Consider the following 72,089-nt stretch of genomic DNA (forward strand, 5'->3'; position numbering starts at 1 on the left):
AAGGCAGAAATGGTGACTTGAAAATACGACATCTACAGGGTCAGGATACATAGTTGTTCATGCCACATAATCCTTTCAGAGTTACTGCTTCAGGGTGTGTATTTTGTTACTAAACTTCACTGAATTGATTTAAGCAATTCCAGTTTGCAATCCTGCTCAGGCTGCACAATGGCACTCGGTCTGCATGAATGGAGCCCTGCTGGGAGCCAGATTTCTTCTCTCTTCAAACATTCACTTACTTTTCTGTATCAGCTGAGGCCACAAACATTTCTCCAGTAAAATTTTCCTGGAGCTGCCCTCAGCTGTTAGTGTGTACATGAAAGAAGAATTCAAGCTTCTACTGTGGCCAGTAGCCAGACCCCCCTTGGTACCAAGGCTTAGTGCTGTGTGTAAGTGGCAATATCTCTGAGAGTTTTAGAGGTACACAACTGAAGGTCGTTTTTCATTCACTGTCGGTTGATTCACTGCTCAAGTCCCTTTATCAGAGTCTTAGTTAAAGTTCAGGATTAGTAGTCTGAAGTCCTCAAGTCCAGTCTTGCTGTTTTCACTCACACACTAAATTGTGCTGATTTGGCATCCACTTTTGGGTCCTCAGCCCTGGGAGCTCTCCCTGCTTCACCCTGTGGGCAGGAGATGGGCTGAGAACTGCCAGGGATACCCTGCACTAAACAGCAATGTGGGCATCACAAAGTGTCTCCTCTTTCCCACTCTCTTTGCCTGTGTTTCCCTGCTTTTGATTGTCAGCACAACATCAAAGGCAATGGAAATCCTGAGTGATTTGGGGATCATTTGAATATTTGAAAAAATAGAAAATAGACACCTAAACCTTTCCACTCCAGAATGCACAAGCCTTCTGTCCAAGCACATGATTTTCAAGCTGGCTGTCTTCTCTCAAGGTACATGAAGATATATATTTAACAAGCATTAGTCCTTGACTATCATGGAGCAGCCAAGGCATAAAGGCTCCTTGGAGTTTTCAAGCTCCTTTCTAAAACTGCTTTTTTTTTCTCTCCTTCACTCTTTGTGGTAAAAAATCTGCTTGAGAAATGTTCTTGTTTGTCTGACAAAAACCTTCCACCTGTCCCTCCCAACAACAGTGTGCTTGTAACTGTTTATACGCAGTCTTGTGTCAGCAATTTCGCATCAGCTTAAACAGCACTTTCCTCTCCTTCCCCGTGATATTACAGAGAACATCCCCTTTGTCTCACTCCTGTTGGTCTCCAGTACTTACAACAAATATTCAAGTCTGTTTTCTGCCCAGTTTGGGTGAGTAAACCTGAGGCATTGCTGGACTACTGAACAAAAGTGAGTGCCAGCATGTTTTCTTTTCTGTGTTTTGTGGAATATTTAAGGAAATAGTCCTGGCCTCATTTTTCCTACCTGGCCAGTTGTGGAGTGGCTGCCCTGTCTATCCTGTAGTGCTACTTGGTGCTACCAAGATCTGGGTACCTCTTTAGCACGTCCAAAGGCAGAAATACAGGTGTGCTCTGAAGACTTTTACCGTGGAAATCTGGACAGCCTTCTGGAATACAAGCCCTTGTAGGTTAATTAAAAAACAGCAGCAAAACCCACAACAAAATGTTCACACTATGTAAAATCTAAAAACCTTCCTAAACACTTAATTTACCTTTTTTTTTTTTTTAATTTAGAGGATGAAGAAGAAACTTGCCTAAGTTAAAAAAAAAAGGCAACAAACAAACCTTAGAAAAAAAAAATAAAAGGCAAAAAGTGATAATTTTTCATTTGTGCCTGATGGGGTTGTGTGTGTGTTTTTTTTTTTTTTTTAACTGTTTGCAAATCTTCAGTGTAATGGTTTGAAACCCAGTCGTGTCATTTCTTTACGCCCACACACAGAGCTGCAGTAGTGCAGACACTGTAGCAGGCAAACCATATTACCAGCATCGGCCATTAAAACTCTTCCTACACCAGCGTGGGCTGACTTCACCCCCTCCTCTCTTTGCACACACCCCACCACCCACCTTTCAGTTTTCAAACGCTCCAAAAAAAAAAAAAAAAAAAAAAAAAAGAGAAGAGAGAGACACTGAAAAAAGAAAACAGGATGCTTCTTTTGTTTCAACGCTATTCCAGGGACCCGAACCTCTCCACCTGCCTGTGAATTGGCCACCTAAAGGTTAGCAAGTGTTTCGTTCTCCTTCTATGTGGGCAGATAATTAAATTCGAGATGGTAAGGCAGAAATTTTAAAGTTCTAATTTTTTTAATGTGATGGTTCTTTCACTTAGCAACGAGAAAGATTTTTTCCTAAAACACAAAGCATTTCAGTTCTGGCCCCACTTCAGCTTTTAAGAGGGCTTTAATCGGTATTTTTTCATCATTTAGTCCAACCTCCTAAACTTTAAAAGATGTATTAGGGTTATTATTTTTCTGTTAGAACAACCTGTTGATTGCAGTCTGCTGGCTGGAGGTTGTTAACTCTTTCCTAACGTGGGAAATGCACAGGAGCAAATTTGATGAAAGGATGAAACAATCAAAATCCTTGGAGGTTTTTAAGCACTAAAAATCCTACTTTTTTCCTAATTGTGAAGCCACCAACAGTGTTATAAAACCAACAGATGTTTTAGATATGTTTCTTTTTAGAAATAAGTGGTGTAAATGTAAAATAAAGACATATAATAAACTAGAAAGCTTTTCTTATGACTGGAGCTGAGAAAAGTAGTAGTATAAGAAGTAGAATAGGAAATATTCTCTGATATAAATTGCATGAAGAGATCAAAAAAGCCAATGCAATGTTTACTTCCACACTAAAATATATTTTAGGTTACGATGTTCTTACTGATTTAAGCCTTTTGAATGTTTTCATTTATGGACATTCAAGAAAAGGAGAAAAAAAAAGTATAGAAAACTGTATAATAATGTTCAAACCAGTTGTTATTTTAGGATGAAGAGAAGTTATTACAGATCCCATTCTTCTTAAAAGGTTTAATATTGTATTCTGGTACAGTGTTTACAAAAATAATAGTTTAAAAAAGCCCAGCCAGTTTTGCTGATATTACACAATTGTGGAAGTTCGGTGTCAAAAATATTTGTCCTCAGGTTATGGTACAAGAATTTCAAAGTTCAGGCAGCAGGTTTTATAGTTGCTTTATACTTTTATAACACACGAGGCAAAACTTCAGAACAATGAACTTCTTACTAACCAGTAAGATTTCCCAAAGTCAGAATTTAATATGTCACCACTGAAAGACTATAAAGGTTTGAGAAGATGAGGGAATGACACATTTCCAGCCCAATTCTGCAGGGAACTGAGGCTCCCAACTTTGTTCAAAGGTCCCAGCAGGCTGCAGGTGGAACTGGCAGTGCTGTGAGATCAGACACATCCCATAAGAACAACTGAAAAGGTGAAGTCAGTACCTCTGTTATGAGACATTTCAAGACACGAAGTCAAACTGAGAAAAGAGCAAGGGCAGAAACAGGTTTTAAATTAAACAAGGTGAACGGTGATTTCTGGGCTAATCAGGAAAGGTATCGGTTCCATTTGGCTTGTTTGAACTGAGAACTAGAAAGTGCCAGAATTGGGATACACTCACAAACACTCTGTTTCCATCAGAGAAGGGGTGCTTAAAGTACCTGCACAACATTTATTTCAGACCCTGTGGTTCACTATTACTTTATGATACTAATATTTAAGTGGAAGTTTTGTCTAGTCAGCCAAGGGAGTTCACAAACACTGGCACGTTGTGCCGGCAGTGGGGAGAATGCAAATCCCCGTGTCTGTGTCTTCTGCTGACAGAAAGATACTGTGTGCTGGTCTCAGCATCACTGTCCTCAGAAGAAAAATGAGTAATTAACAATCCTAAAAGATGCTTTAGTTTCAGTTTGAAAAGTTCTTTAAAACACGTAGGATCTTCGAAATCTTATTCTCTCATTAGCACAGGAAGCTGCTTATTGCTGCTTTCACTTGATCACCCCTCTGACAGAACTCTGTACCTTTGCAGGGATTTGAACACCTGGGATGGTGCCTTTTTCCCAGATACCTGGGACCCAGAAATGCATAACAATGGGCTGTGGGTTTATCTCCCTGAGTCCTGCTTAGGACATGAAATGAGAGCAAAGTGTAGCCCCACATACTCCCTCCTGGGCAGTACCTGGCCACGGCTGATCTTTATACACAGTTAAAATAGATGTTTTACTGTACACTGAGACAACTGAGAAGTTTCTCTGAGCAGGACAGTGTTTTGAACTTAAATGAGTATAAGTAATCTTGCACAGAGATTCCATCTTAGGAAATGACACACAAAAATAGATTGATTAAAAATTTAACTTCATTCCAAACAGAGTTAATGCAGTGTAATACTGGTCCTCTGTATTATGTACGCAGGTCAAATTCCTTCTAGCCATAAGAGCAACCTGTTCATCCACATAAATGGGAAGAATCACAGGATGCTGTGGAGCCAGCCTGATTCCAGAGTCACTTACTCAAGATTTAGAGATTTTAGATCAAGCTTCAAAAGGTTCTGCTAAGCCCTGAAACCTGTGTGATAGTGGCAAATATCCACAGAGGCACTTGCTTCAGTTGTAACTTACTTTAATTAATTATTGCCTCTTCAAGCATCTCAGGATAAGAAGTTTGTAGCTTTAGCATGCAGAATGTTACTGAGTGGCCTAAATAATGAATTTTGAAAGCTTACACATGTTTTCAATTTGTTTCTAGTTCCAGCATACTTCTGGAATAATTAGAACTGTTTAAGTCTCCCTTTTAAGTAAATTCATCTTAACTTAATAATAGTCAGTCTCGAAGTGGATTAAAATATAATGGGCTGCAGATATACGATCAAACTGAAGAGAAACTAATTTTGACTGGTTATGTAAAATGCCCAGAATCATCTGTTTGTCTGATTTGATTCATACCAGTGTTCTATTATAAGATGTGCATCTTTTTCCCCGTTGGTTTGTTGACTGTAGCATGCAGTAATCCTCCAGAAGATCTCACTCAGAGGTGAGAACACATTCCTTTAGGAAAGTATCTCCCAGCAGAGCTGAAACTAGTTGCTGCATGTAGTTCTCTCCATCTGGACAGACAGTCTGTAGAGCAGAAGCATGAGTCATTGTAAAACAGTTCAGAATGTCAAGTATTTTCTAGATTCATTGATTTTAAGCATTTGCAGTGCCATTACCAATTACTGGGAGCATTTCAGGCTATGGTAGAAACAAGAAGGATTTTGAGCAACAACACCAGGCCTTGTTAAGAGCTTTTCTGCCCCCTGAATAGATGATAGGCAAGAAAGATAGGAAGAACAAGACAGAAATATTTCTCCACCTCCAAAACTAGAGGCCTACTAAATCAGGGCTCCAGAAACAAATGGAAAGCAATCCAAACAACAGGAAAAACTCTCCAGGATCAATAAAGTTGTGTGGAATGAAGATCCACTGGGGCCTCCAGCATCAGTCTCTCACCAGAATTAATAAAAGAAAGAGCTTGCACTGAAGTGGATACTGGACAATCAGAACTTCACAGTTTCACCACTATCCAGTTTACAAGGGACAGGCTGAAGTATCTGAACTGGGCAGATGCTCATTGCAGGAAGATTAAAAGCTACATCTTCCAAAATATGATGTTCTTAAGGAAATTTTACAGGCTGGATATATCAATTTTGTAACATTATTGAGAATTTATATTCCACTTGGGGATTCACTCAGTCTCACAGCAGTGGAGGGTGTAGCCATCCCAGTCCATAATTTAAACAAGTGTTTGGATGAAGAAGAGCTGCCCCTTCCCAGGACCCCTCAGTGCTGCTGAACTGTGTTACCTGAGGACTCTTCATGAACTCAACCCACAAACAAAATCTAATCTTTTAAAATGATCTTTTCACTGCTGTTGACTGTCCCCTATCCTGTTTTCCCTGTAGTTTCCACAAATTTAGGGAGGTTTGTTGAGCATGACCTAAACACTTCTAACATTCCTGAGGCACTTTCCCTCCTCGTTACAAGCAAATTACCTTTAGGGGTATAAAGAAAAAAGCAACTGAATGCAGTGCACAAAATCCCCATTTTGTGAAGATTCTATGTAGAGGTTCCTACATAAAAAGTGATAAAGGATATGGAGAGATTGAAATGTCACTTCATTTTCTCCTGTTTCAGCTCTTCCTGTTTTCTGAAGGTTGTCACTGTGACACCAATGTAGAAAAAAAAAAAAAAAAAGAAAACCACCCAACTTCCTACTTCTAATCTGTTTCAAGTCTTTGTCCTCGTTTCTCTCTGCTTGCATCAAGTATTGACAGAAATGAGGCTTTTTTGCTGACATGCCTGGCTCAGTCAAAGGTACGTGAGCTAAAATTATTTCCAGACTATAGAGGATTCCACTCTGTTTGCTCTCTGGTTTGTTTAAGGTAAGGATCACCTAAAGCTTTTTAGAAAGGCAAAGACTTGTAGTATAACTGAGTATATCGTGTATGTTCAGAATGTTGAAAGCCTGCTTCTGTGGGGTTACAAAAATAACCTGTCATGTCTCCAGGTTATACCTGTGGACCAAGGTGGGGACTGAGCAACTGAGCTTTGCATCTGCTTAGGGACTGATGCTCTTCTCAATGTTGTGTCAAAAAAAAATTATATGGAAGTGCTGGAGATAAGTAGTTACATGTTTATTTATTGATTTAATTAATAATGAAGGGCAGCTGACAGAGCACTTACATGTGACATGCAGAAGACAAAAATCTTTCACTTGTGTAGTCCAAGATTATTATAACAGTGCTGACAAAATTAAACAAGTTTTAAAAAATGTATTTGGAACTCAAGAAAGATTCTATAAAAAAGGAGCAACTGCATTTAAGATAAGTTTTTTATACCACCCTTTCCTATTAAAATACTTTATACTTATAAAGTGAGTAAGACATTTTCTGCTACAATGATTTTTTATCTGAAACTCTTCCACTTCTTGACTTTTCAGTGTTCCACAGGACTATCTATGCTGTGTACCTGAAGCTAGAATTCAAACTAGGAACAAAATAATTGTATTTAAATGGAATTTTAGTGACCAGTTTTGATAGCTTAGGAAATCAATTTAGATAATTTTGGACTGGCCAAATCCTGCATTTAGTTCTGTTTATTTTTCCTTATCTAATTAGGATCAAGTTCTTATGCTGGTAGTTCAATGCCACAAGCTGGAAACAGCTGGGAACACGAGCTGGATGCTCAGTAACAGAGCTCAGGGGATAATCAACAAAGGAAGTTTTCCTACTTTAGGCAAGGACTACCCAGAATGAGCCTTGAGGCAGAATTAGTTTGAGATGAGCTATTTTTGTCAATGTACAGAGAAATACAGTGGCTTTTTTTTGGTATATAAACAACAGATGTGAAAAGTCTGATCGTATTTGCCCCAGTAGAATACAAGTCAGGGCAGTTTCACTTAGGAAGAAAGTCTGTTTGTTTGCTGAGAAAAGCAGGAAACTACCACAGCTGGTAGAAATGTGTTATTACATTCTTAACAGTAATGACCTTGTGTGTCACCATTACCTTACTTGTTTAGCATTGTTTAAAACTTTCCTTTAAATTTTCTGCCCCCACTTAGGTATTTTCTTTGTGGACCATTGCAGAGCACTGAAATGATTCTCAGAATTACACTGAATTTTGGGCCCCAGAAACTTAATAAGTGAAATTACAGAGAGTCTCTGGTATTTGGGAACCACAGGATTCATATGAAAAACATCTGGCCATGGTGAGTCCTGCTGACTCAGGCTGGCCTTGAAGGGCCCATCAGCTCTGTGTGCCCATGGGGATATTCAGGGAGAGAAGTAGTTTGTGACACTGGAGCTGACTGGGAGGAAATGTAAAATATGTGGAAATGTATTTCCACACTTCTTTCCAGGGGAAGGAGGGTAGCACAACCACTGGGACTTGTTTCATCTGGTGTGGTACTTGTTGGATGTTCTAGCTGCAGGGTATTTAGGCTTCACTTCTTGGAGTCTGGACTCTGCAGTGTATTTTTTTCCCTCAACTTCTTTTTTTCCCCACATCTTTGGAAAAACTACTGCATGCTTAGTTTGTGAGTATCATGGGCTCATGTCTTATCATTTGCTCCTGTTTTCATTGTATGCTGTGTTAAAATTTAAAAGTGCCTATATAACTTAAGAACAACCTTAAATGGACTTGAAATGTTGATAACATCACTTTGCAAATAAGAGAAATCCACTTTTTTCCTGTAGTGTTCACCACACTACGCAATATGGATAATAAGTTAATTTTTTTAACAAGCCATATTCTTTTAACATTCTTCCATCAATATAATCATTCCCTATAGTAAAAAGCCACTTAAGTGATTATTGCATGTAGAAATCTCTGAAAGTGGATGAGAAAAGTCCATGTGTGATAAGTGAACTTGATTTATAACATTCATGAGAAAGGAGAAAGGGAAAAATCTCACAATGCTGTGCACACATCAGTTCATTTTACAGGTTACTTTCTGGGATGGAACCAGTACAAATTTCAAACAGTGTTTTTAAGTAATCCTTTTACTGTTTCTCAGCAATGATTACCTATTAAAATGATCCTAGGAAGTTACAGAAAAGCCACTACAGCTTGTGCAGTAAAGCAACAAATTGCAGATTTCAAATTTAGCCACTGATTATGTTATTCCAAATGGGTTTTTTTATGACTATTTGCACAAGAACAGCCCATTATTCATAGCAGTAAATTGATACAGAGCTGTGAGTAAAGCTGAGTAAGAAATAAACATTCACAGATCACCTGATTTTCACCCTGCCTGTAATTACAAGGGGTTATGCTCGTGCCCCATCAGCTCCTCCAAAGATAATTTTCAACTTGATTATTTTGATAGTTTACTCCTTTGTTGCTAATGAAAGAAAAAGGACAATACAAATTTTTGTTGAAATAAGAACCACTGTGGACCAGCACCAACCCTGCACATATTTGGACAGATTTCATAAGAATAGGCTCACTTTTTTTCAAAAACTGTGTCTAGAAGATGTTTACATCTGGCATTAAAAGCATCTAAAAATAAGCAGCATACCATAATATCTCCATTTATTAGATAAAATGAATTAAAGCCAGCTTTAATTTCTCCCACTATTTTCCTATGATACCATCTTTTCTACTTTGCACATATTTATATAAATCCCACTTGTAAAACCGGACGTCAGTTTACTTTTGTTCACATATTTCCATTTTACACCACTTGCTGCAGTATGTTTGGCTTTAGCCCCCTTAAATTTGGGTAAACACAGATTAATATGAACCCATGTTTACTGTCCTGTGTTTGGAAGAGTTGCCCAAAGAACCTGTGCAGTTTTTATCCTCAGAGGATCTCAAAACCAGACAGGGTAACACCCTGACAACCTCATCTGACCTCAGTGCTGACTCTGCTCTGAGCAGGTCTTTGGACTAGAGACCTCCTGAGGTCCCCTCTAACCTCCATTGTCCCGTGTTTCTATATTAACAATTATTAATGTTAATTAAATATAAAACCACGATACACATATATAATGAGAATATGGTTCCAGAAAATTAAAATTGTATTATTTCTGGTGTGCTGAGAGCCTTGATTTGCAAATCTGAAACTCAGCTTTATTTCTAATGCTTTGGGTATTTATCGTAGATCGTAAGAGTGGTTTTAAATGCAGTGTTAAATGTTCTTTACACTTTAATTCCTAGATAAGAAAGGAAAAATGAATCAATTTAATTGGAAAATGAAGTAATTGTTGTCTGTATAATGCTCGTGTGTAAGATTTCTGATATTCTTAACTGCTGACTTTCCTAGTCCAGCAGTTGAATGTTTGTATTTTATTTGCTGCCTGAAGATTCCTCCTTGCTCTGTTTCCCCTCCCCACAGGTACCTGAGCACGTGGCAGAGAGCCCTTGGCATGGAGGCACAGAAGGCACCTGGTTTCACAGCTGCACCCCCAGATCGCCCCGTTCCAGCCTCCTCTCTGCAGCCCTCGCAGGGCTCCTCAGATCCCGGCCAGGGCACTGTGCTTCCCCGGGAACCGGCGCTGTCCCAGCCCGTGTACCTCAAAGCCCTCACCATCCCGCTGTACCAGCCTGTCCAGGCAGGATGCTTCCAGCCACACGGGCAGTTAGTGACCGCCAGGAGCTGTGTCCATCTCGACAGCACCAACATTCCCCTCATCCTCAACCCACTCGTCCCTCCGGAAAGCCCAGATCGGCTTCAGTCAGTTTTTCAGAAACAACTTGGGCAAAGTCTAACATTGAGCATAGTCAGCACTTTACCAGTTTTATCATCACCGAGTTCTTGTGTAAATGCATCTATTGGAAGCCCAGGAAAATCCAAAAAAGCTGGGAAATATATCTGCAAACATTGTGGACGAGATTGTCTGAAGCCAAGTGTCCTTGAGAAGCACATTCGCTCCCACACAGGAGAGAGGCCCTTTCCGTGCACCACCTGTGGCATCGCATTTAAAACTCAGAGCAACTTGTACAAACACAGGAGAACTCAAACACACGTCAACAACACCAGGCTGCCCTCAGACTCTGACACCAGTGGGGCATCAGAGCAAAATGGGAGATTAGCAGAGAGCACCACCTCAGGCCAAGGCAGCAAACCACTGAGCAGCACCAGTGAGGATAAGGGGATACAGATGAAACAACCAAGTTCAGAGACCAGCACCGGACCAGACACTAAAAAACTTCACGAGCTTTCACTGCCAGCAACAAGCACTTCACCAGTTTTTTCAGAAAATCAAGAAACAATGAATCAATCCTTCAGTTCAAAGGCTAATCAAAGGGTTCCTGAAAGAGAACCTCGCAGTTTATCATCTCCAGGAGCTTTGCCAAATGGTCTGTGTCAGAGGAAGAAGATGCAGGAACAAAGAACTCCAACTGCCAACAAGCATATTCAGCTGCAAAGGCAGCAAGCAACCTCTTCGGAGAAGCAGTGGGATTACAAGCCATTGGACTGCAAGCTGAAGAAGTGTGAGAGCACTGACTCGGGGTATCTGTCCCGCTCTGACAGCACAGAACAACAGATGGCATCGCCCAGCCCCTTGCACAGCCTGTGTGAGCACAGCACGGAGCTGGAAAGCGAAACTGCCTTCAGCAGCCCCAGGTGTGCCTCCGGAAGCAGTGCAAAGCCAGAGGCAGCCGAGAAAGCTGCAGCCTCCATGCTAGAGAAAAAGAGGCTGGAAGAGCACATTTCAAAACTTATTTCTCATAACAAAAGTGTGGTGGATGATACCCAGTTAGACAATGTCAGGCCCAGGAAAACTGTCCTTTCCAAACAGGGAAGCATCGACCTGCCAATGCCTTACACATACAAAGACTCTTTCCATTTTGATATCAGAACTTGTGATGTAAATAGGAAAAAGAATCTTGCCCTTTGTTCAGCAAAGTCTACCTTTGCACCCCCGGAGAAATGCAAGCCAATGTTTTTCCATTCAGTTCCCACTCAGTTCTCCACAACCATTGACACTGTGCCTGTTACTCGGAGTAACTCCTTGCCGTTCGTGGAGGGAGCAAGGATGGCACAGGACAAACCAGGTTGCTCAAAACCACTTTCTCTTACTAAGCAGTCTGTAAACACAGGCACTGCTGGTTTGCTGCCTAGCAACAATCTTGCTGCAAATTCAGTGGATTTCCCTAATAGCCATCCCCGAGCTCTAGTCAGACAAACAGCCGTGGATGATTTGCCACTAAGTAATGTGGTTGATCATCCTCCTCCTTCAGAGGAGTTGCAAGGCAGTAAAAAGCTTGGGGCTGGAGAAGTAATCAGTGCTAAAAATAAGAAACACAATCAAAGGAAGTTAAAGATGTTCTCTCAAGAAAAATGGCAAATGTATGGAGATGAAACATTTAAGAAAATCTACCAAAAAATGAAAAGCAGTCAAAACGCCAAGAAAATGAAACAAAGGGGGGATAAGATCACAGATATTACAAGCTTCACTCCTGACTCAAAGGAATCAGCCAGCAGCACTGAAATTATTGAAGAAAGAGATGGCAGGAGCTCTGTAAGTGACAGTCATTCCTCCCTTGTGACAGCAGCTCCAAACACGGGTAAATCAGGAACCTGTACTGATGGTAATCATGTTCTGCAGAATGTGTCCTCTGAGGAAACTGCAGACAGTGTGTCCTACCTAATGGAGACATCACATTCCACAAATGCCTGTGCACGGACTGTAAGGAGCAAAACTTCCCAAGACCTCAGTGGCAGGGACAGAGAGAAGCGCACAGCTCTCAGCAGCACAGGGCGAGCTCCAAGCAGTTGTGAGCTCAGGCTTCAAAATCTTGAGTGTCAGCCCAGCTGTCACAGAAGGAATGATGACTCCTTGCCAGTACAGAGTAGCAACTGGGAAATACCAAGCCCTGGGAAAGAATCCAGCGCGTTTGAATTAGATTCTAAAAGCACCACACACAATTATGGAGGCCATCGCAGGACTAAGGAGACTGGCCAGCAAGGCCTGTGGGTCCATTGCAACAGCAGAGAGACTGCAGGGAAATCCCAGAATTTACCATCAGAAAGAAAAAAGCTGAAATTTGAAGTGGAGAAGACGACACCAAATATGATTTCAATGTCCTGCCCTAGTCCTGGTAGCGAAATCAGTGCAGTAAGTGAAGCAGAGAGAGCCCACTGCTCTGGCACTCCCTGTCTTTCCACAGCTCCAGTGACATTCTCCAGTAAAGCACAAGAGCAAAAATTGGGCACAGGAATTAATGAATCCACTGGAGGTACTGAGAATGTGGAATATATGAAAACAATCAAGCTCCCCACAAAAGCTCTCAATTACAGTGATGTTGACCTCCTTTCAAATTCAACTGGTATCTCAAAAGCTTCACTGGTGGGATTTTTAGGGCCTGAATTAAGGGGAAGTGATTGCAACTCTTTTGCCTTGCACAATGCAACACATAAAGATGACAAAACATGTCTTGTGAAAATAGAAGCAAAAGTACCACTTTTCAGTGACAATGCTGTGGATGTATCTTCCAAAATTCATCATCTGCAATCTGGTCATTCAACTCCAGCCCCACAACAAAATGCCTTTTCTCCAAAATATATCCTTAAATTGCCACAGGCCAAGAGAGCCTCAAATTTGTCACTTTTGCCTAGATCTGAACAAGTTACACCTTGCACATCTGAGACAGACACCCTAACCACCCCTTCCTGCTCTTCCAGCAGTGGATCCCTCCATTCTCATCCCAGTGATGTGGTTTGGTCCCCTTTACAATATGAAGTGAGACAAAAGGCTGGCACAGGAGAGCTTCGATGGAACGTACACACAAACTGGAAAACTCCAGGATTTTGTTCACCAGTCAACTCAGAAACAACAAATATCTTAACCACAGCAGATAACACCTTTTATAACCCAAACTTCAGGCCGCAGGATATGGCAAGAGATGATTGGAAAAACAAGCAGAAGAAAAAAAAATTGAATTATCAAAGGCAAACAGAAGAGAAGTGGATGAGCATAACTACTTGCTCTACACAGACTCCAAAGAAGAAAATATGCTTTACTTCTGTGTATACAAGTGGCTTTTTCATATCAGCTGACATCAAAGATGAGAGAAAGGTTTTACAGCATCTTTGCTCAGGAAGTGACTCTTTGATAAAGACATCAGCTTCTAGCAAGGGAGCAGAGCCAACAGTCGTGGGATGGGACAGAGGGGGAAGTCTGTCCACCCTCAAGGATGCTTCACCAACACTGCAGGACACGCTGCAGCATCCTCAGAGCTCAACAGACAGCCCCACTTATCTTTGCCATTCTTTTGGCACTTTTTATTGCCACACTCTCACCACTCACTGTAAAGAATTCCCAGCGCTCCCCCACAATAACAGGACCTGCTCCTCTGGCAGTTTAACAGCGTCAGGCACAAAGGGCACCTTCCCCTCCCTCAGTGCTGAGCCCCGACTAACCTGGTGCTGTTTAAGCAGGAGCCTCCCCCTGCCCACGGAGCAGAAGGGGAATGCAGACTCTGCCTACTCCTCCCTGCACTCCTGTGACAGGGGATCCAGCAGGGACTGCAGCCTGTCCAAATACGACATCTCTATCTTCAAAATGAAAAATAGTAACAGGACTGTGGCATATGGCTTAACAAACACAAGTTTAAAAACACTGGTTTCATCTTTTTCTAAAGGACAAGAGATGCAGGAGGTAATATCAATAATCCTATTTGCCTTCTCAAGAGGGTGTTATTGGCTGACAGCCCATCCTCACCCTTATCAGAAGTATATTTATGGTCATTTACAGGATTTTGTTGATACAGAATTTACAATTTACATTTTTAGAAGATAAATCTTATATTCATTTGATGCATGAGAAAGGTATACTTTTGTGTGAACAGTTAAGTTTCTTTCACTTGACCATTTTGGTAAGAATGCTGGCTAGTGAGGAGAGTGAACTTCTATTTTCCCTTTTTTGGTATATTTTATATAATGATCAGAAAAAAAATAGGAAAAATTCAGAGTTGTGCTACTAAACTACTATGCTGTTCAGTGCTATTTAAAAAGAGCACAGATTTCCAATCTCTTGGTCAATGTAACTCACGGTTTTCATTTACTTAATTTTTTCCCAATATTCTCAACAGTTAAGCTCAGTAGCTCCTGGTGGTGCTTTCAAAAATATTTCAGAACAAAAGAAGAAAACTGTAGTTTGCAGAAAGGAAAAACCCTCAACAAATAAACTCAAGAGGAGCCACAAACAGAAAAAGATTAAAGTCACCCCCAAATGGTAAGAAATATGGTTTGCAGCTTTGCTAGACATAGACATGATTTTGATGAAAAGGGTGTAAAAAGTCCACAGAAAATAAAAAGTCATCCCCAAAATTCAACCACGTTAAAATTGGGGGAAAAAAAAATAAATCTCTCAAAAAAAACTATTCTCACACCGCAGCAGTTCCCCAAAGGTAAACCATAAAAAATACCAATATGTTGTTTATTACCAGGAACAGACTTTTCTAAGTCAAACAGACATATCCCAAAGAAAGAGGATGATTGGTCAGTTGAGTCTCACTATGCTTTAGAAATTATTCTTATCTGTCAAACTTGCCAGCATTTACTTTTGCTCGAAGGGAACCAAAATCCTTTCGTTTTTAATCTGGTTACAGCTCAGAGCAGAGCTCGGAAAATCCATATCCTGAACTGCTATTCACAGGAGAATGCAGAAGAATAAATATCAAGTTTAACACAAACTAACAAAACCATCTGTAGTTCAAAGGATCATTCGGTTTAAATGAAAAGCAGGAAGAATTTGAGCATAAAACTATCAAAGGCACATTGTCTCAATCAGCAAAGCTCCCCTGTATCTAATGGGAGCTCAGCCCAGTGGATTTAGCCTCTAATCTTTCAGGAGCATGGGGCAGCAGAATGTCTGATGAATTGCTTCAATAAGAAACACATATTGTGTGCATACATCCCCCTGATTCCATTTCATGACCAAAATCAGACAGAGTGACTCCCTTGAGGACAAATCAGTGTCAGTAACTTAATCACCGTGTCTAGTTCAGTAAACAGCACTGAGGAGCATGAGAACAAAAATAGAAGACTCAGGGCTATGTCATCCAGCCTAGTCATACTCCTCTAGGACTTTTTTTTTGGGTGGTGTTTGGTTGTTTGTTTGTGGTTTTTTTCTTTTTTTCCTGCTGACCTCAGAATTTATTTATTTGGCTCTATCAAATAATTACAGCGATTCAGATAAGTACAGCATCCTGAAAGCTCAGATCATGCATACCAGTAGCTAACTGGCCCAACTGGTAACGAAGAAATTCAGTGTAATTTTCTAGTACACCAAATACCAGAATTACCACGTCCTTTTAGGTTTACATCTTGCTCTCTATGTGGTGACATTCTACTGATTTAGTCACTCAGAGTTACTGAAAGATCTATCCAGAGCAGAAAACAAGGCAGAGCTGGAATATTCAGTGTGAGTTTTCTAAATAACTGAAATACTTATACTGTTCTTTAGTGATGATGAATAGGTGGCACATAAGAAGTGAAAAGTAAAAAAGCCAACAACCACACAGCGTCAGGTGATTCCTGTATGATTCAAGCCTTTATGAAGTATATAGTTTTAAAATTCCAGATATAGCAAAAAGGATCTGTTATTTCTTAATCCTTTTCTCTTAGAAAATCATGGATTTACTGAAAACAACAGAGGAAAAAAAAAAGTAATAAAATAATTGTGGGTCTCTTGCCTAAAATCCTGATTTTTTTTTTTTTTTTGAGTTGACATAAACATCTCTTTCACAGTGGTAAACTGCTGTTAGACTTTAATGTCTGTGATGAGGTGGTGTTATTACTCTGGCAGGTTTTACATCTCCCATATTTGTTTACCCTTTCAATGCCTCTGGCACTGCAGGTACAGAGGGAGGTACATCCATGGATATTCCCAGTTGAAAGTGAACCGGCTGAGCAAGAGGCCCTGTTTCCCCAACAGAGCACTGGATGCTTTGAGAAAGGGCTATTCATCACAGCGGCCCAAATTCAATAAGCATAAGAAGTGCCATTCTCCTCAATCCAAGGTGCAAGGTAAGTATTTTGAATATTTTTTTAAAAAAACTGATGCTACTTCAGTGCTATGATGAGAAATGTAGTAAGTTCTAGCATGTGGGGCAATAAAAATCAAAGTAAAAGTTTCTTCAACCTCTTTTCAATAGAGAGTTACCTACACCAGCAAAATTCCACCTCAGATAAACCACTTTGCAGAAGGAAAAAAGAAGGAAAGAATAACTCAGGAATATCTTCCCATACTGAAAACCTAAACCATGCTAAACAAAGAGACAAAATGGATAAAAAAGTAGGTATTGTAACTTAATTCCTGTATTAATATTTATTAAAATGAAAAAAATTTGATAATTAAAATGTGAATTATATTCAGCTGGTTTAAAGTTCAAGTTGAGACTACTTTGTATCACAGATTTTGTTTAAAATGTTTAAAAATATGTTAAAGGTATTACTGGGGGTTAAAATACTATGAAAACTTACTGATGTTAGCTTTTTAAAAAGAGCAACTAAACTTGCATCAATTGCTCTGGATGGAAAATTTTAAACCTCAATTTTTCCCCACCCTCCTAATTTCTACAGGACATTTCTGGGCAAATCAGGGAACACACGGGAACAAACGTCTGTGTCCAGAACATCACAGCTCCCCTGGGAATAGCTGTGACAGCTCATTCCTTTCCCTCCCCAGCTCCCACATCCATGCAGCAGGTCAGCAGGGACGTGGCCATTTGCTGCTGGGTGACACAGCCCCTCGTGCTCCAGCCATCCAGGCCAGGGCATTCCCAGCCAAGCCTCCGGAGTGACTCAACGGCAGCTTCCTTTGGGTCTCGCCCTTCTGATTTTACAAACACAGGCACAGGTGACCAACCCAGCAGCACAGACCCACAGGCTCCTGGTCCTCTTTCCTTACACCTGGAGACAAGCCAGGAAAACACACTGAGTGCAGAGTCTGAGAGGCAAATATCTGGTACGTTAGACCCGGTGATCCAGGCCTTGGGAAGGGAGAAAACTCCAGCTTATGAAGACACAAATTCAACGCACAAAGAACACCCAGCTCCCAGTTCCCAGCCTGGATGTTCATGTTTCTTTGGATCAAAAGCAGAGTCTCTTCCTGAGTCAGTCACAAGGGCTCAGTTACCCAGCAAAGAATATGCAGAGAGAGCAAACGTGTCTCAAAATCTCCTGGACCTCCACGGAAGCAGAGACGGGAACGGATCCCACCTGCAGCCCAATCCCTATGGAAGGCCACACGGAACAGCTACTACCACCTTTAAAAAGCCCCCAACTTCTCTCAGATCCCCTGAGTTCAAGAGTTACTCTGCAGCACTTTCCAAGACATACAAAAAGAGAGGTTTAGAGATGATGAGGAAGCAAACGCGAGTGGAGTATGATGACACGAGCAGTGATGACGAGGACAGGCTGGTTATAGAGATATAGCAGAGAGGCTGCTCACACAGGGACAGGAGGAAATGCCAGGGATGTCTGATCCATATTTCTGAAACACCTAAACATCAGCAAAGCCATTCCTCTGTGCAAGAGGCAGAATTCTCTTTGGAAAAGCCCTTTCTTTCAAGGACTAGAACTTTTTTTAAAGAAGCTTATTTGAGGCATCACACATTTAAATGCAAGAGGTAAACCTGTGTTTCTGACGGGTTTCCAGGATTGTTATGTTCTTGTCACCCTCACAGATTTCCCACAAGTGCTGGCTGCCAGTGGGTGTGCTACTCAAAGCCTGCAGTGTATTTGGTTACTTCTAACAATACAACAGCAGCAGCTTCCCCCATGTACGAGCTGGGATTTCCTGGAAGGGTATGGATGTGTTCTCTTCCATACACTCCTCTTTTCTTGTAGTCACTGCCATCTGCACTGGGAGTGACACACTGGCATTAAGGGGAAGATCTACTCCCTAAGTATCTGTGATATTGGAAGAGTGTGGAAAAATGCTGACCTTTTTCCATGTTGCACAAATGTCAATGCTTCTGTGTGAGAAATGACACAAGCATGCTTTGCTTTGTGTTTCGTGCCTTTTATGCCAAGATCTACTCAAATATTCTTGATTTCTAGGTGGAGAATATGGGTGTTAGCTGTTGATATTTCCTTGTGGTAAAATTTCTGACAAGGATTTTCTCATTATGTTTGTCACATTGTGCTCCAACCGATGTCATCTGGATTGTTTCGTTTTTATTGTAACTTTAACTGCAATGATGCTCTTTTATTGAGGGTAAAGAAGCTATATGGAATAGCTGGTTTTCTTTTTTTTAACAAAAAGTTTTGTGCTACAAACCCTGAAATTTACTGGTTTCCATGTGAATAAATAATTAGATATTTCAACTTGACCAGGTGTATTCACTTGCTTCATTAAACTGATAAACACTAAAACCATTCCACTTCTACTTTACGGTCAAATTCTACACTTAAACTTCTACTGTTCTTGTATTGTGACTCACACACAGGGTTTCATGCATTAACCTACATGGGATATTTGGAGTTGCTTTTACTTTAGTCATGCACAGGTAAAAGCTTATACAAATCATCATCACAAAAATCTAGAATATACTGGCTGAGAGAAATGAATATATGTGTGCAAAAAGATGCTAAAACATTCAGCTGCTTCAGATATGTTCCATCTTCATCTTCAAACTCCTTGTGTATCATTGTTAATAGTACTATAGATGGCAAGAAAGTGTTTGGTTTTCACCAGCAGCCTCCACAGCAAATTCACCTCTTGCTTGTGCAAGAGCTAATTATTATATGGACATAAAATGAATCTGCTGTATAAAGTTTTTTTTTGCATAATGTTTGTGGCTAAATGCCGTGTTTTAAAGTAGAATTTCTAGAGCAGTAATTTAGAAATATAGCAATTAGAAATTTAGACTCACAAGTGCTGTGCAAAGAAACATTTATACTGCATACATTTTACAGCATGAAATATAGAAATTTCTTTGTCATACTGGAGCTGTAGCTGGAAGAAAAATGGGACAAGTAAGCTGAGAAAGCAAATTTTAAACTCCATTTCCTGACAAAAGTAATCCTTGAAAGTTTAGCTCACTACACTGTATGAAAATTTGACCTTACATTAGTTTTTTAGAAGAACCAGTAGATCTATGGGGGCATTTTAACAGGATCACTGAAGAAGGCAGTGACTGCAGCACAAATCTTCTGAGCCACAACAACCCCTGGAGGAGTCATGTCTGAATCATGTGCACTGTGAGAAACGGTCTTGGTTTAAATTAGGGAATTCAGGGAGTTTGCACATCCAAATCCAACTGACCACATTGTATTCCAGCTTTCCAGAAGGCTCTGTATTCCCAGAACACACCAGCACAAACAGGTAAACTGTTCCCTACCTTTTACACACCACAAGTCTCAGCCACGCAGTGATGTGTTGAATTCACTCGCAAGTAGCTGAACATAAAAGCCACATGAGGGCACCAGGCACAGAGGAAAAAAGCTGTGCTGCTTTATCCTGCCAAGTCAGCAGCAGTTCTGAAGGATCCTTGCTTTGCTATAAGCAAATTCCTTTGCACGTGAATGCAGCTCATCTTTTTCCTCCTTCTAGTGAAGGAAGAAAATTAATAAGGAATGTTGATCACAGGCTGCAAATAAATGGATGTTTCAAAATTTTGCCATTTGAGTTGTGAACTCATTAATTCCTATTGTTTCAGACTTTTATATTAGATCTTATTAATTACTGATACTTCACTGATCTGCCTGTCGAACCCCAACTCAGGGGTGGAAACCAACCAGAGGAAGCCCAGAGATCACCAACAAACATGAAGATATACCTTGAATACAAGTCTGTCTTGGAGCCACTGGAATTTGCTCCTTAGGGGAAGCTTCCAGCAGCTTCTCACAGAAGCCACCCCTGCAGCCTCACCCCATTACCAAAACCTTACCATGCAAACCCAGTACAGTATCATTTCATTTTGGGATGGAACAGACTTTCTTTCCAGCCCTATTTTTTATTCATGAAATCTTGTTTGTCCATAGCTTCCCCAAAACACAGTGCCTAAAATATTCAGTGCTTCTTTAGAAGCACTCCTGACACACACAGGGGGTGGTACCTAAACACAGGGATATCTGGGTTTGTGTGCTGCCTAGGTTTTATTTGCACAACCAAATTTGTTCCCATTCACCAGTGTTTATATTATAATAATTTTCATGTAGTTAAGTAGCTTTGTTAAACCATTAATTTTACCTTAAGGATTTGTGTGGAATTATGGCCACAGATTAAGACTTCTGGCCTGCATTTGTCATTTACCATCAGCATTCCATGGGAGTCACATGGATGAAAAGGTCAATAGCATTTTTTTTTTTTTGACTTTACAATACTGTGAGGTTTTAACAGCTCATTTAGTGTGGCCTGGTGGAACTGGATGAATGTCACGTAGAAGTACATAACTGTGTCTTCCAGGGAGCTGTAATGTTACCACAGTTTGGTTATAAGCCATCCTCTTAAATACTTAAATATAAAAAAGTGGTTTTCTTTCTCACAGTCAAAGCACCTACTGGCTACTCACGACAAATGCCTAAATATGTCCTGTATTTATGTCATGCTTGAGTTTAGAGGAGCTACAAGAGCCAGTTAAACAAGAGATGAACTCACTTGACAAATTTGTGAGTGCTTTCCAATGTAGTCAAAACGGATTCTTGTGCCATGGGTGTATAAACTGTTTTAGCTTTAAAACCCCCATTATATAAGTTTCATTATCAGTCCCTAAATTATTGTTAGGGTTTAAAAATTAAAACAAACCAAGGTGATTCTAACACAGTCAATTAATTAATCCACAGTCCATTTCTTTAAGCATCACAAGTCGTGTGCACGTGCATTTTTAGCATGTTTTTGGTTCACTGGATGACAAAACAAGCACTGCTGGTACAACACTGGGTGTAACATCAGGAGCATGTTATTAATCCAGCAAGGATTGGAAGTGTTTCAGAGTGAGCTAGTTCAAATATATTAAACTGATTCTTTTCAGACTCCTATGCCATTAACCAAAAGAACAATTGGATGGGAGCCGTGGGAGTTGTTTCATAACCTACTGTGGGCTTGTTTTCAGCTGCCTTTGATGGCCCCTCAGGTCCAGCATTGCTGCTGCTGAGCTCAGTCCTGGACCAGCACAGGCTGTTAAGCCTTGGCAGATCAGGCTTCAATTACACTGAGTTACACTTGCCCTGTCCAAAGCAAAGCCTCTTACACATTGCAGAGCTATTCACAGGGCAAAATTTAGGTCACATCAACAGCCCTCCTCACTCTTTTTACACTGATAGAACCATAATCAGGGTTGATATCTAAAAATGTTTCTATGATTTATCATTCTGTATTATACAGATCATATTCAGATTTTTCTTGAAAACATCCTTCTCATTTCATTGCACGTGCCCAAATAAAACATTTTGTCTCAAACACACAACTGGGAGTATGGCAAGATCATTCAGATGAGCTGCTGTTGTCCTTTCTCCTCTACAGAAAGAAGCCATTACAGAAATTTTCCCCTCTCCAGCAAATGGTTAATGCACAAAAAAAAAAAAAAAAAAGAACAAAATTGATTTCCGTGACATGCTTTGGCAGCAACTGAGGTGAGCAACTAAGTGGGGGAAAGGGAGCCAGGGTTGTTCCCACCTGTGTTAGGAAACCACAGTCTGAGAAGAGGAATACTTTGCTGGGAAGCTGAGCCAGGACTATAATAGTTACCTCAAATCTCCCAACTTGTATATACAAATGCAATTACGAGATTGGCACAACCAGCACTTCAGAGAGCTCTGTGCACATACACGTTTCGGTGTGTTGGCTGCAAGGAGGAACAGGGAAAATTACACTCCTTAAAAAGTAATTTGACCATCAGCCCCTACAATGCCTGTTAATGTTCCCATTGCTCACAGGGAATTATTTGCATTGAGCTCCTCGAATGGAAGGCAAAAAACACCATCACAGCCTCTGCAGCCCACGAGTGGTTTGTATTCCAGCTCATCCCTCTTATGAAGAAGTTTTGTATAACTTTGTTGATTCTAGTTATGGGTTATGTTAGCTCCAAATGGAGCAAATATTCAAAAGGGAAATGATACAAAGGTCTCAGACCTCAAATCACTACTTGTCCAGAAGCAAGAAAGTAAATATAGCAAAGTAAAGCACAAAAAAACTACCTCGTCCTGCACAATATTATAAGGCTTAAGGGATTATATAAAAAGGATTTACCAACTTTGATTTAAAAATAAGAACAAAAGCAAAATGGTCATTATTACATGTTTGATATGAAAAACACCAAACCTTTTTTTATTTGTACCAGATGCGGATAGGCAGATGTGAGCTGTTGGATAATATTCAGAGAAGTGGAATTAGGGAAATATCCATAATTAATAACACGCCTGTGGAAACATGTTCTGTGCTTCAAAAAGAATTCAGGTGGTATTAGAACTGGAAGAACCTCCTTACCCTGAAGATGTTGACAAATTTGAAGAAATTCCAAGTAGTGAAAAAAAAAAACAAAACCAACCTGATTGGGGAAACAGATTACTGGTGCAGGAAGATGAAAGGACCCAATCTTCTGCTCTCAATTACACCAATGTGGTCCAGTTAAATTCAATGACAATGTACCAACAGAACAATGAGAAAAGCTTGACTGAAATATATGATATGAAGAATTTGCTTAGAAACGCTCAGAGGAAGAATTCCCTTTAGGAAGGAAAGGAACTGGTAAAATATGTGAGGGAAAAAATAGGTCCTGTAAGATTTAAACTGAGAAGAAGGAAAATACAGACAATGTTCCACTGCAATTGCATCTTCCAAATACCTCCTCTGGGATATTTAACATGGAGCTAAAACAGATCCACTCACTGTACAAAATAACTATACACAGGAGGTGGCCAGAGAATGCAATCAGGCAGTTCTGCTCCTGGATATCCCTGTCATTCATGGAATCAAACACACTGTCTATGGTCATTGTTTCTATGCCTACATCCATTATTTCTCTCCACCTTAATTCACACAGTAGTGACTAATGCACTATGAAAATTTATCAGGATGGATCAGTTACTAAAATACAATTGCATTGCCTTTGTGTGCTGTCTACCAGATGTTCCATTTTGTATTCATCAAGAACACGTTGTGTAAGAAGAGCTCCTCAAACAGCAACAAAAAAAATCACCATTCTTGGTTTAATTACAATGACACTGCAAAAAAAAAAAAAAAATAGGGCCAGAAGAACAATCTTATCACTTATCCTTGTCTCCTGGACAATATGATCAGAGAGTTTCTAAGACTTCAAGGATCGTGTCCAACCATCAACAGCACCACCACCTTGTTCACCACCAAACCATGTCCTCAAGTGCCATATCCACACATTCTTTTGAACATTCCCAGGGATGGTGACTCCACCACTTCCCTGGGCAGCCTGTTCCAATGCTTGACAACCCTTTCAGTGAAGAAATTTTTCCTGCTTTCCAATCTAAACTTCCCCTGGTGCAATTTGAGGCCATTTGCTCTTGACTTGTCATTTGTTACCTGGGAGAAGAGACTGACCCCCATCTCACTACATCATCCTGTCAGGGAGTTGTAGAGAGTGAGAAGGTCCCCCTGAGCCTCCTTTTCTCCAGGCTCAGCCCTCCCAGCTCCCTCAGCTGCTCCTCATCAGCCTTGTGCTCCAGGCTCTTCTCCAGCTCCATTCCCTTCTCTGGATACTCTCCAGCACCTCAATGTCAAACTAGGACAGTAGTTTCTGGTGCCCAACTTGAGGCATGACAGGTTGGGATAACGACAGATCTGACTAGAGCACATTAGAAAAAATATGTTATAAGCATTTATTAGATTAGTGAAATAGTTGCTGTGTACTTCTTTGCTCCTAGAGCTGGCGTGCTTGTCCTTAAAGTTGAATCATGCCACACTTTACTTGCAGTGTGTGTTCCCTCTTGTGCTGTTTTTCCCGTGGGAACTGGGCTAAGGTATCGTGTTGCTGTACTTTGTAACGCTGGGATATGATATGATATATGATCTGGTATGATATATGACATGACATGATATGACACGATAGAAGTGCCAGTCGTGAGACTGACCTGGTGTCTGCACCCAGCCGTGATCGGTGGGAGCCATCTATGGGAAACATCCACAATTACACCTTTAACCTGCCCTTGCAGAGCCACCTATGGAGGGGACACCTTCCCACACTTTCCCTATGGATGGGATGTCTTCCCACACCTTCCCTCCCCCACCAGGCTAATTACAGCAGCGCTTGAGAATTTTGAAAATTTTGAATGTCCTTGGGATACTGAAACCAGCACAGTCCTATGGCTGGGAACCAGAACGTTGCTGAATGTGTTTAAGGTTAAACTGGTTAGGAACATTACCCAGAGACCTGCCCTGAGGCTGGATAGCTCTGAGTTGTGGGTGTGTGGGGTAGTATGGGCAAGTACCCAGGACAGGGGGAACCTCCAATGTTTTGGAACTTCACCTCTGAAAAAGCACGGAAAAGTAATGAAATGTTTGGAAAAAGTAAGTTGTCACTCTGGCAACTCCAGAGAGATAATGGGCCTAGTAGCCTGGAATTAGACAGTAAGGAAGCCAGCTGGGATCACTCCCTAGGGCAGGAGGCATTGAAAAAGCATTTGGAAAAGGGACACAAGCCCTCAGTCTCTGGAGGTGATTCCTGTTAGGTGTGAAGGAAAGATATTCCTTCAAGGAAGATGCTGGGTAGCAAGTGGGCCACCATGGAGAGAGGTATCCAGCACCTGAGGGAATTAGTCCTGCTAGAGATGTTTTATTGTGACCTGAACAAGGCACGAGTACCCTTGGATCCAGACAAAGTCCAACACCCAGAACACACCTGGCAGACACTTGTACAGAGCACACACTGCCAGTAAGGACCTGGAGACACAAAGAATCACCAGGGGATGATCCTGGTCTCCACCAAGGCACACATCCCACGCCAGGTTACCTGAGCTATTCAGATGCCTGTGCTATCCACTCCTGCAATTCCACAGTGTTTCTGGCTTCAGAAATCAATAGAAATCCCAAGCCAAACCAAAACCAAATCTGGTCTTGAGCACAGCAAAGGATCAATCTAAATTTAAATGGGATTTACTTTGCCTCCCAAGCTCTAGATGTGACAAATTTCAGAACAATGAGCTGTGAACCATTTAGAAGTCAGTGATCAAAATAGCATTTCTGATGGAAAGATTCCACATTGGACTGTAGCAACAGTAACTATGTTGCAGTAAGGCCAAGCCTAAAAAAGTCAATAAGATATACAAAGAGGGAGAGCCATTTCTTCACGTGTCCTCACATGCAGAGTTCCCCCCCTTGGTCCCATGCTGCGTGACAATAAGAAAAGAGTGCTTGAGTCAACAGAAAACTATTTAGTTGACTATCCCTAAGCTCTTCACATAGCTTGTATTGCTTTAAATATCTTTGCCCCCTGAAAAGTTAAATTCATCCTACATTCTTCTGGGAAGGCTCAGGGCTAGGGTTCCAGCAGCGTTCCTAAGAGGAGCCTGACAGAACTGGAATGTGTTTGCAGGTACTCTCCCTTCCTCCAGCAAGTGAGAAATCCCAATTATGCAAGGCAGGGAAAGTTAACATCATTTGGGAGACAAAGGCTTCACAGTACAGCACAACTTAAAACAGACCACAAGTCTGGATTAAGCACCCTCAGCTCCGAAATAAAAAATAATACAGAAAGCACCAAATGGCTCCGAGGGATCCTAAGCCTAGGAGTTGGTCTGTTGTTTTTTTTTTTTTCTTTTTTCTTTTTCTGTGGGAGAACACCAGCTATTCTGCAAAAAAGCAGAAATATAACGAAGTCTTAAAATCAGTGAAAGCCTAATAGTCTTTATCAGACTAAAAGGATTTAAATTCTCCTACGAAATCACTGTCTGAAGGGGTATGAGGTGCAAACAAATGAAAGATTTTCAGACAGAAAGTAGATAACGGGTCTCATCTCCTTGGGACTGCACAGAAGTCCTGCCTCCCTGCAGAGGTGTCACTGGGTTGGTGAGGAGTAACTGCCAAATATCTTCACCCCACCAATGTAACTCAGACTTCACCAGTTTAGGGGGAAAAATTTACACTAACTTTTATGTACTCTGGCTAATTTCTATTACATTCACATTATACAAAAATGAGATGCTTTTCTACCCTTCTTTCCCCTAAAAGGGGATGAAATGGAACTCTGGCAACAGCACATTTTGAGAGAAAGTGTGAACTCCACCGTTGGTGATATTAGTAGTTCGTTTTGGTTACCATTGGAACAGAAATACTCGTTAGTCACTGCACCTAAACCACTTTATAACTGGCCTAGTCAAAACTGATAAGAAATCAATTCCTTGTGCCAGCTGCATAATTTCATTCACAGTTACACTTCATCTTTTAAGTAATCTCAAAAGCCCTCAGGCCCTCCCCAGATGCAGAAAGAAGGAAGCCTGTGCTATTCTGTTTTGAGAATACCCTCAACTGCTGGTTCAATTTAACACATGATGGATTTCTATCCATCCTAATTTTTTAGGCTGCCCTTGCAAAGCAGGTACTTTTACTCATAGAACAAAATTAGCTGTTACAATGCAGAATGTCTGACTTGCACAGCAGATTGCAGAGAAATTTTAAAATTTAATATAAATATTTCTTTACTGCATAATATTTTCTTTCAGATAATGCTGTGTCCAGAATATAGCCAGTAGTATTTACAAGCTTTTTATCTACTCAATGAGAATTTCTAGTAATCTTGTAATGCAGGATTTTCCTTTCATGAATAGTTCATGTCACACATATCAGCTCAAAAATTTGATCTTTATCTTCGTCATACAGGCCTTGGCATCTTCCCTGGCTTTTTATAACACGGGAAGAATATGCTCCCTTCTGAAGAATATAAATTGATTACTTAATACTTAATTTCAGAGCTATCAATATGCTAAGAGGGAATGTGCCTTCAATTGGAGGCAAAGGTTTTAAGCTTCTTTGGAGCATAAAATATAAAAACCCAGCATGACATGACTATAATACTGTCCAACAAAACACACACAAACCACGAGTTTCCAGTTTTCTGTTGACAGAGAACAGCCATCCACAGTGCTAAAAAAGCAGTTTCCCCATTAGGTGCCCTAACAAACTTTTCAAACTATTCAAACACAAAGGCATAAATCAAGAAAACAAAGCTTTTGCAAGATGTTACATGTAAGTTATACTAAGACGTTAAAGAAAACCATCTGGGCATAAAATGTAAATACAGCCAGCATACAAAAATTAAACCAACCACACATTTCAAATGCCCCAAATACAGAGCTTTTATTCTGTAAGACCACTGAGTTTTAACTCCAAACATCCATCTCAAACAAAACATTCATTTTTCAAAGTATCACAGAAGCAGAGCACTAAGCTTATGCAAGATGCAGCTTTTTCCAATTTTTTTGGATTACTTAAGTTACTCAAGACTTTAATTATCAGCATCTCTTCAGTGGCAGTTCTGAATCAGAGCTGGAAAGAGATGGAGACTTCCTACATCACCACGAAAAATATCAGGATCAAACCTAAAGGGTTTGGTTCAGCTTCCTATATTGCTGTATCTGCAGTTTTTAATGGTAAAGCAACCTGGACATGCTTTATAGACCCAAGAGATTAAGAATAACCCCAAGAGAAAGAAAGAGAAGAAAGCAAATGCCTGGATACATCCCCAAAGACAGGGGCCTGCAGGAATGGAGGAAGATCAGAAAATACCTCAAAAGGTACTATAGCTGTACAGCAACTGTTTTTCAGAGGTGCCTGAACCAACCAACCAAAAAAAAAGCCCTTTTTAAAACCAAGACCAAGAACTTCTGGGGATAAAATCCCCAAACTCTGGATTTTTCATGCTGACTTAGTTCAGATCACTTACATAAGCAACATACTTGAGATTTGATTACATAGCTAGATTTTTTGTTTATTTATTTACTTTTAAACAGGATGCTTGCTTGGGTTTAAGTTAGTTTGGGGAAAGGGAAGCAGGAAGATTTTGAAAACAAACAAATTACTTACAAACAGACAAGCTAAAAAAATAAACCTGTAATCCCAAAGCTCTCCCTGTCTCTAGAGGCTGGTACCTTTGGATTCCCAGTAAATTCCTATTCTTCCTGAGCTAATGTAGTGACTGGGAATGATCACCAGCCTGGAAGCCTTGGCAGAGCCCAACTCACAGATGATGAGACTCAGTTTGTCACTGATTTTGGAGATAATTATCAAGATAGGGAATTCTGGCTTAATTTCCTGATTCAAGAAGGGAGTACGTGATCCCGATCATAAACCATCCCGTGAGCAGCAAACGATCTCTGAGCAGCATTTATAGCTGAAGTTTAAAATACTCATGTAGTTTGTATACAACAGATGTGAATTTTCAAACTAAACAACAGATTCTTCCTAAGAGGAAAGAAGTTGAAGCACCAGAGGAAAGCTCTGTATCCTCCTCTGCTTCTGAGGAGTCTACAAGTGAATGATGGTTCTCCCACAGCTGATGTACTAAATTTCTTTTTTCCTGATTATCTGTTTTATTCTCTTTTTCCAAATAATTTTTCCTATTCTGCCTTTCATATTTCTAGGAAATTATAGCTACATGAGACTTTGCTGATAGGTCTCACGTGGTTTTTTCCCCCCAGATATGATTTTTTTAATTAGTGTTATGTGTTGAAGATATTGTCCCAGATATTGTATTTACTTGGGCCTTTAGCCTGAAATCTGCATCCATTCTTAATCCATCCCTAGGAGCCCTAATGCATCTTTAGTAGGATCTGAAACCACCAATGTGTTGGGTTTTTTTCTCCCTCCTCTCCTAGGCCACATAACATGGAAGAGCCTGGGCCATATCCTGGATGGGCTGTGTTTTTTAGAGGATAGATTAGTTTCTGGATTTCATTGCACTTGGTTTCAGCATGTTTTGTGTAATAAAGAGGTGCTGCTAGAGATGGCTCATATTGAACATGTTCTGTATAAAAAGAAGCTACTGTCAGGTATTTATTTTATCTGATGTCAGGCAAAGGTGTTTCACTTTCCTGGTTTAGCCAATCTTTTCTAATTGTCTGACCTATCACTGCCTTCAGCTTTCCAACTGTGTAAAACTGTCTTGACCAGGAACAGCTAGAATGGAGGGAGTAGGAACTGCTTCTTATGCACATGGATCAAACAATCACATCCTTCTGTTTTGGCCCTTTAAGTTTATGCTACAAACCTAACATTTAAATAAAATTAAAAAAAAAAAAGCTTAATCTCATTTTTTCAGGAACGCCTATGTATCCACATGCTCTTACAATCTGTCCTTTAATTCCAAGAGCAACAAAATAAAACAGTGAATAAAAGTTTTCACTGAAAACTGGCAACTAAGTCTGAACCTTATATAGAAAACCTCCAACTTAGAGCAGACTTTTCTTCATAGAAATAAAACATGCCATTTTAATTAAATCTTAATATGTTCCTGCCAAGGCATTGCTGTGAACACAAGCAAAAAGCACAGTGGAGGCTCCCAGTGCCTGTTGTGGCATTGCCTTGAGTGGGGCTGGACTGGAAAGAAGCAGTTCTTTAGAAACAGTTTGACCTGTGACCCAAACTTTTCATGAATGACAGTCTTAATGGGTTGAGACAGCTTGAAATTACAAGAACTGTTTGCCTGAAAAGAAAAAAAAACCCTTGCCAGAATATCAGGAAAACAACTTAATTTTTGGAAAACCAGACAAGAAGCAACAGTGGCCCTGTGCTATGGTGCCAGAACTGTGCAGAGCCAGAGTAGGAGAAATGTATTAATTAACTCAGCATTCAAACCCCTCCCCCCAAACCCCAAATGGCTTTGGTAGTACACAATTATGGAGGATTTTCTCCATATGAGAAGCACACTGAGCTTAAACAATGTTATGCCCTTTATCCCACTGTGAACTGCACTATCTGGACACTTGGCACAGCTGCTGTCCTTGTGTACACTCACAGTTTGGTAACAGGAACCACAAACATAATACCCCTGAGAACTGTAAAATTGCTGTATTATTTGTGTTGCTGCCTCATAACTTCTCCTCCTTGATCTTCCTTTCCCTACTTATTTTACTGGCAGTAAAACTCAGATTAATAATGCTATTAATACTTTACTTTCTCTGCCAGATCTTCTTGGGTGGCCGGTTTCCAGCAGTAGAACAATCTTTAATTGCTCACATCTCCTTGTTCTCAATGCCACCCTTTTTAGCATTTTTTATTATATTCTGCAAATTTTAGGCCCCAGTGCATTTTCAGAACCTGACATATAAATCATTTGAAGCAAATACATTAAAGCAACAGTTAGCTACAGTTATTGACAATTCATGCAACTTTTCACCAAGCAAATAAAGGTATCTGAATGACACTCCAGCTGGTCAAACACCTCTTGGATTTAGTGAAAAACTGCTCAGTCAAAATGGATAATCATTATTTGATTCATATTAATGAGCCTATAATAACTCTCATCATCATTTTTGCAGCTACCCTCTAGTAAGACAGTGATTTTCTGACCATCACTGTTATGGCAATGCTGGACACATAAAATCCTTGCCCTTAGATTCTGACCCATCACAAAATGAACACGAGTCCTCTTCATACATATCACTGTGACAGATAGTCACTACCAGTCTGACTTTAACTAGTTTACAGATTAGGCTAAACTTTGCTGGCAAAATTGCAAATATCAAAAGCAGAAAGTCTGACCCCTTGTTCTCCATTCCTAGACCAAGAGAAGATAAAACAGTAAAAGGAAAAAATGTCAAAACAACAATAAATTACTTCAGAGCCAGGGATAATAAATTACACGAGGGCCCTTCTATGTGTGAAATGCTGTTACTCAAAACTGGAAAGGCATGGAAACAATTGCACTCCAGAGTGAGAGAAGTATGACCACAACTCTTTTGTTCCAGTACAAACATGAACACACACACATGACCCTTGCTAACAGCTGTGGTGCCTTCTGTCTGTCTCGTTAGGTCAGCAAGGTATATCCAAGGCTTCAGAGAGCAGCTTGGAGCACCATTGTTTCTTTGGAAGTGAAAGTCAATAAAAACACTGACAAAGGAATGCAGCCAGACTGTCAGAGCTGTACAAATTCCACTCCTTCAAGCAATGAAATAGCTCTTTGAACTTGCCTTTTTTTATTAGTTTGCCTCAATTTTTTTTTTCAATGCTTGCCACAATGTATCTTCTAAAACATATGAAAAGTAACACTGTAGTAAGAAATTATCCCAGATTGTCTCTTTATCCATGCCCGGAACAGCACAATCATGGACTGAAAATGTTTGCAGCTGAAGCACAATACCTGGGAAGCTCAAATGACAGTCAACTCCACCAAGCAGCCTGGTGCCTTTAAAGAAGCACTCAAGAGGCAAAAAACAGAAGCCAAATCCTAACCATGCTGTTAGAGGGATATACTTGACCCTTGGCAAGAGATTAACATCTCATTTTCTTCCTTTGCCCTGGTTTTTTATTCCTTTTTTCTACTTCCCCCATTAAGTCTCCTATCGTATCTAGTTTTTTTACTTTTTTTTTTATTCCTCCTCCTTTTTCCTATTATTGTCTTTATAACAGAAAAGATACTTCTGTGAAAAGTGAGCTAATTGCCTTTCTCTTTTCCTCTTCCTTTGCCTATTGTTTTTCCTCATTACCTTTCCTATTTGCCCACAAAGCACTGTTACCTTCCCTGTCCTATCTTGGCTAATGCTCCAGTATTCCCCACTAGCAGCCAGAGGAGAACATTCTTTTAGCACCCACTTTTTCCTTACAATCTGATTTACTAACTTGCTTTACCAACCCCGATAAGGAAGGGTGAGATACAGTTGTGGAAAATGTGAGAAAGGAAAAGCTCCATCAGCTGCATTCAGAACTTCCATGCAAGTTGTATGGTGACTTACTCTGCCCCTACCTCTCTTCCTATCCTGATTCCTATCCCTATTCAGCCACACAGAATGTACATGTATGTACTCAAATGTACTAAATGTACAGAACTCCTGCCATGTCTAAAGTACTGCACTGATATTATTCCCAGGCTTATGTTATTAAACTGAATGGGAGGTCAAGACCCTCCAGAATAAGTGCAGCCATGTCAATGAGAACAGATAAATAGATCCAGAATTCCCATGTTAGATTAGGTTTGTGTTCATCTTGCAATTCCTTCTGTTTACTTTGCAGACCTCTGCCTCTTCTGGAAAGAGCTGTTCCTTTTGAGCCATCGAGGAGGATGCTGTCAACTCTTCTGCTTCCACCAAAGCAGACTAAACACAACATTGCCACAGACATGAATTTCATGACTACGACTGCTTTGGATATCTGTGCCATCTGTTACTGACCAACAGCATCTCAAGCTGGAAGCAACTTGGTAGCCTGGATCTGAATGGCATTTATGTCCTTGCCATAAGACAAGCTAGGCCTGGCATGCACACCTAACTGGATATTTAGAATGCCCAAAAGTAGCTGTGCACCATCTATGCACTGCAGAAAGGGCTCAGACACAGTACTTACACCTCAGCAATGCATGACCTCCCTTAACCTCTTTTAGTTAAACCTGCACTAGTTAAACCCCAGGCCATGCAGCCTGCACAGATTTTGTGCAGCTGTCACCCCAGATTTTGTGCTGCAGTCCTGATCCCCACGGACACAGCCTTCCTAGGGACTAGAATGATTTAACCTACTCAGCCTCTGCACCACACCTGAACACTCCCAGGGGATTCACAGATCACTCACAACTCTGATGCCCTGCTTGGCCTTGTCTTTGTGTTCAGGCATTTGTGTGACTTCATCCCAACAAGGGGCCTGAAGAAAATCTGAAGGATTATAATCTCATGCCATAGCAAAATATAACACGTTCACAAAACTAGGTTCAGTTAATAAAGGTTCAGGTTCAACCAAAGCTTAGGAACAAAGCAGGCTGCTCTCAGAGGGCTGGGTGTGAGCAGCACTCGCAGTTTGTCATGTCACACTGTTTAAATAATACAAGTTCATTTTTCATTTTATTTTCCCTTTACTAGTTCATACAGGCAGACACTTGTTTATTTCTCTCTGAAAGTCTTTTCTTAGGAAGAGATAAGTTACGTGGAGAGAGGAAAGGTTATATATTCAAACATGGTGTCAAGGTTGTTGCTGGACTGATGAGTCTCAGCTGTAGACCCCCCCCCCCCAAAAAAAAAAAAAAAAATGGTACCACCTGTATTTGTCTTTAAAATTGGATTTACCAAGAAGTTGCAATAGGGAGACATGAACTTCATTAGTAGCTGGTAACTTCAGCAGAACTTTTCTTTATACTATCCTATAAGGCAGCACCAGAAACATTAATCCCTTACTAATGTTAAGTACACATTTGAACAGGAGATTTGTCACAGAATTCAGGTAGTTATGACCAGCCTCTTTGGTTGTTATATAGTTGAATAAATTATTACCACACAGTATTCTCACTGCTGCATGTCCATTAACAGTGTTGTCCACCTGGGCACATCACATACAATAAATTAGGGTTTTGTTATCAACGTGTACATTTTTGCTACTGCACATTTTATTAAGCTTTGTTCCAGGCTGCCCTCGCTGTGTAACAAGACTGACTGTTGGAAGACACCTATCTCACCTATGGATTTGTAAATAGATGTTCCTGTCTATCAGTGGTCCAACACAAGGTATTTTAAACTTCTGCAGTCACCTGCATGTCACATCACAAAACCACAAGGAGAAAAAAAATCCCTGAAACTGCTTAACCAGGCAAACAGGAACTGTCACTGCAACATCCATGCTGTTAATTAAAACCCAGCAGATGCTGTAGAGCTCCCTTCACAGCCAGCAGGGCTATGAACCACATGATTTGCAGCACAAGCTTCAGGCTTTTATTCCACACAAGCTGCTGCATCTCTGCACAAAGGGAGCCGTGAAAATTGGCACCGTGTCAGTGCCCCAGGACACTTCAGGCTGCTGCTCCATCCAGCTCCTGGAGCACAGCAGTGGCACTGGCAGACACTCACCTCTCCAGCAGCCCAGTGTGCCCTCCCTGCAGGTTCTGCTCCAGACAGGACAGTCCATTCAGGGTTTCTAGTCTTCTGGTTTCCCAACAAATGCAAAAAAATGTTTCTTCAAAGACATCCAGGCAGGCTTGAGCTCAGTGCTCTCCAAGAAGGGGAGCTGCCAAGGAAGTGCAGTCAGAGAAGCACTTGAATTCCACCTTTTATATAATAGCTTGAGGGTCAGCCTTAGTCTTCAGGCCATACCTAGTCTCCAGCCTCCTTCCTCCAGCTTATCTTTACACCTCCCTTTCCTCCCAGCACTACAGACTTCCCCAGCCAGTCACACTTCGACCAAGTGACCACAAGTTTCCTACCAGTCTGCTGAGGGAGGAAAACCAGGCCAGCACCCAAATCCTTACACATGCACACCACTCCCTCCCTCTTCACATCACCCTCCAGACTGGCTTCTGCCCAAATGGATTTGTTTTGGTATTCGTGTCTTCCTCCTCCTGCCAGTGCACCTCCAGAAACCAGCTGTCCCTCCAAGGGCTCTGCCTCTCTGCCTTGCTCATTTTTAAATGTTTAAAGTTCTGGCAACGCAGCCACCTGAGTTTTTTGCCTCCAGCTTATTTGCTGGTAGACCTCTGTCCATTCTTTACAAACACAAGAAGTGTTCAGACTGATCATATTTTGATATGGAATTCTCTTTGTTCAGTAGCGTGCCCAAACCTGAATAAATGTCAAGGAAAAGAACTGTTTCAAGTAATAATTATAGAAAATTCTCTTTCTGTAAAATTCTGTTATTTTTACAAAGACAGAGATTGTTCGGATCAAGGAAGGGAGGTCAGGTTCAGATCCTGGGGAGAGTGGTGTGTAGTAATAATAACACTTAGGATTTTTGCAGCATTCCTTATCCAGAGATCTGAGCTCTGTCTCCAGTATATTACAACAGCAGGATATGTTATCTTATGCAAACTCCTTCCTAAATTTCACAATAGCTGTAACAAGCAGGAATCATTAAATTACTGTGGCTGAAAAACAGCCACAGAGCTCCTTTATTTTGCTTTTATCTAAATAAAGTGGAATACAGTCAGAAAAGAGGCATTTGTTCTCTTCACTGTTTACCAAGTATCTGTATTACTCTTAACAGTATATAAATATCAAGGGAAATAAAAAGAATGAGAAAACAGAAATGGGTATCAGAATTCTCCTCCTTCAAGCAAGTTACCCAATTGCAACCCCTACAAATGCTCAGTTGCCCTTTTACTACATCTGGTTCAAAGGCCACTAAAAATGGGATTCTTTGCACTGACATCAAAGGGCTCTGAAAAGGGCTGTCTGTAACAGGAGGGTAGACAAGATTAACTTCAGCTTTCTGGCTACAGAACTCCAGCAAAAAGTAACAAATAATAATCAGAAGATAAGGTTTTCTGGAGAACCTCCTGATCTCAGCACATTTTTCAAACATCAGCCACCACTATGAAGTTGCTTTGTGAGAGTGATGCAGTGTGTTACTAAACAGTGTTTGCAGCTTAAGATGATCTTTTCTTTCAATAACACCAAAGAACACTGTGATTAAGAAGGAAGTAAGAGGATGAGAAAAGAGATATGAATAGTTTATAAACCAATAGATTGGTGTTCTTTACTTACTACCCCATCTGTATTGATCAGGCTTTCCTCTTGGCCTGCTTGAGGCTGTAAGAATAGATATCAGTGCCAAAAAATTCTCCACTGCTGCTGAAACCCTACACTACCTTTTAAATACAGGCTTTATTACTAGTGTAAATACATCCTAGAAGGTTGGCTTTTAAAGTGGTTTCTCTCAGTAACCAACCTTATTTAAACACATCTGGAACTTCTTTATAACTCCTGACTACTTTGTGTAGTCACCTGTACCATGAAGGTTAAATGCTGTGGAATTAGTGCTGGGGTCTCTGATTACTCCACAATCACATGAGGGTATGTATAAAGTAGGGATACAAGGGGCAGAGAAGCACTAAACAAAACCAAGATTATGTTCCTAATTGAAATGGCAGTCTGGAGTTTTCGCATATAAAGTCCGGAATCTGAGCTTACTTTCCTTAACATCATCTGTTTCAGCTGCTCCACATTCCAGGACTCCTTCAGCCTTGACCTCATCCCTCAGATATATTCTCCCTTCAGTCAATTAGAAGTTCTCAAATATACAATATTTACACCCGGCAACCGGGCAGATCTGCTGATTGTCTTCCTTCAGCTGCCTGGGTGGCCCTAAGAATGAGGAAGTGTCCCAGGAGTGGGGAATTCCCATTGTCTGTGGAGAGTAGAGCTGGATCTCACAGCACTGCCAGGCTGCTCCTGCACAAGGACAAGGAGTAGGTCAGAGCTGGGAAGATTAGAAGGCAAAAGGAGAAGGATTAACTCCACCCAGTTGTCCGGGGCTCTCAAGATTTATGCAAAGTACCCATTCACAGTAAAGACCTTGAAACTGAAATAGAAAAAGGAACCTGTGAAGTTAAAACAATTTTAAAGGAAAAGCTGAAAAATATTATGAATTAGGTCTCTTGGCTTCCAATCTCTGCCTGCTACTTCAGTGGCTGCTACTCTTTAACTAAATGAAAACATAATCCTTAAATAGATTTACAAAACCGTTTTGCATCACACGTGAGTATCACTGACACTGATACCCAGACATATTTTATTACTACCCAAACAAATAAATTTTAAAATTTATTTGTTGCTATTTGCTTAACCAGTGTTCTTGTTTTGAGACTGCTGCATTTATGAAACAAAAAGTTCTCAAGTCATTAGGTAATGTGTGACACAAATAACTTGCTAATCAATGCAAATGTGAATCAGACCTACATATCCAGGAGAATTAATTCCTTTGATGACAGTCTTTCTTTTTGTAGAATCTGTGTCTTATCTTCATCTAAAGCTTATATAAGGTCATTTGACCAAACCCTTGCCCTTCTTAATTTCTGACCCCTGATAGATAATTTCAGAATATATTTTATTACTTCTTTTGTTTGCACAGCACTCGGTATCAGTGCTGATATGGTCTCCCCTGGCTCTTCAGAGATTAAACAGCATATGGAAGAAAAAGCAGAGCAATGTAGAAGAGGTCTTCACAATCTTGTTTAAAAAATAGAACAGTAATTTTTAGGAAAATGTGGTTAAATCAATTCACACACAACAAGACTGTTTTTTTGCTATAACGCACCTATATGTATGATACAGTTATATATGACTAACTTCTATGATAATTTTGCATCAGTGTTAAAAAAACCACCCTGTTGCAACGAAGAAAATCAAATCCATGAATCAGAATTTACTCATGTCATTATTACTTGTCACACCCACAACATGTAATCAGTACTTCCTACTCACTGCAGAGAGTTCTGTTACACAGTAACAGCACAATAAATCTCTTTTTTTTTTTTCCAGATAAGTTAAAATGCAATCGTTTGTCAAAATCAATCCAACAGCACAAGAGTACGATATCTAGAACTTCCTGATCTGGAGAAAATAATTTTTCTAGTCGTATAAGAAAGGCAAATAACTTCAAATCAATTTTTTTTCTCAGGGATCTTTTGTCACAATATTTTTTAAAGTAGAGCACTTATACAACTGTGAAGCCAAACTGTAACTCTGCTGATGCTTGGAGAGCATGACTTGAACTTACATAAACCCACAATCCAGCAAAGCAAACGGTACAAACATTCAGGTCACTGCAGCTACTCTTCCTCAAAGGTAAGTAAGCACTTACTTTCTGAGCTCCAGCATGAACTTCACTATAATGCTGACTTCAGTAATTTACATGGGCTCTATTTTCCCTCAAATTAGCAACTGCAGTGAAACTGTTTAAAATTAGCAGAACTAAAATCTCCTAAGGTGCTTTCACAGTTCCATTTCAGTGCTTCAATGCTGCCAGTACCTGAGCAAACTCGTGTGTCCTCATGAGCTGCACTCACTGCAGAGGGTACAAACCTTAAATCTTGTGTTTTCTGCCTGGGTTTTAGAGATAGGGCACAATTAATGCTTCTGGCATTTCAATTTTATATTCCAAAATCTTGTAATTTGCACGAATTGTGTGAAACAAAAGCAATTTAAGTTTCCACAGAGAACTGTGGTCTCAGCAACACTTGAGAAAATGGAACTTTCTAGCTATTACCCTGTCTGATGATCATCATGCTCTTGTTCTTAGCTGGGTAACTACAGCTCTCACACAAAACTCTCAGAGACTGACAGAAGGCAAGGTTTGACAAACTGACAAAACATGGTATCTTAATGAGTTTTGTTTTTTTTTCCAAGTGTTACTGGATAGTCCACACCAGAAGCTGGAATTGGGGGCAGGGCTGGAGAAGAATGTGAGGCAGTAGAGAACAGGGATAACGTAACCTGGGTGATCCTGCAACTACTTTTCTACACACAAACCACATTTTAGTGAATATGTCAAATTGGTGTGATACATGAAAGAAATTTTGGCTGAGTTCTTCTCTTGGCACTGAAATATTCTTAAATGAAACATTGTGCTTTGATTTACAACATCCACAATTAAATTTGTGACATTTTTCCATGTGCTGTCTATAACATATGTTTCCTATAACAGGATATACTACACATACTACTGCAAGAAAAGATAGAGCCAATTCCCTTAAACCCTTACCTATTATCACTTAAGAGTTGATATTACAATAGAAAATGGGGCCACATGCAGGAGTGTTTTTCTAGGCCCAACTATCAGGTATTTCACACAATATGAAATCCCCTTTTGCCTTTAGTGTTACGCTCTAGGTAGGTTTGTCCACAAACAGGTGCTCATAAGTAACTGGAGAAATGAAAGTATTAATTAATTGCTGACTTAATTTTGCCCAGGGAATCACTGGCAGAGTCTTGGAGAGAAAACAAGCCCCAAACAATTCTAAAAGCCTTAGCCCAGCTTTGAGTCAAAACGCTGCGTTTTCATCGCACAAGCGATTCCTACTGGAATTAGACAGGGAGCAAGAGGATCAGACCATTGACAAGCGAGGAACCAGGAGCAGCATTAGCAACTCGGCCGGGCTGTTCCGGGAGGATGTGCTGCTCTACCCCTGCTTGTACCTGGCGGGTGGGGAGCGGGGGGCGGCGGGGGCGGGAGCGGTGCCCGCCCCCCGGCCCCGGGGGAGGCCGGCAGCTGTCCGGGTGGGAGGCGTCTGCAGCTGGAAAACAGCAGCTCCGCTTTCTGATCGGATTTGGGGGTGGGGTGGGAGGTGTGTGTGGGAAAAGCCAAGCGATGGATCTTCCCTTCTTTTGACAACGCTCTCCCCCCTTCAGGACTAAGCCTGCGCTGGAGGAAAATAACTGCAAGGGAGAACTGCTAATCACACCTCCGTGTGGGAACTAACTCCGGGGAGCAGCGTGTGCCGCCAGCCCCAGGATATTCCCTGCCTCCAACCTGAAGTGATTCCTCCTGGAACGGTTCAGTCGCCTCTGCAGTTCACCTTTGCCTGCAGTTAACCAGCGTGCAATTTGGGTTTAATGGAGCTGGGTTTATTGTTCCTCTTTGGACTTACGATTACGTCGACTGCAGGTAACTCGAATTTCTTTCTTTCTTTGCCACTTCCACGCATGCACACAAAGAAAGGCTGGGTGGGTTTGTGTTTTTTTTTGTTGGTGTTTTTTTTTTTTTTTTCTTTTTCCTCCTTCCAAAAGGCTGTGAAGCAACAGCCCATTCCGGGGGTGCGTGGTAAAGAACCAGACTCCAAAAAGACATCATTTGGCCGCACGTAGGTTTGAAACAAAAGCGCTGCCCTAGCGATGCATCCCCGTGGGGCAGCGAAAACATAACGGTGCTTCAAGCGCCCCGAAACTCCTGGGGGAGCCGGGTTGGGTCGGGTGCTGTAACAAAGGGGGTCTCCGGGAGCTGAGCGCTGCTGTTGCCTCCCCGCAGGGTCCGCGCTGCCCCGGCCCCGCTCGGCGCTCCCCGCGGGCGGGGACCCGGCGCACCGGGAGCGGGACGCGAGCGGGGCGGCGGCGGCGGGCGGCGGGCGAGCCAGGGCGGACGGCGGGGGGCTGCGGCCGCGGGCCCGGCGCTGCACTTGCTACACCTACAAGGACAAGGAGTGCGTGTACTACTGCCACCTCGACATCATCTGGATCAACACCCCCGAGTGAGTGCGGCGGGAATGGCGGGCGGGAGGGAGCGGGCGGGGGATCCCTGCCCGGCCCCCGGGGGACCCCGCGGGGACGGCCCGGGCGGGGGGAGCCGGAGGCGGAGCCGCCCCCGGCGGGGTCAGGGCGGGACGAGGGAGCCCGAGCGCTGCCCCGGGAGCCCGGGCAGCCCCCCCGAGCCCCCGGGAGCGTGGTGACCTCGGCACCTGCCGGGAGGGGGCACAGGGGATGCCGCTCCCGCGGTCCGGGCACCATCCATGTGCTGGGCACAACCTGAGTGAAACAAGGGAACAGCGGGTATTTTCCAGGAGAAATCTGTTCCTAATAACACGCTCCTTGGGAAGGGAAGAACAGTGTGTGATTGTCTGTGCAACTGTTACTGGTTTGGATAAAAATTAAAATGGAAAAATACCGGTAGGATAAAATAATGATTTTTTTTTTTTTTAAATTCAATATACTAGATTTTAAGACGTTACAAAAGAAAGCCTTTTGCAATTATGCTTTGTGGAATGGCAAACATAAGTCATCATATTATGCTTCAAGTCATAATAAAAACATTTTTTGAAGACATTTCTCATGGATTGGAAGTTGGGAGCCCCACACGGGCAGTGGGGGTGGAGCACACGTGCAGAAAAGCAGGGTCTGGTGCTGACAGTGTTTAATGGAAAGAAATCATCAGGAAGGGTGACACTTTGCCTACATCCCAAAGGTTTGAGGCCTGCTTTCTCTACACCATTGTATATATCCTGTCTTGTTGAGTAACTAAGACTTAAGGATTTGTAGATTCTCACAGGCTATTAGGTTTCAGTCCTGTAGCAACCACAGTGATCAGTTCAGTAGAAAAATAATCAGGAGATCAGATGAACCCCAAACCAAATTACTTTAGGAATTCAAGTTCTTCAGGCTGTATGACTGTGAACTTCTACACACGCCACCAAGCACCTCAGTGACTAAAGTCTGGGAACAGTTGTACTAATTCAGATCTGCCTTTGAATCAATTGCAAAGCTTTTAATCAGATTAAAATAACAAAAGGAGTAAAAAAACACCAGAAAATAGCAGTAAAATAGGTTAAGTCAAATGGGGTTTAGGGCACTTAATTTGTAAATTCACATGTGTGTCCTGGCCAGAGGCCATGTCTGATGATGTCTTTTGAACTTCTACCACCCTGTAAGTATCATGTATTCACACAAGTCATTCAGTTCTTTGAGTTCCATACCTGCACTAATCCACCCCAGGATTACATAAAGTTATTTTAGCCAAATATTTATGACTCAGTAAATTTAAGTCAGAGCTCACCAGTGAAAACGGGGGAATGACATTCCTTTTCCCCTACGCACTGAATAAATAGACCACTGCTAATTTTAAACATACACTCCTCTTTTTCTTTCCTCTCTTTCTTTTTTTTTTTTTTTCTTTAGGATATCCTGTTTTAACTCTACAGGCATTACAATTTTCATTCCAGTGGGAAAAGTATTTAGTGTGCATTAATTCAGTGATGTGGAGAATTTTTTCCTACCTGAAAGTTTTGTGCAAACATCACAAAACAAAGAACAACAAAAAAAAAAGAAGATAGAGGTATCTAATGTTTTAGTGATACCTATAGCATTAGCAATGAAGTATGTATAATAATCCAAATATTAAACACTTGGGGCTCTAAGCCTCTTTGCTTAACTGAAGTCAGTTGTACATAAATAGCAGCAAATTTCTCAGCTCTGTTAAGTCAACCCCCACTGGGTATAGAGTAGCCTGTAATATTTTGATGTGAGTACTAGGAAATTCTCTTTTTATAACTTTTATGTGACTGGACATTTCTATGCAAACTATGGAATGAATACATTCAATGTCAGTACTAAATATTCACATAGAATATACATGTTAACTACCGTGCTCCAAAGACACGAACTTGTATAACCTAATAACACTGTTGGAACTCGGTGAATTGGGAGGCTGGGAGCCCTCTGGGGTTGGTAAAGCGTGGGTGGATGACAGTGGGAAGTCGGGAATTAGGCCAGTAGGGACTGAGTTTCCTGGAGTGTGTCAGTGTCTGAAGTGGGCAGCTTTGCTGTCCTGCTCCCTGTGCTGTTTCTGCCCTGAGCCAGGAAGGTGAGCAGTGAAAGGAGCAGCTCTGTGTGCAGACCATGGACTTGTCCAAATCTCCCTTTAGGCTGAAACAGGAATGCTTTTATGTATGAGGGCAAAGGAGGTCACTGAAATAAGTGTGTTAGACATTTTGGACCATTTCAGTGCAACAGAAGCAGCATTAAGATTTCATATCACATGTCTGAATGAACAGGCACTAATTCTGCCCTGGTGTCCTACCTGGAGTAATGTCTCAGCCAGTCAAAAGGTACTTCTGGATGTGAATGAGGGAAACCAGGCCTGCTTGTGCAATTTAATATCCCAAGCAGGTTACACCACTGCCTTTAACTGGAAGTAACCCCTGGGTCTGAACAGACTGGTAACATGTTTGTAAACGGAGCTTTTATGTTGCTCTTGTACACACATTACTGGAAGTTCTTATATTTACTAAAAGCTTGGCTCCAATGCAACTTTGAGGATCAAACACACAGTGAGACACCAGAAAGACGGTGTTAAAGTTTGGAGAAGTTTTCCTGACATCTGTCGATTCTGCTATTTTTCTTGCTTATATACTTACCTTTTTGTTTTGTTTTATTTCCTACGTCAAGTACTATAATTGCTTATTATTTTTTCCTTTTTTTCCCCTGCTGATTTATTTCTTTCACTTCATCATTTCTTATTCCCCGCAAAAATTCCTTAATATTTCATTACTCTTGCCTCCATACTTCAAGGACAAACTTTACTTCCTCTTCTGGTTTCTTCTGCTTTTCCCGACAGGAGATGCTGTTAAGCATTGTTGTAATACATTCAAAACAAATCTTAGTCATGGCCACTCCTCCTTTTCTGGAAAAGCAGTTAAAGTTTTTAGTGAAACTGCTGGAGGCAAAGTGATGATAGATGGTCTATTCTATCCCTGCTGAGAAACCACTTAGATCAAGTAGGGGCACAGTTGTAGAAAAGCACAAAACTGCAGAGTTTGGAGCCTCTGACTCCCTGCACCTTGTGCCAATTAAGAGAGAAATTATCTCTGCACACATGTTTTGAGTATTGCTTTATACTTGTGCATGAACCACTGCTGTTAGGCCAGACCACTAAGAGCATCAGGGTGTTATTTTGACATAGTGAGTCTTTTATGCTGGGAACAGTGGGAGCCTTAAGTGGAAAAGAAGATGTCCTAAAGAAAGGCAGGTAAGTCAGAACAGAATAATGCAATTATGTGGTGTAGACAAAGCTTGCATAACAAAGATAATTAAATAATTAAAAGCTGGTAAACTGTTCTCACTGATAAGATTGATTAGTCAGGAATTAATTTGCAATGTATTTTTTTTGTCAAGTGCTTATCTTGATCTATAGCTACAGACACATTCTAAAGAAGAATTGTTTTTTAAAGAGTACCCACTGATGTAATACAGACACAACTTGATGCTTAATTCTGTAAGTTAAAGAAGAAAATGTAGACAAGACTACATTTAGATCTGCACTTCTTCAAAGGGGTTCTGTATTTCAGTATGAACTGAATTTGTGTATGTGACAGCAACATGTGGTTCAATTAACATTAATGATGCTGTGTGAAGCATCAGGGATGCTCACAGTGATTAAAAGGTGACAACTCCTAAGAAAGTGGTGCTATCATGAGGGCACAGTATCAGATGCTCAAGTGGTCTTCAATTCTAAAATAAAACTACAATGAGAATTTATGGCAATAACCCAGACAATTTTCAAAGGACAATTCCTCACTCAAACTAAGCACCAAAAATAAGAACAGTTCTTTTGAAGGGTTTAAATCAAAGCAAAACTGAGGTTTTTTTATAGATGTCTTCTTTCTGTATTTGCTATTATATTCAAGAGAGGAGTAACTGAATGAAATGCTGTGACCATGTTGTAAAGACCAACTTACATGCTGATCTAAGAGTTCTGTCTGCCAATTACACGAATTTCTGCATCAGGAAAATTGGATGGATGGACAAAATGAAAGGAAGAGTTTGATCTAATACTGTTTGCTGCTCTGATCCTCTGTACTTAAACACATGTTCTATTTCCTGTGGAAGGACAAGGGCAGGGGCTGACTTGTATCTGTTGCTGTTCTGTGTGGGATAAATTGGAGAGGATCTGGTGAGTGTTCCATGCTGCGTGAGCACATGGTGACACTGAAAGGACCTGACTTTTCGTCACTTAATAAATTTGTTTCTGTAACATATGAAGGTCAGATACCCTTTAGCACTAGGTTGGTTCCAGACAGCTCCCAATAGAAATGTGTTTTCCTGACCTAAGGAGACCATTGGTTGGGGTGAGAAAGGCTTTTCATACACTTGAATTGTTTTGGTCTCTCCTGGAGGTGATGACGGATGGGTTTGTTAGCGACCTGTCAGAAGCTGAACAGACACCAGCTGATGGCACAGGCAGTCAGCTCTGCAACAGCTAAAAGTCAACTATCTCTGCCCATTACTGACTTAGGTTGCCATCAGAAAGTCATCTTAGAACGGGAACAATTTGTGCCCTATCATGGCTTCACTCACAGTTTTACTCACATGTAGAGATGAAGTGATTTCTTGGTATGTTGTTATAAAAAAGGCTCCAGGCAACCCCTTGGTTGCTCCTGCTCTAAATGCTGCTCTGCTGACTGACTTTTCCTTCACAACATCTTTTTGTTACCTGCACCTCACTGGTGACTGCATTTCATCCTCGTGGGCATTAAGTGATATTCCAGAGTACTAAAATTACCCCAATTCTGGATAATCATCGTTAAATATGTATAGATGATGTCCTGTATTCTACTGGAAATAAAAGTACATGGCTAAAGATTTCTTGTTCAGCAAAACAATTAAGCAGGTGGTTATAAACTTTAGATCAGATTGGAAATACCTGGTAGCCAAAGGCATGATGATAAAACAGTGGCTGCAAGCCAGGCAGCTCAAACAAGGAAGCTAAACAGTGCACATGGTTAACCATCAGAACCAAGTGCCAAAAGTGATAAATCTTCTGTTGAGTTGATTTTATTTTTCTGAATGAAATTTGCCCTGATTTTGCAATCTTTACTACCCACATATTCACTGAAATCTATTTGTCTTGCACAAAATAAACTTCAAATAGATATACTGAACATAGTAACAGGCGTCTGCTGTTAATTGCTATATTTTATCATGGGCAAACTGATCTGACTTTTAGGCCAGTTTATTCAAAGAATTACTCTTGCATGTTTAGACTGTGTACTAACTTCCCACTTTCAGTGTCTTACTGTCTGAAATGTGCACAGCTTGCGTGCCCTCCTCGGTCTAGAAGAAGAATCTATCCTCTTAGTCTTCCTGTAAAGCTTATTTACACAGTTTTACAGGTTTTACAGCAGTATCCAGAAAGACTTGAAACGATTTGGCTCTGCAGTTAAAAATCCCACATCCCTGCAGGAGCTGGCCCTGCAGAACACGGGGTCAGGGATGAGACACTGGTGGCCACTGCCTTGAGATTTCCCCACTGCTGCTGGTGTTGGTCTAATTCTAAGGATAAACAGTCTCGAGGGCTGTCAAACCACACTCACTTTCATCAGCCTTATATTTTAACACCATGTGTTTATTTTTCCCCAGGTTTTTGTTTTATTTGTTTTTAAACCTGTGGTGGATTTTGAACTAAACAGGCTGTAGAGAGTGGTAGAAACATAAATTAGTGTGTGTTCTTTGTGTGCACTGCTGGAGTGGCTTCAGCAGTAAGTACTCTGAATTTTAGGTTGAAAAGCTACCATTTGACATTTCATTTGATTCCTTCAATCCCTATTTCCCAGCAGTTCTGCCTTTTGGCATTTACCTCAGTGGTTTTGCGTTAGAACCACTTACTAATGACACTCCGTGTCAGTCAGAGGGAGAAAAGGAATAAAGGGAGTTTGGGCCTGACAGACAGAAAATTAGGCACCAAAGTTTATTTAATTACTTAAATCAAAAATCATATATCCTGCCACAGAACTGGGGTCAGATTAGGACTGATATGAAGTACTGAAGGATATGCTGAGAGTTGTTTTGAGAGAGATATTTCTGTGAAACAGTGGCTCAGTTTATTGAGCTCTACCCAGCCCCTCTGGGGGTTTGGGGTGTTAATGGACGCCCCTCACCCCAATCTTTGCTTCATATTGCTTCCCTCAAGAAATGTACCCCAGCTTTTAGCTCAGCAACTCAGATATTGTTCTGATCATGTTTCAAAAAGAAAACATGTAACATCATTTTGACAGCTACAGGAGGAGGGTGCATAGTGATAAAAAGCCTCCAGATTCTCACAGTACTTGACTTGGGTACCATGAAATCCCCAGTGGGAGGGAAATCAAAGAATTCACGGGGTCAGTGAAACTGGTCAATGAAGCAAATGTGTTTAATCCTTGGCTTATTAACTAAGTTAGCTGTAACCAATGAACTAAAGCTAATTTGCATCCAGCAGCCTGTTCGGTACCAAGGAACACTGGCTACTACTACACTGAGGATGTGGAAAAGAAAGGTGTGGCTATAAAGGATAAAGGTTTGTTTCCTCTGAAAATGACTTTAGGTGCAAAAAGCTACTCAGAAAAAGTCCAGCTTCTGAGAATGGAGCATGTGATTAGGATGACAAAACCAACAAGGCAGGTACTTCTTTGAAGAAGCTGTTTTACTTCTTAAATATTGGTGCTAAGGAAGGATTAATAGGGAAGGTACATTGATTGTGAACACTTAAAAAATATGTCTGTTAGAGAAAGAGCTGGAGCCAACTTTCAGAGCAGCCAATGATCTCTTCATCTTTAGAGCTACACAATATTACTGCAGTGGCTTTATATGAAAGCATACACAGAAATATCTGTTATTTCCCCCAAGCATCTTTCATTCTGTAGACATTTTGTTTCACTTGGAGGATAGTAAATTTTGCTTCCTTTCTGTGTTCTTTGTTCTCAGTGGTCCTTACAGGGATCTCATACATTTTAGGATTGTCTGGAAACACTGGAGACTGTTGGGAGCCTTGCTGGCCTGGATGCAGGCCAGAAAATATATTGCTGAATACTGAAATCACAGCATCTAAGATGATTGCTGCAACCCCCTCATCCCTTTGTTTTGGCTGAAACTCTCCAGTGCCCTGGAGGTATCTACTGTGTCTAAGTGGCTGGGAAAGTAGAAAATAATAGCAGCTCATAGGTCAATTATAACATAGCATGAGAAACTCAGCCACATGTTATAAAAATTAAAATAAACCAATTAGACTTGTCTGCCTGAATTCACTATAAGTGAGGGACAGCAGGACTTAGGCAAATCATGCTTCCCAATTTGACCTGAAGGCAGTAATCATTCAATGGGCAGTTGGCTTCTGTGGGAAATTTTCCCTGATATCCCTGGTTCAGAATGGCTGTTCCACTATTAGTAATTTTGCCTTTTTCAACAAAAAAAAAACCCCGTACTTCTGTTAATTTAATGGCCAAATCTTGCTTCAAGAGCTCACTGGTTTTCAGAGGACGGCTTTTATGACTGTGTTTTGTGGGCACAAAGCACAGTAATAATCTAGGTTATTTCAGCATCTGTTATCCAATCTGCAGATCTATACCTTTTTTTTTTCTTTTAAAATTCTAGAAGGAACATTTGCTGACCTAAAGATTGCTGTGTATTCCTTCCACTGCAGAAATCCAAAGTGTTTCAGGTGACAAGAGCACACTGTGCTTTGATTAGTTTTGTGTTGCTCTGTTATACATGGAATTATCTTCAGTTAACAGATCTGTTGCACTGATTAATCATAATTACATCTTATGGAATAATTGCAAGTACTGGAGAGTTGTGTTAGCATTTTTTACAGAATAAAGAACAAATAGCTTATATTCAAGAAGAAATTACTTCCTTGGACTCAGACCTTCTCTAATCTAGAAAGTGCTTTAAAACTGAGCATGCAGACTTTTATGCACCCCCTCACTTGCTGCAGTAATGATCCTTAACTCCACAAAAGAGAGTAATTCCACGGAAATCACAAATCTGTGTGTTGCCAATCAGATACCAGTTCAAAGCACTACAGAAAGGCTAATCCAGAATTGCACAGGTTTGCTTGTCCTCCACTTTGTAGAGAAGAAAGGGATAAAGGACACACGGCCCTTAAATAGTGCAAACCCATTTCACTGCTTCAGGAGAAGCTTGTTCTCCTAAAGGAAGAAATGTTGCCTACTTAGTTAAAGGTCAGAAATTCAAATTAAATCTTTTTTTTTTTCCCAAAAAGTTTGGAAATGGCTCTTAGCCAGTGCTTTGACCAGGGACTGGGTCATAAGCATGAGGAATACAGTTTAAGGGAACTGGTTGTTCAGGATCTCCAGAAGCCTGGAGCAGGTAGCCAGCCAACAAATCTGCCTCTGCCCTACTCCAGCTGATCCTCATCTTCACTGAGAAGACACAAACTGCTCTGGGTATACTAAAGTCCTCAAGCTTTGACTAAAGAAAACAGATGCCTCACCTCAAACAGAAAGCAAAGAGACTTTTTTTTGCCACACAAGTGCTTGGTGACAATCACATGCTGACAATAATTCCCATTCAATGTGTAGAAATTGTGATTCTACTTCATTTTGCACCTGAGCCTTGCAACACCACAAGGATAATAAAAAAGAGCAGCATCTGTTAATCACATGTAACAATCTAAGACTAAGAAGCTGCCAGGCAAATGCTTCTGATACTTGTTCAACTGAATCTCTTCAGCATCTCCTCTCACCTCTGAAGTGCTGAGAAAGAGGCATGAACTAACTTGAAACACGAACATTTTCAGCTGCTGGAATGATAACCATACACACACTGACATTTGCTTAAACGTTGTGATTTATGAGTTGTATCAGAGTAACTGGCAGGCAAGAAAACATTATTTTTTGGTTCTTTTTGAACGCTGTTGCAAAGACTCTGGGTTGCTGTAGAAGTACCTCTGGTTTGGGTTTGAATTTTTGGGTTAGAAATCAAAACCAGACATATTGGGAGCATTATTACATTTCTATCTCTGATGGGCAAATCTGCACATTAGCTTACATATAAACTTCACTTGGATGTTCCAGGTAATTCTTACACTTGTCAGAGCACTGGCAGGTATTTCTGGGCCACTGAAAACGAAGGGGTCTTGAATACATTTCCTAAGCTATGAACCACACTCCTATAAGCATTCTGTGTTTCGAAGAGCATGAAGTACCTCATTAGAAAGATCAGAAGCAGCACCTAAAATACCAATTTCCTCCTTTGCTTAGGGCTGTGATTCATGGCTCTTATCACTTGTAATTAATTTATATTCTCTACCCCTCCCTGTTTGCTGGAATTTACTGTTTCTTAGAAAAGACAGCAGACTGGTAATGGGCCCGTTCCTCAGTCACTGTAATTCACACACTGATGTGTTAAAGTGAAATTGAAAGTTGATGGCAATTCTAGTTGGTCCATTAATTTGCAAACTGCAGCAATTAAGAATAAAACACATTCCCTTCTTCCTCTCCAGTTATTCAGGCAGAACCTCTGACACAGGGCAAACTGCAGCTCAATCCCACAGAAATTCTGGGTTAGAGAATTAGAGTGAAGAAAACCAGTATCGTACTTTGGAAGAGTAGACTTTTTAAAAAGGAACCACTTTAAATAATGAGAATAACATACTGCAGTATTTTATGTCTTGTTAGCATAACGTGGGATGACATCTGCAAAAGCTGCAAGTAGCTTCTTTATCCCTTGGCAAACTGTCTGTCATGAAACAGGGCTTTCACATTTGGCTACCACACACCAAATTAATCTTTCTATTTCAGTCTCAATTTGAGCAGGAAGTTGAATAATAGAATTTTACCAGACAGTTTTCATAGAGGATTTGTTAAAAATAAAGTAACTTCCTCCTGTTCCTGTCTCTAAATACTAGCTATTACTTAATTAAAAAGAAAAAAAAAGTAATTGTATAAAAAAATACAACCATACAGCAATTATTTATACCAGAAGTTACCTACATTAGCCATTCAACATTCATCATTCTAAAGCAGATGGCAGTATGGAACCATTAATACTCTTCAGTTATAAAATGGGACTCGCTCCTAATCCTAAAGACAACAAAAAGCTTTTTAAATGGCTGTTAGAGAAGGGAGGCCAAAATCAAGTCCTAAAGTGTTTTGAGACAAATATGCATATTCTTGACTCCCCCAATGTCTGGGCATAGGAGTAAAGGGAAAATATGCAACAGCTTCTGGATGTAGGTGAGGCAGAGCTGCATCTGCTGGAGAAAGACCATTTCATGGGCTCTTAATACAGAAATATTTCTTGTGATTTTCTATCTTTCAGTATGATTTTATCATAAATCTAACTGACAGGTGTGCTCTGGCTCAGGCTGTGAAAGACAAGATGCACAAGCTCATAGGTACTGTAAGTGCAGAGGCTTGAATAAATGATTTGCATCAACTGTACTGATGTTACACCAAAATGTTTCTGAACCTTTCAGCCCACTATGTGTGTGGGAAAATGGAAAATTTGCAGCTTTCCCATTAATAACCTAATGATGTTTTTATGAAAGCAAATGAAAGAAGAACTACGTGAAGGTAGTGGTTGCAAACTCATTATTCAGGCTTTGTTCTGTAACCTTTCTGTAACCTTTCTGTAACCCTTCTAGATTTACTCTTCCTCTTCCCTGCCTTTTTTTTTTTTCCACTCCCTCCACTCCTCTTTCTTGCTTGTGAACATGAGATTCCCTTCATATTTTTAGTGTTTGTGGAGTTGTGAGTTTCTTAGCCCATTCCTCAAGTCCACAGGAGCTTTTATGGGTCTCCAGAAGTTTAATGTGGTGGACAGCTGCTGTCACTTGAGATTCTTTAACAACTTGAAGGAGAATAATTTATGACATCAGTCCAAACCATCCAACTCCTTTTGGGGATGTCAGCAGGAATTGATTGACTATAACCTATTAAAGAGCAAAGCATGCCAGACTGCAGGGAAATACAGAGAGCTGCCTCATCCTATTTCTTGGTGTGCTGGAGTACAGAATACCATCTCTTGTAGAAAGGTATTAATAGGTACATACAGGGAAGATTATCCAGCAGTTTCTCACCTCTGTAACTCCAGGGATCATGTTCCAAACATGATGTAGTGAACTAATCATGCTGACAGTTGTCTCCATTTCTCAATGATTAAATTAATGGCAAATCAGGCTCAGAATCATGAAGATGACACAACTACATGATGTTACTCGTCTGGTGAAATCAGCACAGCTCATTTGTCACTTCACACCAGCCATGGCACAGGACATGAACAAATATTGTACACTGGGGGAGGGTGAGCAACACAACACAGGAATTAGGAGTAAAATAAACAATAACCTTGCTTGTAATTGTATCAGCTGTTAGGTATTCCAATCTTTTTTTAGATTGTGTAGTTGCCAATTAATTCTCCCAGTAGAGCTGATTGTCTTCTACTTTATAACCTCCCAAAAGCCAGAGCTAATTGGGCAGAAGTTACAGTCTTGTATAGACAGAACTGCTTAATTATATGAGTATGTTTTGATTTTTGTGCCACTATTTATTGCTTTGCATCAATAGATCTCTTTACCAAAGCAGAAAAGACATGGGATATCATTTTAAATGGCTTCTAAAATACACGATATGTGTGTGACTCACAACAGGAGGACTGTGCCATATGGACTGTCTAACTACAGAGGCAGCTTTAGAGGCAAAAGGTCTACAGGCCAGAGTCAAAGTACTTCCCAGTCTTCATTTCGATGTTCCTGTTTGGATGCTCAGGATGAACAATGTTTGCAGTTTTGCAGAAGAGTGCAAGACAGAAGAAGGTGAGTACTTGAATGCTGCCACCTGTCTACACGATTTGACTATTTCACAGAGATAAATTAATCAAGTTGCACTTATCAAATGGAACTGAATAAAAACCACATTGATTTTAACTAAAATTCCCCTGTCCAGAGTGGTGGGTTAGTCCTGGCCAGCAGCCAAGCACTTACAGAGCTGCTTGTTCACTTCCCCTCCAGTGGGATGGGGGAGTGAACAGAAAGAACAAAAGTGAGAGAACTCGGATGTCACCTCAGAGTTCAGTAGGTGAAGGAAAGAGGCCAGAGGCAGCCAGTACTGCTTGGAATTTTCATTTTGCTGTTCCTTTCTATGATGTGGTGGTTTTGAAAACAGCAGATCTGCCCAGTAAGGAGCACGCTGGATATTGCACTATTCTAGAATGTTTTATCTAGTCTGACAAAGAGCACCACATTGTCTTTTTATGAATGGCTCCATAAGGGGACTTGAAGAGAGCACATTTACAAACTTGGATAATCTCTCTTCTCCAGAAATCATGGATCAATGAAAAAGACAGAGGAGAAAGACCAATGCAGGGAAGAGGAACACAACTTCATTCAGTAGCACAGAGAGTCTGGAGGATTCTGAACAATCAGGTATGGTGCAGATGTTTAATATTGAAAACAAATAGTGATTTTCCATAAATGTTCTTTGTATTTGCAGCACCCTTAACTCTTTTAATTGAATGTTATAAATAAGGGAAGAATTTGGCCCATGAGTCGTTTCTTTTTTTTTTTCATATGTAATTTTTAAAATAACCTTTACTATGCACAGAACTACTACAACCTCCCTTGTGCTAACTAACTCCTTCAAAAGTTGGATTCTTTGGCTATAAGCCAATACATATTTTTGCCTTTTTTTTTTTTTTTTTTTTTTTTTTTTTTAGGGCAAGGGCTGTTCCTGTCTATCATGTTTTTGCTCATTTAGCACTGCAGCAACTTAAGCTACACGTCCCAGTGCAGTGCTTCAGTAAAACTAGAACTGTAAAGGTAAAGAAACAGAAAAGAACCTTGTGGAAAAAGCATCTGAAGGGAAAAATAAACCTGCTTTCGATAACAAAGAGATTGCTGGGACCTAGCAGCCAGTTTCAAATATTTCCACTTCTAAAAAAGTCGCACTATGACCCAAAATTTTTTGCTATGAAGGAAAGCACTTGGATTAGGAGGCCTCAAGCTGGATTTATTGCTATGATTATCTGAGCAGAGCTAATCAGACAACTGTGCAGTGTTCACTCTGGGTACACGTAATGAAGGAGATAAACCCTTTTCTATCAGGTAACAGGCAGTTAGTGCTGAATATTAAGCAGTTTGGTTGTTGTGTTTTGTTTTTTTTTTAAAGCTTTAACATTTATTTGCTGGAGCTCAGAAACAAGAACTTAAACTACAACTCTCCCTTGAGATGGACAAACTTGATGCTTCAGTGTGATGCCAGTGGAGAATTGAGCAATGCACCACTTCCATTTCAGCAGTGCCTCTCTGAGGGCACGTGAACCTGCATGAGGAAGCTTTGTCCCATGTTCCCCTCGTGAGAGTCTCAGTAAAGGATAATCTTTACCATGGAACTGCCAGGGAATGTATCACTATCGAAGAAAACTTCAAAGGCAGATCCAAACTTCAGCAATGCAAAGTTTCAGGGAGCATTTTTTTTCCTCTGTGATTTCAAAGAGTACAATAGAAACATACTGTTCCACTTTGTGTCTGAGGAATCCATCCACAGCTTTATGCAGGCAACTGTAATTGGAGAATGTGGTGAGCTAGAGAGAGATTGCCTCTACATGAGTTCTCATTCAGAATAAACAGTTGCAAAATATTTCTCTTGTTAATGTATGCAAGCCTGAATCATCATATTGTAACTTCGTGGCAGATGTTTAAATGACAGTATCTATGCAGAATAAATATGAATGGCTAATATAAATATTATTATAAACTATAGCAAGTTAAGAGTATGCATTGAGTATTCAATAGATTACCTAATTTAGCCACAAATTATTCCTGCACTTCAAAGTTCCATTCAAAAACACAGTGATTATTTAAGGATGCACTGTAGTTGGTGAACAGAACTTTAATTACTCAGCCCCAAGAATTTTCCTAAAGCTGCAAAGGTAGGACTGTGGAACTTCAAAAGAAGCTTCATACAATCAGAGTAACTCATATTTGCTGTTCTAAGCCCCTGCCCACGTTACCATCCACAGCACATACATTTGTCTCTGTTAGTACTACAAATCACATGTTTATCTTCATTGAAACATCATCAGTGAATAACTTGAAAACTTGGCAATAAGGATTAAATCCAACCCTGGACATTTTTCAATGTAAATGATGTCTTCAGAAATTATGGACTTCTTTTTGCTACGAGGATGCAAGAATAAGCAAGGAAAAAAGAGTAACTTTTGCAAATCTTGTTCTATATTATTTAAGAAGAGAGGAAATCCCTTACTTGTGACAAATTTTTTTTGGGTTGACTGACCTTCATGCAGACTTTCCCCAGGGCACACAGGTTAAACTATAACCCCATGACAATAAATTATATTTTATAAGAAGAAAGATGGAGACCAAAAGAAAAGTGAAAAGAAATCAACAGTACAAATGTTTATATAGGGCTTAAACCAGTGGTAATAGATTTTCTTTGAAACAAGAAAGGGAGCTCTTTGCCAAAACATATGATATATTTTATATATATGTGGATATATTTCATAAATAAATTATTACAGTTATAAAATTAAATATATCTTTCAGTTACTGCATTTGTATCAGCTTCTTACTTGCTGTATAACTGATTTTGTACGTTTATAGAAAATAGATTATTTATTTTATAAAACCACTTCACATACTATTTTCCCGTATTTTTTTTAAAGACAAATTTGGGGATTTTTAAAAAACAGTTTTGGAGATTTTTAAAAAAATAATCAAGCTCTGTTATGAAGAATACATAATGCTCCTGGTGTTGCTTTATGACCACAAACTGGAAACTTTTTCCCCTCAGAATTCATACATCCAGGTCACACAACAACTTGCCTTCTTCAAGACACTATGAGTTCTCCTATAGCAGTCTGAGAATTATGAAAATATAATAACATTCCATGATAATAACTGTGTATAAAAAGTGACACTACAATTTTGTGTCCCTTTTGCTATAAATGTAACCATCAACTGGCCTAATCCTGGGATAAACCCCACAAACAAACTGGGCTCTTCCCTTGACATGCAGGTAGATTTAGCCCTCGAGCAGTGGGCTACAGGTGCTACTTTTGCTTTTTCCTCAAGAAAGAAAAATTCAGTCTTTTTCTACAGGAAATCTACTTTTAGGTGGTTTGTTTTGGGGACTCTGCACAGCAGCTGAAAATATCGTGTCAATGTACAACTAACAGTTAATGTAAAAATCAGTCCAATGTGAATACACCAAAAGAATGAAAATGAGAAATAATGTTATATCAAACTGCCAGACTCAAAAGAGGGGAAAACTTAAAGTTCACTGTAGATATTTCCAAATAAATCCATAAGCCTCAGCATACACCTGAAAGTTCTATGTGCTGGATTCTGACATTGAACTACCATTATTCCATCTGGGAACAGTTAACAACCTAATTTTACCTAATTTCATATGTCTATAGAAAATGTCAGCACTAATATCCCTCAGCTCTCAGTGACTCAGTTTACCTATTTTTAATTTGTAACTAGAAGGTGTTCAGCTAATTTGAAATACAGTTCTTTAAAAATTATCCACAGAATTAATTTCATATACAAGCAATAAGTGTTTTAAACTAAGAACTCTTAAAATGTGATAAATCATAAAAGGATTATTTGGAGAAGTTAGAATAAATGCTTTCAACATGTAACCATTAGCACAGTGAGGTGTACTGCAGAATTATTCTTGGTCTGGAATATTATTTTGAGGACATTTGTATTTACTTTTGTAAGAGAACAAATTAGTTCCAGCTCTTACTCTATTCAATGTAAAACCATATATGTCCAAATGTGCTCTAATTCTGTCAGGGTTCCATAGCTCTCATTCTATTTCCCAGTAATAAAAGTTCATTTTTAAATTGTTAATAGCAATAAGATCAATAAATGACCAAAGGCCTAGAAAACAATGTGGAAGGGAGCCTTGGAAGAATTTAAGACATTTAGCCTCAAAGGAGAGGAGATGTGAACACAGTTGTCAGATGCAAAGGGCTGAGAGAGAGAGGAGAGCCCTGGTTTTTTTCCCTGTGTTCCCAGAAGGAAGTACAGGATTTATGTTACAGCAAAGCCCTTCAGGCAAACTTATCAGCACGAGTGGGTGCCATGAAGACAAAGGTCTCCACCACCACCTCCACCTCTTACTCTTTGGCTGTGCCTCGTGAAAGCCCCAGGCTTTGACACGAGTGTGGAAGGGGCCGTGTCCTCCTCCAGAGCTTATCTGGTTTCCTGGGCATTAAAATAATTGGCTCCTTGTTCCTGTACCTGCTTTTGAGGACACCACTCTGTTGCTTCTGCTGCTCCCAACACAGAAAATGCTTGCAAAACCTGGGAGCTGAGTTCTTCTGTACATCCTTATCCTGTTATGTCATCCCTATATTGATTCCCCATTGGAAGCATCCGGCATCTCACACATACTCAGATGCTGTTTTTGGGAGCTGGCTTTCAGAAGAGGTGGACAAAAATAACTCTGCTGTGACAGATTGGTGAGGACAATCATGGCAATTTGATGTAAGGTGATTTAAGAAGACAAAATCGTGTGTACTGATAAAAGCAAAATGCAGGCTAACATAAGTAAGGCTGAATAATGCAGCTAAAACTAATCATTAGAAAAGGAACAAATTCTGTGCATATGAACATTAAACCTTTCAATCCTCAGCTTGAAATCTACTGGAAGAGTAATCAAGCAAAATTGCAAACAGATGACTCTGGAAACAATGTTTGTTTTCACTACTGGAGTTTTACAATGCATAAGATATAACCTGATCTGGAGAGCTTTATGCTACAAAGAAATGTCAGGATTGAGAGATTTCAAATGCTAAGCAAGTTAAACAGAGTATATTGCACTCTCTGTTTGCCTTGCAGTAGTACCTTTCCAAACTTTGCTTAAAAGCACATTTTAAAGAGTAGTTTGACTTCCAAGATTTTCAGCAGTGCTTTAGAAGGCAGATGTGCCTTGATGTGCACTTCAAAGGTATCTCTGCAGATCCATGCTGATAGTTCGTAGCACAACTGAGCTTCAGTGGGGGTTTGGGCTGAGGTTCAAGTCTCAGCTCCTGTTCTGCCACAGGAAACACCTCCCTGAAGCCTTGGGCTCTTAGTGGGTTTTAGCCCAGAATGGCCCCAGTGTCCACATGGAACACCCCTCCCCAGATCCAGATTAGTTCCCTTGTTTTATTTCAGTATGATTCTTGTCCATTTTAGAACAGACCAGGTTGCTGGTCATTTCCTGAATGTGCCACTTTCAGAAGTTAGGGAGATGTGTAGGTCTGCAAACTCCTGCTGCACTTCTGTGTTACTTTAGGTATCTAAACACCTTTACCATGAGCTATCATCACGCACTGGTAAATGGATACCTTGGCTCACACTTCCTGCATATGTCTCCAGCAACATAAATGGAATTGGTTGAAGTTCAAGTCCCTTAACAACAACTTGATTACAAGTCTTTGACATTCAGATTCCATTTTTCCTTTAAATATTTTTGTAAAAACCCTATATGGACAAGGTAATTTAGACACTAAAGGGCCAGTATGTTAAACAATGAAATACTCTTACAGAATGTGAGAGTTTCCTTTTTACTGCTTATAATGGAAATTCCATTAGACAACAAGTCCCATTTATTAATGAATCATTTCTGCTAAAGCTGTTTCACAGAGTGTGAACCAGCTCTCCCTTGGGTTAGTGACTATTTATGTGTTTCATTAATTGTGCTTTTGCCATACCTGTCCAGGAATTATTTGTTTTACTACAATCAGTTAAATAATGGTAATTTTTATTTTCATAGTTCATTTTGATTTAGCTGTCTTGTTTTTATAATCATTCCTCTCACCCTCCCTGCTCAAAGAATTGACTAAATGTGGAAATGCTTCAGTGTCCCAGTGCTCCCCTTTGGTGTTCCAGGCCTGGCAATCTATATGGCTCTGGAGGTGAGCTGCCTTTGGGGTGAGTCCTTGGCTATGCAAATACTTTCTATGCAGATGTGAAGAGGGTTGGAGCCTTTTGTCATTAAAAAATAAATGTGCAAACTATTGTAGCAATATAAAAGATATATTGAATGGCTAGTGCGTGAGGTGAACCACATAACCAGAGAAAAGCAAATGCAAAATCAAAGCCCAGAGGTTCCATTAGATTCCTGGAACTATGCATATGCTTATGCAACTGTGATACTATTAAGATGCAGTTCCCAAAGGGATGTTTTTTTAAATCTGTACGTTGTTTCCCTATATCTATCACAGAAGAGGAATCCATTGGTTTCACAATGATGTCAGTTTACATCCCCTTCTGGTGTCAATTTGGATAGTCAGGGGTCAGCTCAGGGTCACATTTTCAGTGTTTTATTTAAGACACTGCAACTAAGATCCAGATTGAACCTAAGCGTTTGAATTCTTCAGTGTAAAACCTTTCTTTACACAAATCTGATCATGAATTAATACATTCAAAACACCTGTGCCAGATCCCGAGGTTTGTCTTTGATTAACATTCTTTCTTTAAGCAAAGTTCCAAAGAGATTGAACACTCTGTATTTGGAGAAGCACAGAAGAAAAAAAGAGAAGACTTATGGGGAGGAAATCCTGCATTAGAGTTCAATAACCCCTGAATCAGAGTTCTGATTCTGCAACCTCATTATGGGATCTTGGGCAAATTGCTCTTACTGCAAACACTAACACAAGGGCAAGACCAAAGCCAATGTCCATGTTAAGATCCCTATGGACCCAGGTCTAAGCAATTTTTCTCTCTAAGTAACATTTTTAGTTATAAGGGCTTCTGGTCATCCTAGAGGACATGTGAAGGATCAATGCCTTGTGGTGGAACTGCCACTGTACCTCTTTGAACATTTGTAAAGAATTGGTCAGCTATTGCCTAAGTGAAACAAGAAGTCTACACAGCACTGCATAGAGGAGCAGGCACACATGGAACTGAGTGGTTCTGATGATGATTCAGGACAGAACTGGGGCATATAAAAGGTCTGAAAAGCTGTTTTCTTTGGTTATGGCTGCCTGTGCATTCAGGCACACATTGGTTGTCCTGAAACAATATAAGTGTTGCTTTGGCTGGTTGATTCCAGTACCCCCACATGCTTTCCACCAGAAGGGTTAGAAGAACACTGACATGTTATTACCATTACTCTAAACTAAGGAACTGCAGTCTTAGGGAAAAACCCAAAGAAAACTAAGCAAGGGGCATGAAGCAACTCACTGGCAATGTACATTCCCTGCAAGAATCCCAGAAAGCAAACTAATGTACACAGAGTTCACTGTGCTGAGCTGCTCAGAAATGCCTCAATATTGCACCCGCTGCCAGTACCACTAATAGTGACATGCACATCCCAGTTGCTTGTGTCCAATCCCTGAGGTACAAATTTGTGAAGGATCTTGTACGTGTCCTTAAGAGCAGCACACCCCAAAGCCCCAGCCAAGCTGTTCCACCATGTGCCTTCCAGAGAAGACAGAGTGGGCACTGATCCCTCTGTCCCAGGACATGAAATACCAGGAGCAAAGGGCTCCTGAGAAGGGCATTTGACTGCGAGGCTCATTTATTTCCCTGATGTTCCAAATGTCTTCTCCCAAACACCACAGAGCAAACCCAGTACACGCGTTTTACCAGTCACGTGCGCTGTCTTCACAAACAGGTCTCAAAGCCCTTATTTCCACATGTGCTGCACTATCATTTATTTCAAAAGGCAATGCCTGTTGCCAAACTCCTTCTACTGTGCCTGTCTCACTGTGTGAAAAACACCAATTTCAAAACAAACACTGCCTGTTGGAAGAAACATGAGCTTCACACTCCCTGTTCCTAATATTCAAGAAATGCTGGTGAAGAAAGGACATGGCACAGCTACAGTGTCTGAACTGAGAGGCCTCCAGCATCTGTCACCTCTGCTGCAGCAAGAGGAACTGCACTACAATCTTGCAACAACTTTTTTTTTGTACAACTGCCAGCATTCTTTATAGGAGTGTCTCTCCTCAGCTGGCCTGAAAAAGGTATGGCTTTTTTTTTTTCTTTTTTAAAGTCTTTAATATCACTTTCATAAAGGGGTTGTCTAACAGTATGAATTGGGACATCAGCCATCCAGAAAGTTCCTAAGTTAGTCAGCTTTATTTTTCAAGCGTTGTTCTGTTTGTAAAGAGTAAAAAGAGTATGCACACCACTTTCTGTGCTTCATCTGTCTCTCCTACTGCAGATTCCTTTGTTTGCAGATTTCATCTCTGGAAAAAAGCCTTCAGATGTTTATCAAGCATAGTTTTCACCTAAGAGCCACAGGGACATTTCATGTTGTACAAAACATAACTTTCTTGAAAAATTCCTCTGGAAATTTTCAATTTCTCTGTCAAATGTGCATATTAGCCCAATCCCTCATGATTAAACAATTACCAACCTTACTTGAAGTGTTGTTTGCACTTGAAGTGTGCTTTTAAATCATCAGCTGTTGTTGATGTAAACCCATTAGAAAGACATTATTCCTACTATTTATTCATGTTTTCTGTTACCAGCATCATATGAATGGTATTGCAATTGTCCAGTCTTTGTTCCAGTTTCTCAAATACAAAACCTTGGTTTTGGAACTGTACAGACAAACCCAATTCTGCTGCCCATTGCTGTATCTCTTCTATAGAGACAGAGACCTTGCTCAAATACAGGCTAAACATCACTAAAAAAGTGCCTTATATATGATTAAGGAGAGGAAATACTATGTGACATCTCTCAAAGTTTATGTATTACAGCAATAGGAACACTGAAACATTAATTCTATGAAAACAGATCAAAAGAAGTCTGAGTATATATTTTAATTCTTTTAAATAAACTTTTAAATCAAACTATACTCATTTTTTTTTCTGTTAATTCCTCCCATATTTATACAATTCTTTCCTTTCCTACCCTAGAAAACCCCGGTCTTTCAGAGGATTTTGGCAGAAAGAGGCAAGCTGCTTGAATGATTACAAACACTGGTGGATGGGTCATTAGGACAAACTTGTAAATGAACTTTCTGTTGCCTGATGACCTGCTTACACTGAACGAGGCATTTAAGGATATCTAAGATTATTAACTCATCCAGCAATCTGTCAAAAGTGGTCATAAACAGAAGAAAGCGTGAAAGGTTCAAACGCTCACAGCATTTGCCTAAAAGGCAGAAGTTTGCTTTCTACGGGAAGCCAAAAATCCTTGGAATTTCAGAAATGTGCCAAACTAAAAGTATAACATATTACCTAATTAAACAGCTCTTTATGCAGTCCTTCCCTCCTAAAAATAGTAAGTCCATCTCAAAACTGTAATCAAACACATCTATTCCAGTTAGGATTTCACGGAAAATAGCAGCTCCGTTGACATAAAGGAGGAATTTATGGTTGAGACACACAGTAAAAAATAGCCAAGCCAGGGTTTTTTCTGTAACTCTGTTGAAGCAGCAATTTTCCAGACTTCACTCTTTTAATTGCCCATAAATACAACATGCCACTGTCACTGTTTGACCATCAGTGTCTCAGCATTTTTGCTCTATACCTTCCTACAGGTAAAGCACCTACACTGGGGTATTTTCATTATTGCAAGACAAAGTCCCCTCGCAGGGTTAAATGAAGTTTCTGTGTGACAACAAAAATCCCTCTCTGTGGCAGCAACAGCAGAAATACTGCAGAGTGTCTTTGCTGTTCCAAAGTGTTTCATCTGAAAGAACATTTCATGTGAATATAATTGAATATCTCTCCTGCATTGTCCCTTCCTTCTGTCACCACCACTGCAGGCAAGTGGCAGTCCCAGTTTTGATTATGGAGATTTATTTATTGGACTCACGGAAAAGTTCTCATATGGAAATGATTCGTGATTCATGAATGATCTGATCTGGACTTTAATTGATTTAGAGGTTGGCCCGAAGCACAGCTATCCAAATGCTTGTGCAACTTCCTTTCACAAATTGTTACATACCACTTCACACCTTCTGTTACATTTTTTGCATGTAAAGAAACCTCAAAGAGCACTCAAGACCATAAAAAATGAGTTAGATTTAAGCTATAATACCTGCTAGGCAGGTCACGGTCTATAGCTGTCTAGTAGTAAGAGCTTCTCAGGAATTTTACATCTTGATCTTATATCAAAAAGTTTTGATATGCTCAAATTCCTGGCTGTGTTGCCTTCCACAACTATATCTTTTTCACCTAAGGAAACGAATAAAAAATGTGTGACTTTTTTTTTTTTTAAATCCAGCTTTTGCAGTAATTCTTGAAGCACAAATTTGGAAAGCTGGAAGGGGACGTTAAGTACCAAAATCACCCTTATCATCGGTATTTAATTAAAATGTTTTTGTCAATTTAGAGTTTTTCGTCCATTTGAGATTGGTCTATAGAACAGGACAAAAATGATGACTGTATTTAATTTTTCTATCAAGGGCAATTATCTTCAGTTACAGTCGTAGTCAACCTTTAAGTCTTCACTCAGTAGTTTTTGTAGCACACCTTCCCCTCAAAATACTCCAAGCTAATCACAACATCTATTGGAAACAATGGCACTACTCCAGTACCTGATGTTAAATATCTTTTCTAGCAGACAAGGATATACAGAGGGAAGCAGAAATGGCTGTTTACTTTTGAAATGCTGCCAGGAATGAACCTGGTCAGCTCCCTTGGGAACTGCAGAGAGTCTACTGCACAGGCTGGGAGAACAGTTATTATCTCACTCCTACATCCCACAGTTTATCCACAGCTCTCAAAGCAATTCACAGCAGTCAATAATCATCATTTCTGCTTCACCAACAACAAACCAAGGCTGTAAACAGGGAATGCCTCCCCCAAGTTCAACTGGAAACCAGACTCTTTCCCCACACACTGTTCACCTCTATCTGTGAGGCTCTCGCTGCCTTCTGGGGTTCGGACCCATCTTGCTACAAGATTTTTATTTGGTAATATATTGCAGAATTATAGTTCAGCTTGCAGTACTCGTGTGTTTATAGAGCCTCTCTTGGATGGAGTTAGGAAAGGCCACACTCCACAAATACTACACAGCCTGGGAAAAATGCTGCTCTTGAGAAGGGCATGTTCAGAAGGATAAACAAGAGCGTGTAATTACTCATCTGCAAAAGCAGTGCACAAAGACAAAGGGAAGTAGCTGCTCTGAACAGCTTCTTTAGCTTCCAGAGCAGAACCTTCTGCCTGCAAATGTTCCTCAGGAACGCAGCAAGTGTGGCACTGTACTGGCAGCACTTCCTCAGGGACTGGGGTTACACAGAGGAGCTCAGCAGAAAGAGAGAACTTGAGCATAACAGTAATTTGTCTTGTCAGTGTTAGTGCCATCAATAACTTCTATTCCTGCTGTTTAGGCAATTATTGGCGATTTCCATGAAATAATCTTTCCCACTACAGGAAATGCCAGCCTGTATCTACCATAAGTAGTTCCCTAAATCTTAAATAACAATTTCTAAGGCCAGGCACAGACCCTTCCAGTGTTTTCACTGAATGTAGTAAGATTTAGACATCACTAATTAACTAATTTCCTGAGTAACCCTAACTGGAAGGGAGGGTCTGTGTTTATAAGCACTCTTGATAAAACAAATACGTATCTGTCATTCAGGGGGAGTGAGATGACCCTTCTGAAAGAATTCCTCTGAAATTAAGTAGTTGAAATTGCTTACACCCTTTACACACTGAGTAACAAAATCTGTGTTCAGGTTCAGTGCAGACTTGGAAATTACCAAGCAAAATAGATGAGGATAAAGGAGAAAAAAATAAAAATCCATGACCTGACAAGATCTGTAAATCATGCATTTCCCAAAAAGTACATCACCAAAGCCCAAATCCTTCAGTTTTCTCCTCTTTTTTTTATCTAAGACGCTGGGAGAATACAAAATCAGTTCTTATATAGTATGGTTATCCACAAGTTTTACTTTTTAAGGAATGGCAAAGGAAGTCAGCATTTCTATTCCAGTTTTATATCCAAAAAAAGAGAGTGATGGCTTAGCTACTAACACAGAACTGGGAAAGGGGAAGAAAGCACATCATCCCACATGGAATGACGCTTACAAGAGCATCCAGGCTGCTCCCAACTCACACACACACACGTACTCTGAGAAAATCTTTGGTGTTTACTATCTGATAAACAAGACGTGAGCAGGAAAGACTCGGGGACGCACACGGGAGGGCTGGGCCTGACCACGAGAGCACGGCCTGAATTACCGGAAACTAAACCACCACGGCCAAGAGCAAACTGTGTTTGGATCCCGTGACTGACTACGGACATCACCTCCTCCTTCAGCCACCCAACCCTCCCTGTGCTCTCTTAAAGCACCAGGGACTTCAGTGGCTGTGCTGTGCAGGAGTGACAGACTGTAAGTGGGAACAGAGGAGAATATACACTTTCTCATCCTCTGCTTTTCTGTCACTCCTGTTTCTACCAACTCATTTTCTTCCCGTCTGGTTTGGGGGAGGAAGAACAAATTATCAACTTTTGACAGCACGTGGATATAAATAATCATTTAGTTGCATTTTTCAGCTGTAATTCTCCTAAGCATCCTCCTTGGTACTGTTAATTTTAGGGGCAACATCAAACCCCAAAAGCACAGATGATAGGATATCAATCCACAGCAGTTCTGTCTCAGTGCAACGTAGCTGCTCCACCCCAAAGTGTAATGCTCCCAGGCCTGACACTGCCAGTATTCAAAAAAACCCCCAGGAAACAGCTACTTCATCTGCTCTTCTAAACCACCCTCTTTTTGGCCTTTCTTTAACTGTGAAGATGGGAGGGATGAGAAAAATGAGGAAAAGGAAGAAAAAAAGTGTCCATCATACACTTAAAATTTACTATAAACTGTTTCAATTAAGGGAAAAGTTTTTTTTTTTTGTTTGTTTGTTTTTTGTTTTTTTTTTAAGTAGCAAGGCTAGGAGCAATCCTGCTCTTCTCTCTGAGATACACCAGTGGAGCAGACTTTGTCCAGATGCAAACATTTGTTCCCATAACAGACAAAAGCACAGGCAGACAAAAATCCCAGCACTGGTTTTTTGTAGATGGTGCTCATGGGCATACCAGTAAAGACATCTGGAAGAGAATAGTTCAGAAACTATGATTTTCAGTCACTGTGGAGGCTTTTTAATGAGTCCTATTATTACTTACAAGAAGACTCCACACGTCCTGCATTGAACCTTAATAAAGTTCAAGAACGACCTGAAGATTGAACACACCCCCTTGATTTATTACCTTTTAAAAAAAAGTAATTAAGATTCATATTGGGAATTGATAGCTTTTAGTATTTACAACAGTTTTTTCAGTTATTTCCTTATTTCTGCACGAATCTCAAGATGCCTCCCCAAATAGTTACCTACATGTGCATTCCATATGTGCTTTCTTCCCTTCCCAAATGTGATTACTGCAATACTTTTTCTGTCTGTCTTTCAAATAGAGAGCTATAGGATTACACACTGCTGTGCTTTAATTAAGATTCAAGTACTGGTGTGAATGATAGAATTGTGACAAGGAAACATTTATTAGAAGTCAGGATTAAGATTTTGATATTTTTGGACCAAAGCTCAGAGTTCTGATGCTGATCACCCTGATCTCTGTACATGGCACTGATCTGTTATACAATTCTAGACTTCCCATACAGAGCTCTCAGTCCCTGGCTGATTAAGCAGATTTAAGCAATTAGTACTGCACGGGATGATCTTAGTTTGACCTCCCATTCCCACATGGTGTCTATTAAAAGTGATCCCCAAACTGTTAGTGGTGTAGTGGTGCTCTTGGCACAAAGCAAAAGTCAAGGACAAATGCCAGCACTTTTGATGGGTCCAGCATCACAGCCTATCTGGGAGGCTTCCTTTGATCACTACTTTTCCCTCTTTTCATCCTGACTAGTGTTTTTCATGCCACAGTTACTGTACCCCACATCTGTGCTTATACAGCTATTTGTGGGACCACATGGTGAACTGGATCAGCAGAAGGAAAAAGCTTTCCTAAAGATGCTTTATCATTAATTGCTCATTGTAGAATGATAAAATAAGAAATATTTTAGAGGACACCTCTGAAAATCATCTGGTCCAATTTCACAGCTAACTTAAAAGTTAGAGAAAGTTTCAAGTTAAGATCAGGTTGTTCAGGACCTTGTCCAGCTAAATTTTGAAAATTCAAATGAAAATCAAAATGTCCACAGCTTCTCTCAGGCTCTAATCCAGCGACTGACCACTCTCACCTGGAAGAATTTTCTCCTACCTACTCAGAATTCTCCCTGCAGTAACCTGTGTCTGTTGCTGGTGCCCCCAAGAGCCACCATTGCCTACACAACCCCCCCTGAGGTCACTGGGACAGTGACACAGCACTGGACAAACCCAGGGCTCCCAGGCTCTGGCTTGGGAATGTTCAGGAACTCAGGGCTCCAAGCAGTAGCTGACACTCTGTAGGAGTTCATTGGTATCTTTCTGGAGCTTGGCTCCCCCCCAAGCCCCAAAACATGATCTCACAAGTGAATACAGGCTACAACCACTTCCTTGGCCCCCTGGCAGCTCTCTCCATGCAGGCAGCCTTCAGCTCCCCTGACAGAAACGAAGGAGCAGTGAAATCCAGTGTAGGGATGCCTAGGATATAAAAGTTTCCACTGAGATTTAATTCAAAACTTACTGAAAAAGAACAGAATCTTTCCTGCCTTTACCCAGTGTTCACTTGGATCCTCTCTAGGTCCAGGTCCTGCACACCCTGGGGCTTATCTGCACAAATGCCTTTAACTCAGAACAAGATGCATCAAAGCAAAAGAAGTACTTCTTAACTGCTTTGATCAAAATGTGTCAAAATGAACCATTAGTCTTCGCTTTACCACAAATCCTACTTCCCCAAAAGGGGGTGGGTTTTTCCCTAGGGATACAAAGGCACTAGAGAAGGGATAGAATGGATTTCTGCAGTTCTTTATGTTACTGCCACCTCACAAGGTGGGAAATAAGTGGGCACGTTGGCACGTTACAATGTAGAGTCTGGGACTGGACCTGGTCACAAAGTGAACCTGGCACAGACACCACCACACTTGCACCACAACAGGAGCCATAGCATGGATAGTTTGGATAACAGTACTGCTTGAAAGATGCATGAAGTAATCCTTCCTTTTCTGCAGTACTGTGTCTAAAAAGAATGCTCAGCAAATAAAAAAAGAGCCCAGAAGAACAATGAAGATGGTCAAACATTAAAATTTGAAGGTGTTCTGCCCATGCTTTTCCACATTTTCCAGTCCTTATGCAGAGTTTCTTGGACTTATTGTGCAATGTTCCCATACTAGTCTCCACTTTCAAGCAAATAAATATTAGACTATCCTTTAATTAATTTAAGTTTAATTAATACTGCTTGTTCCTCTCTGCTTTGCTTGCATGAATATGTGCATACACAGTTTAAAAAACTATTTTCTGCGCAATTATTTCACAAATTGTCTGCAGGGAGAGAAAAGCTGGGTTAGTGCAAAGAACAAGTTTTCAGCTATATCTAAAAGAAAGGCAGTAATTGTTTTTTCTGTCTTAAATTACAACAAATATTATTCATGTCAAATATTGTTTCAAGGCTTCTTTCTTCTCATAAACCTCAATGCCAATAACAAGTGAGCAAGAAAGATGAGTCTTGGGATGATGAAGACAAGAGAATCACAAGGAGGCTTTAATAAATGCTCTTCTGGTACAGCTTCAATCTGCACTGTGCTGCTTCTGAGTCTGAAAAACTAATGTGGCCACCACATGTTAGAATGCTTCTCACACCCCAAGAGTTTTTTTTTTCACAGGATTTCTGAAATGTATTGGGGAAACTGAATAAATCCATACTGTTGTACTTTCCTCTGGCACAAAGCCTTTCAGTTCATAACTGGAAAAGGAACAAAGATTTCAGACTTGGGCTAATCACAGCAGGTTTGCTAATCACGGAGCATCCAGTTTAGGAGCATTTAAAATAATAAGCTTTTTAAGACATCTCAATAGCCTTCCATAACAAGAAAGTAAGATGGTTTAGGAACGAGCCAGACAGTGCTCAGTCTACCTGTGGGGGACAGACATAGAGACACCGAGTGCCTGAAGGGACACCTGGAATAACGGGGCGGTGCTTGCTCTGCACCACAATGATGTGTTTGCAGAACACATTTCAGAACTGCAGTTTGTTCAAACAGAAATCCTTTCTCTCCCTCCCCCCCCATGCCAAGATAAAACTGAATTTCACAGATTTTTGTAAGCTTTGCGAAAAGCTGCTGTTCTCAGCAAAATTCAGTATTGCACAGGTAAAACCCATAAGCCCATTACTTCCTTGGCAAACAGTTCAAAGGCAAGATGGGGTTTATTTCTTTGTGTCAAGTCAGACTGTTTCACCTTTCATCTTGAAAAGAGATTGAAAACTGATAAATGCAATCTGCTAAAGGAGATATTCTTAATTCCCCCCCCCCCCCCCCCCCCAAAAAAAAAGCCACTGGAAGTTTGCTTATTTTCAGAAGCATCATCATGTATTTTTTCAGGAAAAAAGAAGGGGTACCATAAAGATCATCAAGCACTTAAAAAGTTGTTTAAAGAAAACCTCAGGTTACAGCTATGGTATTTTGTTCTTATACCATGTAATCTTTTTTTAAATCCAGAGAAATTGTCAAATATATTAACTCACATCAGTGTTCATATCAATTTTTAAAGGCATAGCAAAGGACAGTCAAGCACAGCCCTGTAACATGTCTTGTTGCAAATGAACGAACCACTTAACCATCTAAAAATAAATGCAAGATTTTGAAAAAGGGTAACAGAAGGAACAGTGGTCACAATAAGCTTTTAGTAAAACAGAAAATATTTATGAGACTGCAATTTGTCAAGACACTTTTAGAACCAATCAACAGGTCATATTGTCTGTCGATTCCTACATGTTGGAATACATTAATTCAAAATTTATGCTAGAGAGTGATAAACCTCATAAAACTCCAAAGAAATTAGTGATGCAGGGTCTATTGATTTTTTGCTATTACATTTTCTCTCCCTTTTAAATTTTTTTAAACATATGAACGGATTAGCATCTTGAATAAAGAAGTATCTTCTTGATATCTGCATAAAATAAATGAAATTGGAGAGCACAGGAAGACCTTAGAGCCACATCCCTCCCCTCAGGGACAAGAAGTTTCTAAGAATGTTACAGGAACATGTATTGTATTTGTATTTGTTTCCCAAACAGTTAAAGACTGACTTCTTCAGGAAACCAAGACATCTGAGATATGTAAAGCATGGTGATATCAACAAAAGAGGAGATGAGTATTTCAGTATTTCACTCCCCATCAGGAGAGTTGAAGGAGGGATCTAACTTTGTTCAGAACACCTGACACTGCATAGGACTTTAAATTCACCCAGGGAGAAGAGCGACTCGAGAAAGGTGGATGTGGAGACACATCTTTTCAATATTGCTGTCTCTGAAGTGTTTCATTTTAAATAATACATTGTTTTACAAAGCAAGATGTGCACTCTAATGCTGCAGGTGTTGACCTGACCTGGTGAAGGAGATGGCAATGAGCAGAGGGTCAGTGCCTAAGGCCTCAGGTGGGAATGAGTGTGCTGTGGAACGCTACACCAGGAAAGGGGATGGCTGGAGGCTGAAATGGGGCACCCTGAGAATGACCATGAGCAGGGTCAGTGAGCCAATTCGTTTAGGAATTGTCACACTATTGATCAGTCTTTGTCAGGGGGTAGAGCAGACTCTCCATCAGTTTGGCAATTCAAAATCTCTCAAGTATAACACTTATAAACACTCCTCTGCCACGGCACCGGGACTGCCCTGCACGGCCACGAGGAGCAGTTTTATGTAAAACCTACAAAGCATTATAACCAAATCCATAAGAATTTACAGAATGGTCACAGGTATTGGCACAGTATCAATTCCAAGCCATCGTTCTAACAGGACACAGGAGAACCCCTCAACAGCTTTGTCCTCATCAGAATGTGGAATGAGAATTCCAGGACTTGATTTCCACTGAACTCTAACAGGCTGATTAGGTTAACAAGGTATAGATGCACTTCCCACCCTTATATCTAGACAAACTACTCTTACCAGAAAATTTAAATATACATAAAATGGTAGATGCAGCTGCCAACACTTATGAACCAAAATGACCTGTGTTTGTAACAATCCCTGCCCCTCCTAAAATCCAAAGATTAACCCTAGCTCGAACTGCAAAGTACATTCATTAAAAAAGCAAACAGCAAGAACACTTACAATAGATTAGATGCAATACAGTGTAATGATGGAAAAGTACCAATTTATATAACAATTTTACAAGTCTCTTGAAAAGAGTTTTGTTACTTTTCCAATGCCTGATGTTGCAGAATATGCAAAATGCAAGGTCTTGCTCTTTCATACTTGGGATCTGACTTCAAATTAGTCTACTGAGAATCACCGACAAACACACGCACTGAGAAAAGTACTCATGTGTGGATGAATGCAAAATAAAACTTATTTTCCAGTATTTGGTTCTGAAGTGTTTTGACTGGCTGTGACTAATTTTGCAGAAACAGATGTTTCAGAAAATTCCCTCCAGAAGATTATATCCAAGCATAGGCTTGATTAATCACAAAGATACAATTATTATTTTATTTACAGAATGGGTGAGGTTGGTCCCATCTCTGTGCTCAAGTAGGGTCAATCCCAGAGCACATGGCACAGGATTGTGTCCAGACAGCTCTGGAATATCCCCAGTGATGGAGGCTGGCAATCTCTTCCAGGGCACAGTAAAAAAGTTCTTCCTCATACCCAGGTGGAACTTCCTGGGCATCAATATCTGCCCATTGCTGCTTGTCTTATTATTTGGCACCATAGAGAACATTTAGTTTACTTTGTCAGGATGTTTTTCATTACTGTAGCCCTAGAGGCACTAAATGGCTAATTTTACAGACCTCATTGAGACTACCCGTGTTAGTCAGTGAAAGGAAGGCTCTCAGAAACTACTCCGAGCATTAGACCCTGCTGAGTCCAAATTCCTTTTGTTTCAATGGGCTTCAGATCAGAATCTGAAAACTAAATTCTCTTCAAGAAAATTCATAGTTCAATAACAATTTTTACTGAGCAATCTGTACTCAGGTCCAAAAATCTTTTCCACTTGAGATATCCATCTATATTAGCAGATCTTAGTGAATGTTTTTAATGTAATTCAATTCCAGAAATTGTCTGCATTTTTTGTCTTCTTCTGCACTAAGATATCCATTTAATCCAAATGATGGCCCAAGCAAGTATCTATGCTTCACACATGTGATGGAATATTCAAAAGCAGCTAAAGAACCTGGGAGCACAAATTCCTTGTGCTGTTAAGCAGCTGGAAGCTGTGAAAAGTCCCTACCATGAAGCCAACGTTACTACAACATTAACATCATAAGTAAGGCAGTGCACTGAGGTTCCCCAGCAGAGCCTCTGAAGGGAGCCTTAAAAACCTGCTGTGTCCCAAAAGCAGCTGCAGGTAGAACTGGTTTTTTTTAATATATACAATATCTGATCATTCAAAAAACACAGTTTATGTAACTGGGAGTGTCAAGAAGTGAGGACATCTGTGAAGAACAGGACGTTCTACAGCTCATTGATTCAAGACCAAGAATCATCTGTGCTGTGATCTCTAAATACATTTATGAAACATGTCAAAAACA

At 40.4% G+C, this 72,089-nt stretch overlaps 2 protein-coding genes across 3 annotated transcripts; both read left to right on the top strand.

Annotated features, from left to right (window-relative positions):
• Positions 1–2,006: 2,006 nt before the first annotated feature.
• On the top strand, positions 2,007–18,738 carry ZNF831 (zinc finger protein 831). 2 transcript variants are annotated; one of them, XM_027645804.1, is made up of 6 exons: positions 2,007–2,131; positions 9,801–14,070; positions 14,504–14,646; positions 16,273–16,442; positions 16,571–16,710; positions 16,998–18,738. In XM_027645804.1, exons 2-6 carry the CDS (start codon positions 9,832–9,834, stop codon positions 17,850–17,852), a joined length of 5,547 nt encoding a protein of 1,848 aa, XP_027501605.1. In that variant the 5' UTR covers positions 2,007–2,131; positions 9,801–9,831; the 3' UTR covers positions 17,853–18,738. The 2 variants fall into 2 exon arrangements, with proteins under 2 accessions (XP_027501605.1, XP_027501606.1); XM_027645805.1 differs by lacking the exon at positions 2,007–2,131 and adding an exon at positions 5,985–6,277.
• A 20,818-nt stretch (positions 18,739–39,556) lies between these two features.
• On the top strand, positions 39,557–55,063 carry EDN3 (endothelin 3). Its single transcript, XM_027645817.1, has 5 exons — positions 39,557–39,900; positions 40,261–40,480; positions 52,150–52,314; positions 52,819–52,923; positions 53,666–55,063. Exons 1-4 carry the CDS (start codon positions 39,849–39,851, stop codon positions 52,889–52,891), a joined length of 510 nt encoding a protein of 169 aa, XP_027501618.1. The 5' UTR covers positions 39,557–39,848; the 3' UTR covers positions 52,892–52,923; positions 53,666–55,063.
• Positions 55,064–72,089: the final 17,026 nt, after the last annotated feature.

The sequence above is a fragment of the Corapipo altera genome, unplaced genomic scaffold (genome assembly GCF_003945725.1).
Source record: "Corapipo altera isolate COAL_440 unplaced genomic scaffold, ASM394572v1 64, whole genome shotgun sequence".
NCBI classification, from domain to species: domain Eukaryota; kingdom Metazoa; phylum Chordata; class Aves; order Passeriformes; family Pipridae; genus Corapipo; species Corapipo altera.

What these genes read in the sequence shown, in the direction of transcription:
- ZNF831 (XM_027645804.1), top strand. Translation starts at nt 9,832, where the DNA reads ATGGAGGCACAGAAGGCACCTGGTTTCACAGCTGCACCCCCAGATCGC. An exon ending in AAGGACAAGAGATGCAGGAG is followed by an intron (nt 14,071 to 14,503) that starts GTAATATCAATA and finishes TATTCTCAACAG; the next exon opens with TTAAGCTCAGTAGCTCCTGG. An exon ending in ATTAAAGTCACCCCCAAATG is followed by an intron (nt 14,647 to 16,272) that starts GTAAGAAATATG and finishes CTGGCACTGCAG; the next exon opens with GTACAGAGGGAGGTACATCC.
- EDN3 (XM_027645817.1), top strand. Translation starts at nt 39,849, where the DNA reads ATGGAGCTGGGTTTATTGTTCCTCTTTGGACTTACGATTACGTCGACT. An exon ending in ATCTGGATCAACACCCCCGA is followed by an intron (nt 40,481 to 52,149) that starts GTGAGTGCGGCG and finishes GACTCACAACAG; the next exon opens with GAGGACTGTGCCATATGGAC. An exon ending in AGAGTGCAAGACAGAAGAAG is followed by an intron (nt 52,315 to 52,818) that starts GTGAGTACTTGA and finishes TCTCTTCTCCAG; the next exon opens with AAATCATGGATCAATGAAAA.